At 55.1% G+C, this 58321-nt stretch overlaps 1 protein-coding gene across 1 annotated transcript; it reads right to left on the reverse strand.

Annotated features, from left to right (window-relative positions):
- Positions 1 to 14628: 14628 nt before the first annotated feature.
- On the reverse strand, positions 14629 to 49552 carry LOC139018443 (guanylate cyclase D-like). Its single transcript, XM_070427043.1, has 19 exons — positions 49546 to 49552; positions 45899 to 46648; positions 42907 to 43202; positions 40771 to 41125; positions 39060 to 39144; positions 38096 to 38192; positions 37886 to 38011; positions 36617 to 36697; positions 34378 to 34554; positions 33974 to 34130; positions 33542 to 33691; positions 30088 to 30236; positions 28399 to 28562; positions 27763 to 27955; positions 22944 to 23118; positions 21789 to 21887; positions 20875 to 20969; positions 18934 to 19019; positions 14629 to 14725 (listed from the first exon to the last, which is right to left on the reverse strand). The coding sequence occupies exons 1-19, from the start codon at positions 49550 to 49552 to the stop codon at positions 14629 to 14631; spliced, it is 3339 nt and encodes a 1112-aa protein (XP_070283144.1).
- Positions 49553 to 58321: the final 8769 nt, after the last annotated feature.

Raw genomic sequence — 58321 nt, forward strand, 5'->3', positions numbered from 1 at the left:
CGGCGCCGCTACACTTAGGATCGCGGGGGGGGGGGGGGGGAGACGGGGGGAGGCAAACAGGAGAAGTGACCGCGGGTTCGAACGCGGAAGGAAATGACCCTTCACTGGCCCTGGGGCGGCCGCCGAGGGGATTCCCCACCCCGCGCTGCCTCCTCTGGACAGTCCAGGCAAGTCATCCCCCCTCTGGATGTGGCCTCGTATCCAGACCTGTCACCGACCCTGAAGCAGCCCTGTGAACCGGTCCCATCAAAGCTCCTAGCTTTCAGCTTGTGAAACTGAGGTTAGGGACGGGGACCGCGAATATAAACAAAAACCGGTCTGCGTTTGCTAAGAGCCCATTTATACTTGGGAAGCCGGGTCTCGGAAAGGTCCGATGGCATATCCAAAGTCATGCGGTCTCTAGGAGACAGGGATGCGAGCCCCCTGCGGCCACAAAGCTAAATCCGGGCCCAGCGGAGTGCCCCTCTGAGGCACCACTGTGCTCAGGTTCAAGTGCTGTGTTCACGTGCTGTGCAGAGCAGCATGGTGGTTCTACTGACCTTTACATCAGAGACTGCGGCAAGTCCTCCCCCGAGCCACCCCTCTTCTAGAGGCCTTGACCCTGAATCACGGGGTTTGGGGGTGCCCTGCTGGGGGTGGACTCCGGGGTGGGGGTGTCACGGGAGGAAGGTCAGGGCTTTCCTTAGGTTCCAGGGTAGAAGGGAATTTCTCTTCCCCATTTCTCTTTCCTGATAGAGTGGCATGCGTGTCCCATTTTACAGATGGGAAAGTGGCCCCCCAAAGTTTGTGGTAAATTGGGGTAGCACTGGGCTTAGAGCTGGGTTCCCTGCCTGCTTGATGGCTGCTGCCTTCCCTTTCTCCCATCTGGCTCACTGTGGGGATGGGCCTGGGCAGAAGGGGGCAGCCCAGAGGAGACAAGCAATGACAGCTGGTGGCCCAGGGCCTACCCTAGCCTCAGAGGAGGAGATGGGGAGAGCTGTCCTACGGGTGGGAACTGAGCTGCAATGAAGACATGGGCAGGGAAGTTGCAGGCGGTGGGCAGGGTGTCCAGACCCCCACCCTCCCTCCCAGCCACCTGAGGCCTCAGATTTTTGCTCATGGAGGTCCCAACTGGAGATCCCAACCCTTTCTCTGGGCTCTAGTGCTCACCTGGCCAAATGGAAGCTCAGTTTCCCTGTCTGTAAAGTGGGGGAGATAGTAGCTACTTCTCTGGGTCGGGGCCAGAACTAAGTGTCGTGGACCCAGCCTGGGGCCTGCACCCAGTGGGTGTTAGGTGACTTCTCACTGTCTTGGTGGTGACTGGTGATATCTCTGCTGTACCCTGCAGGCTTCCTTTTCCGGATCCTTATCCAAGAGGCCAGCCAGCACCCAGGAAGTGATTGCTAGCAGTTCCCCGATACGGGCAGAACATGGCTGAGTGGGATTCAGGCAGTTCCTGGGTCTTCCATCTGACCTGAACCCCACCCCGCACCCCAGGTCAGCTGAGCACTGCCGCGCCCTCTCCTGAGCTGCCGCCAAGCAGCAGATGCTGGGCTGGCACAAACTCTGATGGGGCTGGAGTCGGGCAGGGCTGGAGCCATGGCTGGCTGGGGAGAGCAGCCTGCCTCCCCACACAACCCCAAAGGCTGCGGTTGTGGTTAGTTCACCGGGTTCTACCTCACTCAGCGTCCAGATGGGGCTCCCCAAGAGTTAGACACAGATGGGCAACCAAGGGTGCCCACCTGCTGCAGCTGCCTCTTGGGACCAGGGGGAACTAAACGCTGGGAACCCCACGTGCTCAGCACCCCTTCCTTCACCTCTCCACTTTTTCAGCAGTCATGTTGCTGTGTGATTTTTGGCAGGTTGCCTGATCTTTCTGACCTCCGTTTGCTGCTCTGCAAAGTGACACTAATATTAGCACCCGATGTCCTGGCTTGCTGTGAAGATCAAATGCAACAACGCGTGTAAAGTGGTTCACTGAGGGCCTGGCCCATGGTCCCTCCTCAGGCTTGTCCCAAGGAACTGGTGGACTTACCCTGTGGAGCTCCCCGTCCAGATGGGAGGCAGAGGAGGACATAGGATGATTGAGGCCTCGAAGGCCAAGTTTGGGAGTGGGAGCTTGATCTGAAGGAAGAGAAGTTGGGACTGAGCAGGTGGGATCTGCCTGGCAGCTGGTTGCTTTCTTTAAACGCCACCAAGGCCAGCCTTCCATCCAGTGTCGCCTACTTAGCTCCTGCTCACACACCTCCAGGACAGGGAGTCCTGCTGGACAGCCCATCAATGGGCCGCTCAGTCGTCACCGTGCTGGTATTTTTGTAGCTATGCTACCGGTCCCGTATGCATCTATCAGTGCAAACAGGAGATGCATCTTTTCCTGTGTCCTCAGGAGTACCATCCCGAGGTGAGAAAACCCTTTCAGGCACCAAGTCAGGCTCAAGGCCCCCCGGGAGGGTTTTACCTCAGGTCAGAATGAAAGGGAAGGGTCCCAGGGAGGAGCAGGTGGCCCAGGCGGGCAATGATGCGCATGTCCTGTGTGACCTTGGACAAGTTGCTAACTGTGGAACTGGAGTGAGAAGGATGGTGGCACCCCAGACCCCAATTTAGTTTCCACTACTTGTTGCTGAATACCCATCGTGGGCCAGTGCTTCATCTCATGTGGGAAATCAAGGTAAAGACAGCCACAGACAGCATTCCAGTTAGGTGTCTTTATTCTCAATTATTAAGAAACGAAGGCTTGCCCTAACCGGTTTGGCTCAGTGGATAGAGTGTCAGCCTGCGGACTGAAGGGTCCTGGGTTCGATTCCGGTCAAGGGCATGTACCTTGGGTGTGGGCACATCCCCAGTGGAAGGTGTGCAGGAGGCAGCTGATCGATGTTTCTCTCTCATCGATGTTTCTAACTCTCTATCCCTCTCCCTTCCACTATGTAAAAAATCAATAAAATATATTTTTTTTAAAAAAGAAACGGAGGCTCAGAGAAGTTCGGTAACTGGTCCAAGACACCCAGCTTTGGAACCAGGAATTGAACCCGGGTCTCCAGACTCCCAGTCCAGATTGCAGTGCAAGGATGTGGCTGTCCTCACTCCGTGCCCCTGCCAGCACCCCTGTGGGCCCCCAGGAGTCAGGAAGTTCCCTCATCAGCCCCTATTGCCGCCCTGCCTTTTGGGGCAGAACCCTGGGTTCCCCAGTTCTTCTGCCCAACCGCCCGTGCTCCCTAGGGGAACTGGGCTCAGACCATGCCAGCGATGGGCCACCTCCTGGAAGGGCTGTAGGAGAGGAGAGCAAATGCTGCTGGGCGTCAGCTGTAGGGCGTTTGTGGGCCAAAAGCCAACATTGGGTGCTTGGGAAACACTTATAAGGGGGCAGGTGGCGCGTCCCTTGCTCTGAAGAATAGCTGAAGTGTTAAATGGGATTAATGAGGGCTTTCCAGGACTGGGCCTGGTGCCAGGGACTTTACTTGAATTATCTCCTTCTTGCGGCCATCCACAAAGAGGGGACGCTCATGGCCTGTCTTTTATGGAAGAGGGACTGAGGCTCGGAGGGACTGTGGCTTGTGCATAGTCACACGACTAGCCGATGGGGAAGGACAGGGCCCAGCAGCCATGTCCACCCAAGTCCTCAGGCTCCAAGGCCCTCATGCATGGCCAGCAACTGGGTTGGCTGGCGTTCTGTTCTCACTGTGCCACCCCGAGCGACCAGTGCAGGGGAAGCAGGTGTTGGTGAGGCCCCATGTGCCCCAGCTGCCACATGAGAGGCTTTAGGCTCTGAGTCTGGTCAGTGAGAACTGAGGCTGAGGGCCTGGAGGCTCCCAGCAGCCCCAAGGGAGAGAGGGGATGTTAGGTGAGAAAACCCGAGACTGGGTGAAGCAGGCAGGGCAGGATCAGAAGCGTCTCCACACTTGAAGTATGCTGTGTCATGCACCGTGAAACCACAGCTCTCTGCAGCGCCCAGGCTGCTGGGAACCCGAGGGCTTGTCCCTGTGAGTCCCCCGTTGTAACCATGTGAAGGTTAAACCCGACGCCCCCTTTTCTTGATGATTCAGAGTTAGTGGTATGGGCTTTGGTTAGGCCCATGATGTCATAACGTGTCATCTTCACGTTCACAACGGCTACAGAGACAAGCCCAGGGCGAGAGAGCAGCAGACTAATCAGAGGAAGGCCGGCCACAAGGGAGCTGGGTGGCCTTGGGCAAGTCATTTTCCTCAGGCCGGCAGGCTCAGCTTCTCATCTGTAACTCTGGGCAGTCATTTTGCCACTTCAGGGGAGTTTTGAGATGATGATACTTGGAACCTGAATGGATAGGGGTTGGGGTCGGTATGATTACTGATACCATCGTCCTCGTGTGGAAGTTGGTTTGACTGAAGGGACAGATGGAGCACCCAGTGATGGGAGACGATGCCTGAGGAGGGCTGAGTAGGAGGGGCTCTGTCACTGCCGGCTTAGTGGTCCCAGAGCAGAGGTGGGTCCCGGGCTCCGTGGGGGGAACGGTTGTGGCCCAGATAGGCCACCCCATGGTGGGGGTACCTTGCCCTCAGAGGTTCCCTGGAGGTCCATTCCCAACTCCCTAACCTTTCCAAACTTCGGGTTCTTTGCTACGCGGAGCTCCCAGCCAGCCATGGGCTCCTGTCTTCATCTGGGTGGTCAAAGCCCTGAGGGCTGGAAGAGCTTCCAGAAACAGCCTCATGTGTACCCAGGTGATCCCCACAGATAATGGTCACCCCTTAAAGTGTCAGAGAATCCCCTCCCCCTACCTTCTCTCACTTGCCTCACACAGCAAGCTCCTCTGGGTTCCAGCTCAGGTCTTCTCCAACTTTGGAACCCCCAAGGGTGTTGAAACAGACTGCCTGCTGGGAGTTGTCTTTTTGTCCTTTTTGAGTGGCTGAGGAGGGCAGAGCCAATGGCGACAAGCAGCCCAGGTTTCAGAGAGGGACCGACCTGGGTTCCCATCCTCTCTGTACTGCCCACTGCTGTGTGGCTTTGAGTTGGTGGCCTGGCCTCTCTGAACCCATTCTGTCTCTGTCGAGTGGAGCAATGAGGGACGATTAGGGCCGCTTGAAAAGTGAGCTTCTTGTGTCAAGTGCCCGCCCGCCCGCCCGCCCCTGGCACTCGCCCAGTCGGGTGGCAGGGCTTGTGATTCCTGGCGGGGTTATTGTTTGCATTTTGGGCAGCAGCTCTGTCTTCTTCATGCTGGTTTAGTTCAGGAAGGGGAGGAAAATGGTTTGTGAAGCTCCCCCTGGCTGTGCTCAGGGGATGTGGGGAGGGGACCTGCTGTGGCTGCCTTTCAAGGACAGTGAGAGGGGCAGCATTCCCATTCTGCAGGGGGACAGGTGGGGCCCCCAGGGGATAGATGAGGGGGCAGAGGCCGGGGCACACCCAGCTTAACCGGGACCATCCTCTTTAGCACTGGCCACTGTGACCCAATGTCCCACTCATGTTGCCTTCCTCCTCCTGGCCTGGGGCTTTCCTAGAAAATGTCGAATACTGGCCTTTGGGGGAATTAAGTGGGGCAGGAGCTAGCTCAGGTCACACGGCCAGGAGATGTCAAAGTGGGAGCTGCACCTCTGCCCCTCTCTGCTGTGTTAGGCTGTCATGCCTCCCCCATCATGTCCCTACACACAGTCGCTTCCCCCACGGACACAGTACACCTGCAACAGTGTACTCCCCTGAACACACACACACATGCACACACCCTTCACATATATCCTCAGACAGCACAGGCCACACAGGGGCACAGTTCATGAAAACAAGCATGCATCAACCTCACACAAAAATTTCACACAGACATACTTGCTATCCACAAACATTTCAAACCTCTCACAGAGACACCCTCAGAGTGGCCACACGCAGATGCATACGCCCTCACAAATTCAACTCTCACATATGCAGCACAGAACACAGCATGCACATTGAACATACATGTGCACACAATATATGTATGTGGTGTCCCCAAAAATGTATACACTTTGTATACACTTTGAATAATTATTAATTCCAATTCCAATTGAGCTATCAGCTGTTAAAGTGTGTATACATTTTTTGTGACAACATAATGTACATATATATATATATATACACTAGAGGCCCGGTGCACAATATTCTTGCACTGTGGTGGGGGGGAGTTCCCTCAGCCTGGCCTATGCCCTCTCACAGTCGGGGAGCCTCGGGGAATGTCTGACTGCGGCGGAGGCAGAAAAGGCTTCTGCCACTGCAGCTGCATCCGCCAGCCATGAGCCCAGCTTCGGCTTCTAGCTGAGCGACACTCCCCCTGTGGGAGTGCACTGACCACCAGGGGGCAGCTCCTGTGTTGCGTGGCTTCCCCCTGGTGGTCAGTGCACGTCATAGAGACCAGTCATTCCGCCGTTTGGTCAATTTGCATATTAGCCTTTTATTATATAGGATATATATCCCACCAAACGCCACAGTCACAAACATTCCACACACATGACAAACACGTCATATCCCACATATACAGCAAAGACTTAAAAGTCTCAGGCTCCCAAACCCAGTACACACACATCAGACATAGCGCACAGACCAGTGTGCTGTGTGTGTGGATGTGAACATGTACAGACACACATGCACACGTGCGCTTGCCCATGGGAGCTAGGCTGTGATCTTGCATTGCTCGTGACTCTGACTTTCTCAGAAGCAGACCACACACATAAGTTGGGAGACTTTCACTAGGGCTGATTTCCTGGGGTGTGAAAGGGAAGAAGGGGAAAGGGTTTGACAGACCACTGTGCCTCCCAGGGATCCCATGATTAATCCTGATGGGATGCTGTGAGCTCAGAATCCCAGGAGTCTGGAGTCTGGGCAGGAGCCCCAGGGTGCAGAGGGCTGGATCGTGTCTTCTGAGGATTGGGTGCCCAGCTGTGTCCCCATAGCCAGTCCCTGTCTCTACATCTGGAAGCTCGGGAATGGTCCTTCAGCCTTCCAGACTGCTGCTCTCTGGCCTCTTCTGGGCTGTGTGGCTTCTGCCTGCTTGCCTTCCCTCCCCTCTGTGTGCTGGGGCAGGAGACGTGGGTTTGAGGCCTGAACCAGACCCCTAAACCCAACTTCACCTCTGCCTGCATTAGAGCCACCAGGCCTGGGCATGGGCTTGCTTCCTGCTGGAGAGGCTGCCTCTTGGGAAAGATTCTGAGCAGCCCCTCTACCCACAGGCTCTCCCATCAGCATGGACACTCCCATTTTACACGCTCTTTCCAGGCACCCCAAGTCCCCAGCCAGCTACTGCCCTGCCCTCTTGTCTTCTCCTAGCTGACCCGTCAATGTTGTCACCTACTCTTCTGTCTCTATTCCCCTCCGCTCTCCTCACTTCTTCTTCCACTTGTCTCCAGCCCCACCATTCAACCAGCTCATCTCTGGCCTGCACGCCTGGAACGACAATGGATAGACACTCCCCCAGCCCCAGCTGCCTTGGTCACTTGGCTGCATTCTTCACAGCTGTTCACTCCCTCCCTCCTGAATTGTCTTCTTCTCTTGGTACCTGTAATACCCTCTCCAGGTTCACTTCCCATCTCTCCAGCATTTCTTCCTGGATCCTGTGCTGCCCCCCACCCCCTTCCTCCTCTTTCTCCACCTGATCTTTGATGTAGAAGCTCTCCCTCCCCGCTTGGCTTTGGCTTCTTTCTCTCCTCCCCCTCCCAGGAGAACTTCCTGCCCCAGGGTCTTCCTTTCCTGTTCATCCATCCAGTCATTCATCCTCCACATGGTGGCCAGATGGACTCTCTCCAAACAGATTCGACTAGGTCACTCCCTGCTTAAAACGCTTTGATGGCCCTGGGGGTCTGAGCATATGTCACATTTCCCATTTTCCTGTCTATTTCACTACTCAGGGGAGGCCAGACGCCATATCATACACCCACATACATCCTCCATCATCCCTCTCTCCTTCCTGCTCTCTCCCAACTGTGCTCAGTTATCTCTGTCAAACTCCCTCTTCTCTCTCATTCTCTTTGTCTCTGTCTCTCTCTCTTCGTTTAGAGTTGCTAGAGGTGAGGGCAGTAGGAAATAATTGATGAGATGCCCAGAGGGGAGACTGTGGCCACAAGATTGAGAAAAACCACCCTCTCCGGGCTCCCTGCAGAGGTACCCTGAAAGGCATCCTGTCCAATGCCTAAAAGACCTGCATCGAGCTCTTCGAAAGGCCCTGGATGGCCAGAATTAATTGGCTTCCCTGCTCTTCCACTCTCCCACTGCCCTACTTTCATTGCAAATTATGACCTTGACCTCTGTTCACAACACACTCTGAGGTCTGCTCCATTCAGCTCCTCCATCCGCCAGCTGGACACCTGGCTGCTGGCCTTGGCTTTCCCCCGGCACCGCCTCATCTGCCTGTTCCTCCGGACCTCACCCTAGAACTCACCCCATTTCCGTTGGCTGGTCCCACCCTGTGTCTGGTGCCTGAGTCTGTTGCTGCATCTGCGTCACCTTTTTCCATGTAGTACATGGCTGTGGCCCACAAGGCAGCCGGGGGGGTACGTGGTGGGGGCTTGGGAGTGAACGGTCCAGCCCTGCCACTGGCTTGCTGAGTCTCAGTAGCTTCATCGAAAATATGAGAGAATGATGTCTACCTCATGTGCTTGTGGTGAGGATTAAAGTTCAGCTATTTCATCCATCCATCCATCGGTTCCCTCTTTTCAATGCAATAAAAGCCCTTCCATGGGTTGCCTGCAGGGGGAGCCCTGGAGACAATAGCCTGGGAAGGCCTGAATGGGCCTTTAAAAGGCCCCTGAGCCTTAACTTGATCTTGTAGTTGCTCTTTGGGTAACTGTCAATGAAGCAGGAAGCGGAGACTGGGTCTGATTGGTTTGGGATAACAGGGGGTTGGGAGGTAAGCGAGTGGCGAGGAAGAGAAGGGGGCTGCCAGGGAGGGGACTGGGAGGGAGAACTGGGGGGTTTGGGGGAGTCCATGAAGCTTGGCTGCACTCTCTTCTCTGGTTCCCAGGAAAGTTCCAGCAAACTCTCCATCTACACCAGGAGGTTGGCTCTGGTTTGTAGGCTCAAGGTGGACACACGGGAAACAAAGACTGCCCCCACTGTTAGCTTCCCCAGGCCATGAACATAATGACAAGTCCTGAAATGAGCCAAGTGGATATTACAGTTTTCTCCAGCTGAAAAGATTGTGCACCTGCTCACCATGGTGACAGGGGAAGGTTACAGTCTCCAGGTCACTGTTTCCAGGTCTTGGGAGGGAGGTATTGTAACTGCTAATAGGAATATTTTTATACTGGCGGGGGGGGGGGGGGGGTGGTCTGAGCAATTTGAGAGGACAAGATGGGGCTAGGCACGGGGGTGGGAAAGGGCTGGATGCCAGGGGTATCGGGGATGGGAGGTCTGTTGGCAGAAGCATCATGACGAAGGGCCCGGCCACCAGCACTTGAGAGCGTGCTGAGTAGAGAAGTGACGTGGTGAGGTCTGTGCCGCAGGTAGACAGGATGGCATGAGCCAGCTGGGGAATGGAGGCAGGAGAGCAGCACGGAGGCCAGACCCGTACTGTCACTGAGCACCCGGCGGTGGGGCCTGGACAAAGGCAGAGACTATGGTGGCGGGCTGGATGGACATGGGGATTGATGGGGGTCGGGGAGAGCGTCGTGGGAAGGACAGGGAAGTGAGGGTGACCACTCCTGGTTCTGGCCAGGACAGGGCAGAGTTCAGTCAGGTAAGCAGTGGCTCATCGGGGAGGTGCTTGGCAGGCAGCCGGATGCTGAGCCCAGAAGGAAGGTCTAGGTGAGCAATGGAGGAGACCTGCCAGCAAGAGCCTCGTTTTCCTGGCTGTGCCCGGGGCCATCACACCTGCCTCCTAGGAGAGGGTGTGGTAGGCCATGTGAGCTAAGGTCCAGGAGAGCACTGAATAAGACAGAGTGTCACCTCAGTGCTATTTACTCAGAAATGCAAATGGCTGGAGACTGGACAAACCTCTGACACATGCCCGCCTGGGCCAGGCCTTTCGGACGGGGACAGGACACTGAGACCTGCTGTCCTTAGGCCTTCAGTCGTTGGGGATATTCCCAAGCAAGACTTCTCTGTGGGCTGGGGAGCCATCCGGCCTCTCTAGTGGGACCCAGGGAGCTCCAGGGCAGGGGAGGGGCCAGGAATCTCAAGGTTGCCGAGGACTTCGGTTCTCCCTGGAACAGCTTGCCTGCCCCCTAGTGGACTTCTGAAGAGTCTCGGAGACTCGGAAACGCAGAGCAGGAGTGTTGCGCAGGCAGATCCCGGGGAAGAGCAGCGGTAAGAGGCAGCATGGCAAGCGCAGGGAAAGACCTGGGCTTTGGTGTCCTACTGCCCCAGAGGAACTCAGTAGCAACGGGGTGATGCACCACTTCCTAGGGCTGTGAGGTCGGCTCCCTGAGACAATGACCATGCAGCTGCTCAGTGCGCGTGTGGCCCTTCCCCTGCTCTATGTCACTTCACCTTCCCTGTGAGAATGGAGACATAGCTCTAACGGTCTTGGAGCAAAACTGAGTTTTCATGCATTCATGTCGGTGGATTTCCTTAACGTGAGGTTCACCTGCCACCACAGTGGCCTCCTCACCTCCCCTGATGGTTTTACTTCTTCTCCCACCAGGATCACCCAGCCCTGCCCTCAGGTAAGCCCAAGTCTGCTACACAGGGTGGCCAGGAGGCCCAGGAGCCAGACAGGGAGGTGCCCCTCCCACAACACTTGGGAGAGGAAGGGAGGGTTTCAGGGAAGGCTTCCTGGAGGAGGCAGCAAAGGAGCAGAGGTCTGTAGGGTGAGGAGAAGTTAGCCAGAAGGGGTGGGAAGCACAGGGGGTGGGGAAGAGCGCCCAGGCTGGTATAAGGGTTGGGGGATGGAGGTAGAGTGTCCATAGCACAGGAAGGGTGCCAGGAAGGAGAGAAAGCGCAGCGAGGAAAGCCACAGGCTGACACTTGGCAAACAGGGTCACAACTAAGCATTAGATTAAGCAAGCTCAGATGCAGAGAACAGCAGAGGAGAAGCTAGGCAGGAGACCTCAGGGACAGAGATGGCTCATTAAAAGCCTTTGGGCTAACTGGTTCATTTGCTTGTCCATTCATCCGTTCACCCTCCCAATGCTCACTTCTTCGCGGTCATGGGCATGAAGGAATGAACTAGGTAAGGCTGCTGCCAGCAAGGGAGAGCCAAACAAAGTACATACAAGGGGCAGTTGGAAAAGGGTTTTGGAAGGAGATGCCTTTCGGGTGGGCTTTGAAGGCTGTGTAGGAGTTCACCAAATGTTGAAAAAGGGATACGGTCATCTAGGTATAAAAACAGCAAGAGTAAGGTGTGGCACCATGAGGGGCCTGGGGAAGAGTACCCAGTCTGTCCTGGCCAGAGAGCTGGCTGTGCAGGGGGCAGATGAGGCGAGGGCAGCATGTGTAGGGCTTGGAATGCCAAGTGAAAGTATTTGGACTTTTCTAAGGAGTCCCTCCCCAATGGTGCTTGCCTGAAGCACCACAAATCAAGCCAGTCCAGATCACCTGGCTTAGGGAGGACCTTCTGGAGCCTGTGGCCCCCTCTGTGATTGCAAGAACCCAGGCCCCTCGAGATGCCAGGAGTGTTCCGTTGCTGGGAACCATCCCAAAGGGACAGGAGGGTGATCTCAGGCTGGCAGGGGAAGACAGGGGGACTTCATAGGGACCAGCTGGCACTGACTCATCATGAAAGTCATGACATGAGGGCCCCATCTCTGGGGTTCCACCTGGGCATGTGCCCGGAAGCCCCATGCAAATGCTGGGCTGGCTCCTCATGAGAGGAACCAGCTCTGAGAGCGCCTCAGCCTCACCTGTCCTCACCCTGGTTTGCAGAAAAGAAAGCTGTGTGCCCCTGAGGCCATACCCTCTGGGAGCCTCCAGAGACCGCTGCCATTTCTCTGGGCTGTTGTAGCACTGGGCAACCCCCGCAGAGCAGGAGGCAGAGAGAGGTTGGCAGGGACAAGTCCAGTCACCCTCCGAGCCTCCGTTTCCTCATCTAGAAAGTGGGCAAATAACTCCCATTTCAGAGGGTGCTGTGGTTGGGATGATATAGTGGGAGCTCCAGGCAGGGGTCTGTCCCACAGCAGGCAGCGGGTCACGTGGAATAAATGAGCCCAAAGCCTCCCAGGACAGAGGAAACCAGCCCCGCCCCTGGCAAGGGTACAACCAGGATCCAGGCGGGACTTCCTCTCTGGAGAACGTGTTCGCAGCTGATAGCAGGTTGGGGAGAGGTGAGGGCCCTGGTGTGTGGCAGTCAATTCACATTCAGTGTGTCAGCTTTGGAGCCAGAGCTCCCTCCCGGAGCCCAAGTTCTGCCCTGGGGGTCTGAGCAGGGGCATCTGAGAGCAGAGCTGCCTCAGTCCTTCTCAGAGGGCACAAGAGTACGGAGACCCTTGGCCGGATGCAGACACACGACATACAACCCACACATGGACAAAGCATGCACTTGGATACACACCACACATGCAGGCACACACTGTGCGCACAGACACCAATATAAGGAGATCCACCACTGCTCCCGGACCGGTGCCCAGACATATTGGACACATACACAGCTGGAGCAGAACATGTGCAGACACACCAAGGCCCACAGATGCACAAGTGCATATACACGACTCACACGGACACATAAATGCACATATGCACAGACGGACAGCATGCACACATTCACAGATATGCACAGGTACACTGCCACTTGTTGCTCAGGGCACTTTGAGCTCTGACAGCCACATGGCCCTCACAAATATATATACCACGCAGGTCGTCACACATATATGCACCGGAAGTCACGGCTGCAGCACACTCCTCAGTTGGGAGCGTGCATTCACAGCTGTTGCTGCCTTCAACGTAACAGCAGCACGGGGGGCCGGCAGGGCAGGTCTGGTCCTTGCTGTGCAGTGAGGAGCTGAGGTCTTAGGGAGGCCCCCTGACCGGCTCCTGGCAGGATAGCTGGGTCCTGGTTTGAATTCTTGTCTCCTGTGTCTGCCCACCAGACTGGGCCTCCACTTACCCAAAGTGTGCTATGCACCCTCATGCCCAGAGGGGCCTCACAGTCACCCAGAGCAGCCGCTCCTTTTACTGATGGAGAGACCGAAGCCCTGAGAGAAAATTGACAAGCCTGAAGCGCACCACACAGAGGGCAGTGGAGGAACCGGGGCCATGCTTCTGTTCCCCACCCCATGGCTGCAGGCCACGCACAGACACGGCTGTGTGCGTGTCCCGCAGACCGCCGGTGCAGACCCTCCCTCTCAGCGCTCCCGCAGGCTCGCTCGGGACCAGACCCGTGGTGTTTCCTCTGCGTTACTTCTCAGGGTGGCATGGAAGGTAGGGGTGACTGGCCTCGTTTTGCACTTACTAAAAACTGAGGCATAAAAAGGTTAGGTCTCGCCCTAGCCAATTTGCTCAATGGTTAGAGCATTGGCCCATGGACTGTAGGGTCACGGGTTCGATTCCTGTCAAGGGCACGTGCCTGGGTTGCAGGCTCCATTCCTGCCCCCTTCACGCAGGCAGAGGCGCAGGCAGAAGACAACCAATCAGTGTGTCTCTCTCATGAAGATTAACAAGAGCAAAGTTGTGCAGGTAGGGACTGGCAGTGGCATCTCCCACAACCAAATCCAGCACTTCCACACAGCAGCTCAGGGCTCCAAACACATCACCCATATCCCTTTCACATTGCCTTTCTCTTACACACACACACACACACACACACACACACACACACACAGCCTGGTCTCTGTGAGCACAGCCTGTGGGCAGAACATTTTCCCAACAACTCCCAAGGGGTCTTTTGAAGAAGGACCAGTTTGTTTAGGGCTGAACCTGTCCCCTGGCCCCCTGCCCTCTCCCCCCGCCAGGGAAATGAATTCCACATGTTCCTGGTCTGCCTGCGGGTTTTGGTGAACACCCTTTGATGTCGGAAGCCAGTTTAATGAGCTGGCTGTGGGTTTGTTTGTTTTCTCTGTAAAACAGAAGTCTCATTTTCCTAAGAATTAAGGCATTATCACTCCCCATTCCTCCCCAGCACAGTGCTCACAGATGACCAAAGCCTGGACTCCTGGCACAGTGCTCACAGATGACCTAAGGATTGGACCGGCTTGGGGAAGACAGGCAGGGAAGGAGGCAGCATTTTTTGAGCATTTGCTGTGGGCCGAGAGCTGCGTTAGGAACAAGGCTCATGTGTGCCCTGACAACTCCCATTTGAGAGATGACAAAGCAAAGACCTGGAGAAGAGATGCAATGTGAGGAGGTGGCCCTGCTGAACCTGGAGCCTCACCTGCCTGGCTCCAGTCCCTGGCACCTGTCCTGCTTCCGCTCATGCCACCGGGGAAATGACCTCCTCCCTGTGCGCCTGGGCACCGTGGCTGCGCATGGGGCAGCATTCTGGTGTGAGGGATAATGAGCTCTGTGATAACGAGCTCTCAGACTCAAACCATTTGTCGAGAACAAAGCACTGCCCGAAAGGAAGGGAATATTTTTGTTTTTATTGCTTTTGTGTCAAGAGTCAAGTTTGCCCGTAGGATTCACACTGGAACACATCAATTAATATCGCTCTAGGGCACTTACTAATGAGCACCCAGTTGGCTGCTAGGGGGCTCAGCAAGGGAATTCTTTGAGGGGAGTGGGGCAGAGAGAGGGGTTGGGGGTGTCTAGGCTGGTGCAGGCCCCTCTCCCATGCTGTCCCTCTCCTCAGGGCCCGGCCTAGGCCTTCCCTGAGCTCGAAGGTCCAGCTGAGCACTGACGGACTTTGGCAAAGGCCGCCCTGATTTCTTGGTTTATGAGGTCCTTCCAGGGATCCCTAGGGAAAGAGGAGAAACAAGAATAAGGAAAGCCCACCCAGAACAACAGCGAGGGAGTAAGAGCCCTTTCCCTCCCTTGCGGTCTCCTGGTCCCTGCACTGGCCCGGCCGTGGCTCCCCAGTGCCCTCCCCATTGGACCTTTCGGGGACCAAGGCTCAGAGGGGCAGTGCTGCTGGCTCATCTGTACGTGTGGCTTCAGTCCAGAGGCCTCCCAGGAGACGGGGAGCCAGCCCCAGCTCTGTCCCTTACTTAGGGATCTGACCTTGGGAGGCCAGAGGGTGAGGGGCTCTGTGACTCTCTGGGTATTTTGCGAGTCCAGACAGGGACACAGGACCCCCACTCCACACACACTCATTTTCTCGTTCACTTCCCGCAGGTGCCTACAGGAGGGTAGAGCGGGGTTATTGCCTTTGCACAGAGAAGCGAGCAAGGCTCTGAGTGACTCACAGCAACCTGACAGGGGATGCTTTTGAGCCTGGTTAGCAGGAGCGGAGGGGAGAGAGGGGGCCTCTGTATGGACCGTTTCTGTGACACATAACGGCAGGCATGGGCCCTGCTGCCTGGGGCGTGGCCACACCAAGACATGGAGGGGCCTTTCGCCCCTTCCCCTAATCCCATCAATCTCCTAAACACCCCCAAATAGAAGAAGGAATAACGTATGCAGATATGACAAATACAGAACGTGAAGATAAAAGCAGCTTTAGGAAATTTGACTTTAAAAAAATCAAGCTGTAGCACGCAGTTCTAGTACAGTTTGGTAACTGCCTTCTAAATGCAACTCTTAAGACAAGTTCCCATCCAACTGGCATCCTAGCCCTTCCTGCAGATTCCGTCTGTGCGGCTGCCTGTGATCTCATCTCCAAGCAGGCTGATGGGCATGCGGTGGTGTTTCTATGCGTGTATGTGCCCGATGCCCACGATGAGCGTCGTGTGTACGCACATGTGTGTGCACTTGTGTGTGCGCATGCGTGCACAGTCTCCTGTGTGTGCTGGGTGTGAGCCCGCGGGCCTAGGTTGGTGTGGCGTTCTCCCCTGCCTGCCGGGAGGCCTGGGTGAATGATCTCTACTCTCCTCCCTCCCTGAGCCCAGGAGATGGAAACGTTTCTGGCACTTTCTAAAGTTTCTGTCCGGGATGGAAAAGTCATCAGCTGAGGGAGCTCGGGATGACAAGTGGCTGCCAGACCTGCTGGTTCCCACTCCTGGTCAGGGTGGCTCGGGGAGGGCTGGGAGCTGGCTGCCCAGCCTGCCTGTCCAGGGGAAAGGCCGGAGCTCTAGAGCTGGGCACCGGGTACTGGGGCCTGTGCCGGCACATGGGGGCAGGGCCTGCGGGCTGGTCCATGCAGGGGAAAGTTCCATGAACATGTCAACAGGAAATACCAGGGAGTGCCGAGTGCTATGGGACACAATGCTGGGGGATGGAGGAGAGGGCGACAGCAGGGCTCTGTTTGCCTTGTGTGATGAGAGCTGTCTCATGCGGGAGGCAGCATCAGAGCTGAGACCTGCAGGATAGGAAGGGACCAGGCCAGGGCGTTCCTGGGACAGGGACAGTGAGAGCAAGGCCCTGGGCTGGGAAGAGCTCTGGGTTGTTTAAGGAACAGTGAGGAGGCCCGGAGCAGGTGGCTTGGCAGCAGAAGGTGGCAGGTGAGATGAGGCAAGTGAAGGGGGACACAGGCCGCAGGGAGTGGAGCTTCCTAGGTTTGAGCCTCAGAGGAGTAGGAGGCCCCCGGGGGTTAAACAGGGAACCTTTATATTGATCGTATTTGTTTTCTCTGTAAAAGATCACTCTGGGGGAGACAGGTGGAGGGGCCAGTGGATGAGGGGAAATGGCGAGGAGCCCTGGTGGCCAGAAGAGAGGCGTGGAGGTGGGGAGCTGGCAGGTTGGGGGTGTGATGGAGGCAGAGCTGTGGGATTGCTGAGGACTCCGGACAGCGGGACGTCGCCCGGCTTTCTGAGGGAGGATGGCAAGGTCGAACAGGAGAAGAGAATCCTGGAGGAGGCCCAGCTGGTCAGGTGACTGTGCACACATGCACACACACAAGTGCCAGGTGGACCTCCGAGGTCTGAGATGCCATGAGGGCTCTGGAAGGAATCAACCAGGGGCAGTGAGCTGCCTGGTCCTGGAGCCCAGAGGGGCGCTGGGCCCGAGGCCACGAGGGCTATCCCTGTCCTCGGATCTGGAAGGACAGACAGCCCCAGGGAAGAGGCTGTGCATCCGGGCATTTCAGGGCTGGGCAGAGGTGAGGAGCCCGGGAGGATGAGTTGCAGAGGTCAGAGCACAGCGGAGTGCGGAGGAGGCCGGAGCTCGTTTCTAGGAAGCGGGAGGGGAAGGGAAAATGTCAGTGAGAACTAAAACTGCCCACAGACCTAGTGACATGGGTGCAGGTGACCTTCACAGAGCGTTCCGGCAGGTGGGGGTGGAAGTCAGACTGCGGGGGCTGGGCGGGGAGTGGGAGGTGAGGAAGTGAGGCATCAGCAGACGGGCCTTCTGAGAAGTGCAGCTCCGAGTGGAGGCGAGAAGCGGGGTGGGAACGGAGGCCTGTGAGGTCAGAGGACAGCCTGCCCTTCGAGGGGCAGAGAGGTGAGTGGGACTCGAGGACCTAGAGCAGTGGTTCTCAACCTTCCTAATGCCGCGACCCTTTAATACAGTTCCTCCTGTTGTGGTGACCCCCAATTTCATTGTTACAAATTGAACATAGTTAAAGCATAGTGATTCATCACAAAAACAATATGTAATTATATATGTGTTTTCCGATGGTCTTAGGCGACCCCTGTGAAAGGGTCGTTCCACCCCCAAAGGGGTCGCAACCAACAGGTTGAGAACCGCTGACCTAGAGGGTAGGGAAAGGGCACACAGGGCCACACCGCGCTCCGGGGGGTGGACCGGCCAAGGCTGCTGTGGCACATGGAATGGCACAGCCAGGACAGGGACCTGCCCAGGCCACACAAACAGTTCAGTCCCGGAGCCATCCTCACACCACGCTGCCACCCCAGCAAGCCGCCCCCACAGAGACGTCCTGCAGGCCTGAAGGCCCCGGGCGTGGAGGCCTCTCTGTGAGCGTAAGCTGGCACTGCACCCAGGAGGCTGGCGTGCCCTTATAAAGTGGGCACATCTGTGCTCTGTACACCTGGCAGCTTCTGCATATGTCAGCGTGTGCCCATCCAAGCCCTGCCCCTTCCCTGCCTCACTGGACCCCACTGGGGAGGGCACTGGGAGTTGGAGGGGGTCAGTTCCTGTCCTCTGGTTCCTGGGGGTCCAGAGGCCTGGGGGTGCCCTGACGGCAGGGGCAGGGTGGAAAGGAAGTGGCTGCTGCAGCCGGCTCCCTGCCAGTCACCCCGTCCACACCCATCCGGCCGCTTGAAGGACACACACCCTGGGCTGCTGAGTGCTGGCCCTCCCGGGAAGCCCAGGTGTGTCCCACACATTCCTCCCCTTTGAGCGATGGAGGGGCCGCCTGGAAGGGCGGAGGAGCCAGCGGGAAGTGCTGACAACGGAAACACTGGTCGGGGAGCTGTGATGTGGTCATGCTGGGGGACCCTGGCCGGCTCTGCCCATCCCCAGGCTCAGCCTCCCCACTGGTGGGATGACTGTGGGCCCCCAGGGTGAGGACAGGTGAGGCTGAGGGGTTCTCAGAGCGGGAGATGCCGCTGCCTGCAACTCATCCTCCCAGGGGACCTTCTTGTTTATAGGAAACTGTAATTCTCAGCAATTGGCAGCCCCTGTGACCTTGCCCTCCAGTCTCCTCAGAAATCATCTGAATGGTGACAAGTGCCCAGCGCACTGCCTGTGCCCAGCTCAGCACGGGGAGATTCTCCATGCCCAGCGACCAGAGAAAGGTTGAGCTAATTGTGGCGCCCCCACAGGCGGCCCTCCGGAGGCTGTCATCACGAGTGTGTTTGTAAAGTGCTCTGACCCACACAGAGGACCTGGGGGCGTGAGCTGAGAGCACAGATCCGAGTGAGGAGTCACCGAGGCAGCGTGATCTCCTCCGCCACGAGCGCCTCAGATACAGGCAGCAGGACTGCGCCTACCTGCTAGCAGTGCTGTCTCTCAGGAGTGGGAAGATGGCGATGATGTAATCGTTAAAGAATTCTGTATTTTCCAAGTTTTACACACGACACGGGTAAGACCTCAATGATCAGAAAAGTAACAAATACCAAAGTTCGCACACAAAAAGGCCAAGCTTCTGGGGAAATTCCTCTTACTCACTCAGGTTTGATGTCCAGAGGTGTGGGGAGGGGTCTGGGGAAGCCTGCCTTCCCTGTCAGCCAATAGGTCTCCTCCACGCCCTTGCCCTGGAAAAGACCGGAAAGAGGGCTGAGCCACCTCCTCAAGCAGAGAGCAAGGCAGAGAGAGGCACCCCTCCCAGCAGCCTGGAGCCTGGAGGCAGACCGTCTGGGTCCAAATCCTGGCTCTTTCACTTGCTAGCTGTGTGACATTGGCCGACTTACTTCACCTCTCTGTGCCTCGGTTGCCCTAATACAGTGATGGAAAACCCATGACTCGCGTGTCACAGGTGACACGCGAACTCATTTTTTTGGTTGATTTTTCTTTGTTAAATGGCATTTAAATATATAAAATAAATATCAAAAATATAAGTCTTTGTTTTACTATGGTTGCAAATATCAAAAAATTTCTATATGTGACACGGCACCAGAGTTAAGTTAGGGTTTTTCAAAACGCTGACACACTGAGCTCAAAAGGTTCGCCATCACTGCCCTAATACCTCATAAAGTTGCTGTGTGGATGAAATGAGTTAATATTTATCTGTCAGAAAAATAAATGATAAATCGTGAATTCTATGACCCAGCAGATCTGGAATGCTAAGATGCCAGGCTTCTAGGACCTGGGATTCTCCCCCAACTACTGAAGGACTTGGTGGCCTCCCCTGAAATGGGGTTGCCGCTGCCTGGAGGTTAGGAGGGGGCATGAGGAGCACTGGGGTCAGGGCTGGTCTAGAAGTTCCATACCCCACCCTGGCACAGAGAAGGATATTGCCCCCTGGAGCCCCCAGGCCAGCCTGAAGAACCTGAGGGTGGCTTGCTGCCCTCCGTATTCCCTCTCGGCGTCCCCTTCTATCATCAGTGCCTCTATTCCTCAGGACACCCAGTGCCCATTCCACCAAACAAGACACATCTGCCCTGACTTACTCCAGCTCACTCTCCCATCATCACCTCAGCCTCCAGGGCAAAGGATTCCACATTGTCAGCCCCCTCAGGCTGTGTGACCATGGACAAGTCACTGCCCCTCTCTGAGCTGCACCCTCCTACTCTAACATTCCACAGCATAATGCAGCGAATCCCCTGGAGCACCCAAATTCTGAGGCCTGGTCGCAGCCCTGGCGGTTTAAATGCCTAGGCTGCTCTAGTCTCCCTACCAGGCCTGACTCTAGCCAAGGAATTGGGGAAAAGAGGAGGTGGGGTAGGAAGAAAAATCATTCATAGGAATGCTGTACCATTTCATGAACATTACATTATAAAAGAATGCAGAGGTTACAGAGCTGTCTCTGCCTTTGAGGTGCTCATGGGCAAGTACAACACAATATCACACCCACAACAGCAGAGGGCTGGTCTTTAGACTGGTGGGTGCACAGACAAGGCCTGTTAGTTACTGCTGGGGAAAGGAAGAAGAGTGTTCCTGGATCAGGGCAGGCTTCAGTGAGAGGTGATGTCTATGTTAGGGTTCTGAGGGATGAGTAGGAGCCCAACAGTGCTATGGAGAAAGCACTGGCTTTCAGCCACCAGACCTGGCATCCAAGCTGTGAGACTTTGGACAAGTCCCTTTGGCTCTCTCATTTAATTTCCTCAACTACAAATGGGGACAGTGACACCCCCCCTTTCATTATTGCTGTGAGTAATAATATGTAAATGTATGCTGTGTATCAGCATGCCCCCCAGGTAGATCATCTATAGAAATAACTTCTTTGCTCTAGTCCTTCTCATGAGGAGACAAATGAGGGGGTGGCTCAAGGAAGAAATGTTTCCTTAGAATTTGGGGAGTGGAGAGAACATGTGAAGGTGATCAGCCCCGTCCCAACACCAGGCAGGCATTTCCTTCAGCCACATCCGTCAGATGAGACTCCCACCTGCTGCCCACAGAAACTGGACCTTTGGGAACTATTCTCACCAATTCATGGAAATAGTTTCTTACCTTCAGCTCGGTCTGGCCTCTGATGTCAATTTTGTAGCCCTCGTCCAGGCTGAGCAGTGTCTGGACAGTGCTTCTGCTGACATGAATTCTGTATGCTGAGAAGAAAGGTAGGAATTCATGTCACCACCTGGTGGCAGCATACCTAGTGTTTGGTGAAATCATTGAGTGCCTGTTCTAGCCTGTAATACCCACAATTCTGATTCCTGCGATACCCTTTGCCTGGCTCTTTTGTCCCTTCGTGGGTAGTTGGTCCCTACACTAGAGACCTCGAAGCAAAGCACATTACATAGATTGAATGTGAAGAGGAACCCAAGATGAAGTCAGAACCTCTAAGAACATAATTTCCACATGTAGGGAAGTCGATGAAGCTGAGGCAGAGCATATGAGCAGTTTTTCTCTTTCAAAACCAGGCCTCCGCAGTAGGGCCGCCATGTCTGGTTATGCAGGATGGGCACTGTGACCGTGTGGCGCACACAGGCTGTATGGCCGGAAGCAGAGGCCAGGGCTGCTCTAACCAGCAGAGTGGCCCCTGCTGCCAGCAAGAACTTGAAATGGCATTTTAACAATTAGAGGGGGGTCTCCTCACTGTAAAAGTGGGGAAACCAAGACCCAAAGGAAGAGCATTTTGCTCAAGGACCCTAAGCAAACCAGTTGCAGTCGGGGCTAGGGCCTAGGTTTCCTACCTCTTGAGTCATTGTTTTATCTGCTAATATTCTCATGAGTCGTCACAAAAACCTCGTGAAAAGTTAAAAGAACCAGTGACGTACGTCACTCCTTACAGCTGCTTTGCAAACAACGAGGGCACGCTGCCACCACGTGGTGATTTGGTTACGAAGCATGTTTCAAACAGCCCGGCTGCAGTGGTCATTGAGGCAGAGCCCTTGCCTGGCAGGATAGAAATAGGGGACACTCACGCAGCCCCGTGGACTCCATCCGAGATGCAGTGTTAACGGTGTCCCCGAAGAGGCAGTACCACGGCATGGTGAGCCCCACGACCCCCGCCACGCAGGGCCCTGGAACCCAAATGCTCTCAGTGAGCTCCAGCAGGTCCTGGACCACAGAGAAGTCCCTACGACAGTCTTTCCCTTCCCTGCCTCGACTGTCGTCCCCACCCCGCATTCTGGGCTCCAGCTGGGGGAGGGCGGGTAAGGATGACGCTATCTGGAGAGGAGGTGACATCTGTGTCAAGCTCCGGGATGGGGATAGGGGGACACAGATCAATCGAAGCCAGACTCTGCTCTCGGGGAGCTCCCAGCTCAGTGTGGGGCGATGTAGGAACTGTGGTCAATGCTGTGAAAAGGAAGCACCGGGACTGTGCCAACCCAGAGGGGGAACTCTGACCCAGGCCGGAGGACTTCCTAGAGGAGGTGGTGCATGAGCTGTCTTGACGGATGAGGGATGAGAGAATGAGTCAGCAGGGAACAGCAGGTGCCAAGGAGGAAGGGATGGGGGCATGAGAAGGAGGTGTCAGAGGCTCTGAGGTCTCTCCCAGACCCTTCCCAGCAAACATGTAGTTGTTTGCATGACCACAGAAGGTCTCTGTCCTGCCTTTTCCATCAGACTATCAGCTCCTCAGCATGGACTTAGATGCTGTTGACAGATGCTGAGACAAAAAAAAAAAAAAAAAAAAAAAAATGTGTGAACCTAAACATGGATTCTGTGATTTATAACATTCTAGAACATTGGTTCTCAACCTTCTGGCTCTTTAAATACAGTTCCTCATGTTGTGGTGACCCCCAACCATAAAATTATTTTCGTTGCTACTTCATAACTATAATGTTGCTACTGTTATGAATCGTAATGTAAATATCTGATATGCAGGATGGTCTTAGGTGTCCCCTGTGAAAGGGTCGTTCGACCGCCAAAGGGGTCGCGACCCACAGGCTGAGAACCGCTGTTCTAGAACCTTAAAATAATAGAAGGGAAAAAAAGAAATGTAAATTTTCTCTATTATAGAGTTTTAGACTCTCTGAATTCCAGAAGCACGTCATTGGGGTTGCCTCGGCCAGTACCCCAGGCAGGGCTGGGAGACTGTCTGGCCCATCACCCCCACGGCCCCCAGCGCATACCTGAGTGCAGGCCAGCCCTGATGCAAATGGGCACGTCGGGCGCATGCCTCATCCGGAAGTTGCCCACGCAGCTGAGGATGTCCAGGGCCATGTTCGCAATCTCGGCCGCGTGCCGGCTCCCGTTGCGCCGGGGTAGCCCCGATGCTACCATGTAGGCGTCCCCGATGGTCTCTACCTAGAAGTCACAGCCTTCACACTGCAGCCCGAGAACCCGCTCTCCCCGGTTGGTCCACATCCCACACCAGGCCGCCTCTCGGGAGCCCAGGACGACCCCTCTGGTCTGTGGCCCTCAGGGCCCTCTCTGCCTGCCTCTCCCTCCAGACACGCTAGCACCGCTTGGGTCTGCACGTTTCAGATCGCCTTTGTCTGAATGGCAGGACACCAGGCCTGTCCTGTCTCCTCTGACTCCAGGCCATGAGCTCCTTGGTGGCAGACTGGGTGCCCCTCTGCATGACGCCACGGCGGCAGATCAGGGCTTGGTCTGGAGAAGAGCACGTGCACATTGAATATTATCCTATTTTCCAAACCCCATTGGCCTCCCAACATGTACTAAAAAGGATGTCGATTTTGGAATGGGATAGATGTGGGTTCAAACCCTGGTTCTGCTATTCACCTTGGGCAGACCCCTTCACCTCTGTGAGCCTGTTTACTCTCATGTGGAATGCACAATAAAGATAAAGTGTTTAAAGAGTCAGGCTCATCAAGGACGCTCAATAAATGGAGACTTCAGTCTTCATCAGTAGCAGCAGCAGCATTTCCTTGGCTAATGAGTTTGGAGAAGATAGAGTCACAGAATCTCAGAATCGGGAGGGAGTTTAAAGTCTACCTATTCTTTTGAGGAGTGAGGATCTGCTTGCTGTGTGGCATTTCCCTTTGGTCCTGCCCTGCACCTGGTTAGCTCAGTGTCTGAGTCCTGCCTCCCATAGGCAGCCCGGAAGACCTGCTGCTTGACGGCCCCTCCCCCCCCCCGCCCCCCCCCCCCCCCCCCAGCCCTCCAGGTGTGCAGCTGCGACTCAGGGACAGTGCACCTGCTCTGGGGACCAGCATGGCCTCAGATGGGTGACCCAAGGCCCTGACTGAGGAAGAGGAACAGTAGAAAGCCCCATGTTGGCCACACATCCAGACCACATTCTCCAAACCGCTAAAGCTGACCTCTAGCCCTCCACCTGCCTGCGGCTGACCAGAAGGGAGAGTGTGGTGAAATCAGCAATCACCTTACAGCCCCAGCGGCAGAAAGATGACCAGGCACGGGCTCGCTCTCTAGGAACTCAGACTCATAAAGACCATCCCGCAAAGACTTAGATGGAGCTTAGGTCATGGCTGCAAGGGAGGGCCATGAGCACGTAGTGGTGGTCCTTTTAAAGATGGCAGAATACAGCCAGGGGAGAGATGAGAGCAAAGGTTTCCATACGAACAAACAGATGCAAATTCTAACTCCACCCCTGGCTTGCTGAGTGCCTCTCTGAGCCTGAGTTCTCTTCTGTACAGGAGGGAGAATGGCCCGTCCCTCTGAGGAGCACTGCAAGGATCAAACGAGAGGGCCTGTGACAATCCCTAGGCAGGGCCGCCCTCAGTAGATGCTTAACCAGTGCCGGTGCCGCTGTTCCCAGGCTGTGCTTTCAGGGAGAGGCCTCAGGGGCTGCACCTCCAGCGCTACAGGCTTCATTGTGCTGGTGAATGAATGACATAACTTAGTCCGCAGAACAACTGTAAGCCGTAGACACTTTCATGTCTGTTTATAAATGGGAGCTTGAGGCTCAGAGGGGTGAAGTGATTTGTCCAGGGTCACTCGGCAGGCTGTATGGCTGGGGCCAAACTCACCCCCTGGGGCAGCCCACGTGGGCTCTGCTCTGGAGTTCTGTCCATAAAAGTGCTCGCTCAGCGAGTGTGGGGAGGGAATCACAGACCCCCATGGAACCAGGAAATGATCGCCTGGCTGCCTCCCAACTCAGACCGGATTAAAGAGCCGTAACCAGATCCTGCTGGGGGGCGAGGGGAAACCAAGGCAGATGGCGTGAGTGATGAGAGATGAGCTCGTATATCGTGAGGAACGGGCCTCCTGGTCCCCCACATCTGGAGGGGTGTGCGGGCCTTGTTTTATGTCATTTCACTCTGCCAGAAAGATGCAGACCTCTTGGCCAGAGTTCAGAGTAGATCAGAAGGCATGATTCAGAGCTGGGAGGGACACATGTGTGAGAAGAGATTAGCAGGGGAGGAAGAGACAGGCCAGGGGTGACTCAGGGCAGATCAAAGCTGCAGGGCTCAGCAAGGCCAGACAGATGAGATGAGGAATCTTTCCCTGGGGCCATGGGGCCAGGGTGGCTCTGGAGGCAAGAGGGGAATTCAGCCAACACAGGAGATGACACCTCAGAATCACCACTGGGGCCAGAGCGTGGGGTCCTGAACAGGGAACAGGAGGGAAGCTGCATCCTCGGAATGTCCGTGGCTCAGGTCTCTGCATCCAGGTTGGGCAGTGAGGTGCAGTGGACAGAGCCAGGTGGTGGTGGTGGTGGACATCGCAGATTCCTGTCCTGGCTCTGCCACCTACCAGCTGCGTGACCTCGGGCAAGTCACTTCTCCTCCGGGCCTCCATGAGCAACTCATCCAGCTAACACATATTTCCTGAGGGCCTGGCATGTGCTGGGCATTGCCAGGCACTGGGATCAGAGGGGTTTAGGTTGGAACCATGAAGTGTGGCTGTTGTACAAGGGTAGTTATGAGAGCGTCACACAGGAGCTCCTAACCATGTCTGAATGACAAGGAAGCTAACCCGAGACCAGGATGACCAGAGGGAGCCAGGCAAAGAGGAGGGAGAGCAGCGTTCTGGGGCGAGGGAACAGCATGTGCAAAGGCCTAGTGCCGTGGTCGGCAAACTGCGGCTCTCGAGCCACATGCAGCTCTTTGGCCCCTTGAGTGTGGCTCTTCCTAAGCCGTAGAAGTACCCTAATTAAGTTAATAACAGTGTACCTACCTATATAGCTTAAGTTTAAAAAATTTGGCTCTCAAAAGAAATTTCAATCGTTGTACTGTTGATATTTGGCTCTGTTGACTAATGAGTTTGCCGACCACTGGCCTAGTGGCTAGAGACAGCAAAGCATGCGTGAGGAATATAGAGGGCTGTGGAGGTGGAGTGACCAGAGATGCAGCCGGGGAGGTGGGCAGATCAGCTCCCGCAGGACCTTGTGGGCCACCAGGAACCTGCGGCTTTAGCCTGAGGACATCCATATCACGGGGATGGGAGCCCCACTAAAAGGGGGTTTGGGGACTAGAATACCCAGGTTCAAATTTCAGGGTCATATGCCACTGGGAATATGTAACTAGGCAAGCCATTTAATCATCTCATTTTCCTCATTTATAAAATAGGAAAATGAGTACCAGTACCTACCTCACAGATTATGATGATGGTTAAATGGATTAATGCATATAAAGTACTTAGAATAGTGTCCCGTATACAGCGAGCACTCAATAAGTGCTGGTCATTGTTGTCTGGGATACTGTACATAATGCTGTCAGCAGACTGCCTGGCACCCCAAGCACTTAGTTCTCTCCCCTGAAGCTTCCTGTCCAAGCAGCCTTTCCACTCTGGCTTCAGCCCCAAGGCCTTCCTGTCCTGTCGCTGTGTCCTTGAAGGGCTGTGGCTGGAAGGGGCTGGGGAGTCACAATCGAAAGCTAGGGCCAGTGGAGCTTGAGTATGGCCCTTTCCTGGAACCTCCCTCCCCACCTCCTCTGCCCTGTCTGAAGCTGACCCATGACCCCCAGCAACTGGATCAGAATAAAGGGCAGGGTTGGGGTAGGAAAGTCCCCACAGCAGGCCCAGAGGGGCAGGACTCTCTCCCCAGTTTACAGGGCCCTTCTACAGGGCGGTAGGACCCAACCATTATCTGTAAATCCCTGCCCTCCTCCCACCCACCTTTCTGGGACTGGAGTCATTATTTCTGTTTTACAGATAAAGAGCAGGGGCCCAGAGAGGGGAAGCCATTTGCCCAAAGCCACATGAAGCTGGGGGCCAGGCTGGGATTTGAAGCCAGGATCAAGGGGTGCACAGATCATGAAGGGTCTTGACAGGTCTGCTAAGGCCCCCGCTGCCCTCCCCAGGGCCCCCACCCATCCACTTACTCCCACCACAGACCCCCTTCATATCCAGCCATCACAACCCAGTCAGCATCCTTCACGCTCACCAGGCCCACTCTCTTAAGCCTCAAGCTGTAGTACACATTCCCCCCTTGCTGACGGGGAGCCACCACACCCAGAGTGAGCAAAGGTAGGAAGGCAGCCCCTCCTCCAGGAAGCCTGTCTTGCTCTTTGTTCTGCATGTCTCTCCCTGGCTGGCTGGAAGCCTTCTCAGCCTTCACTGCCTCCCTGATCATCACTTTCGCTGTGGGTTGACTTCATCGTTTACCTACAGCATCAAGTGCTCCCTGAGGGCAGGCACAGGAGCTGACTCCTCGTCTGCCCTTGCCCAGCTAGCCTGCTGGAGGCTGAGAGACCATGTGGACCAGAACTGAGCTGTCCCAGCCAAGGCTCCAGAGATGTGAGAGAGCCCAACCAAGATCAACAGCGCTTCCTGTCTCATCCATAGCTGACACAGATGTATGACTGAGTCTAGCTGAGTCCAGAGAACTTTCCAGCTCACCTATAGGCCTGTGAGCAACAATAAATACTTATCGTTTCACATGCCTGGATTTGGGGGGGTTATTTGTTACGCAGCATTAGCAACCTGATAAAAACACATGAAGAAATGACTGGAAGTAAATGTGTGACATCAACATAGTGGCAAAGGAAGGAGAGATGGAATGCCAGCCTCCTGGTACTCTCTCACCTTGTACACGTCATGGCTGCCCAGAACGGCATCGAACAGCGTGTAGAGGTCATTGAGCAGGCCCACCACCTCCATGGGCTCACTCAGGGCTGAGATGGTGGTGAATCCCACGATGTCACTGAAGTATATGGTAACGTGGTCAAAGTACTCTGGCTCCACAGTCGCCCCAGTTTTCAGAGCTTCGGCCACAGACCTGGAGGGATGGGACGGATCAGAGTCACAGGGTAGAAGGATTCCCTTCCCACCGTCTGGAGGTAAGAAGTAGGGGGGATATTTTGGAGGAAATCCTGCGTTGAGGGTTAGGAGATCTGGGACAGGTCTGCTGATGTTCTGGCTGCCCTCCAGCGACTGCCTGTCCCTCTCTGGACATTACTTTTTCTGAAGTGAGACAGGGGACATTATACCCTCTCCTTGGCTCCAAAGAGAGCTAGCGAGGCAGCAGAAATTCCAAACCCGCATGCCCCGCACAGTGCCTAGCACATGTAAGGGCTCTGAGAACATCTGTTGGATAAATAAACAATGAATGGATTGAATGAATTCATGGAACCCAGGTTTACTGAGCACCTACTATGTTCCCGTCCCAGGCTCAGAGCCACCGCAGCTAGAAGCACAACCGGGTCCTAAGGGCCCACTCACGGCGGGAGCATCTGAGAGAGCAGCCGTTCCGTCTTCTGTCTCTCCAGCTCCAGCTCCTCAGTCCGCGCCCGGATCAGGCCCTCCAGGTTCTGGGAATACTTCTCCAACCTCCGCAGCATGGAGTCGGCAACGCTGGTCTTCTTGCCGTGGTTGATGCTTTTGAACTGAAGATGGAATAAAATTCCCAACTCATCCACGGAGGGCAACACACTCAGCCCGCAGCTTGTTCACAGTCTGGTTCACAGGAATGAGCCAGACACAGTCCCTGCCTGGAGGAAACGGACCAGTGGGGACCAGATATGGAATAGACAGGGGGTGGCAGCTCCTCTGAGGGAAAACACAGACGGCTGGGAGGCGGCTGGGTTAGTTCTGTGTGAGGTGGGCAGAAAGGACTTTGCAAAGGAGCCCAGGCTCAGCACGGCACTACCGTTAACAAACGCTGGCCCTACTGCATTGGTTCTTACAACAACCCTGCGGAAAAGGCGCTCCTTGTTCTTCTCAAAGATGGATGATGGACGGATAGATGGATGGATGGATGGATGGATACTAGATGGATGGGTGGATATGATGTATGAATGGATAAGTGGATAAATACATGGCAGATAGGTAGGTAGAAAGAATATATGTAGCTTATTTATATAATAATCTGTTTCTACTAAGAAAAATAAAGCAATGCCACAAAATAAAATAATAAATATATAAGGACACTGGGAACAAAGAAGAATAAAATTCTTTTTAAGCTAATCTAGTATTGAGATCTGTGTGCAAAATGCGCACTAGAATTTGGTCCCAAGTTTAGATATGAGCTTCCTAGCGACAAGGCAAAGAGGGAAATATAGATTGTATGATCCGTGGAGTCCACGAGACAATGGGGCATTAAACTAGTTTCTCAAGAGAAACACACCTACTGCTGGCCCTGAGCAGAGAGAAGTACCTCCCTTAGATCTCCTGTGAGGACATCCATGTGTGGTTACAAACCGTACGGTCAACAACCTCACAGCCTCTCCTGGACAGTGTTCTGCTGCGGCTGGAGAGGGGGTGGGGTGGGAAGGAGAGGCACAAAGGTCTCACCTCAGGCTTGATGGGTTGGCCCCGTGGGAGCCATTAGCTGGTGCAGGCAGGCCCACACACTCCACTGCCCCACAGGCTCGTACAGACTTGCCTCACCCCTCCTTCTGCAGTCCCCAGGGCAGGCCTGGGGGCCCCAGTGCCCCTCACATCCCCCACTCACTCCGCAGGGAGCCAGTGCTGCCACCACAGCCACCAACAGCCTCTCTGCCCCAGTGCCAGGAGGCCCAGTATAGGGTCGGGGTTCCCAGTGGCAGGTCTGCAGACAGACGAACCTGGGCTTGGACTCCAGGCCAGCTGTCACTCCCTCAGTTACCTTGGGAAAGTCCCCTCACCTTTCTGTGCCTCTGTTTCTCTCTGTGAAGCCCAGATAATAACAATGCTTCTTCGGAGAATGATGAAGAATGATAACGAGGATTAAATGAAGTAAGCGGAGCACAGTGTGGGGCGTGGCGCTCAGGAAGGCCTCAGAGGCTGTACCTCAGGCCCCTCAGGGTTACTGTGCTGGCCTGTTGCCCCCTTTCTAGGCCCCAGGGATAGTGTGGGGTTCCCACTGGGCAAAGTGAGGTGCATTGATCAGCCATTTCTTGTGAGCACTCGGCTCCTCCCGGGAGCACTAACCTGGGTGTAGATCTGATCCAGGCTGGGTCTGTCCTCCGGAGCCTCCTCCCAGCACTGCTCCATCAGCTGGATGCACTCGGGCGGCCCGTGGTCAGGGGACACCAGCGGCCGGCACAGGGGAGGGGGCGATGTCACCTTCCTGATGATTTCTGCAATGAACACCATGTGGTGGTGGCTCCAAGGTCCCCCAGGAGGGCTGTGGGAGGGGCCTGGGGGCCTGAAAGGAAGAGCAGGGTAGGCCTGAGGGGTGGGGGGTAGAATCGGGCCTTGAAGGTGCTCCTTGGCCCCTGCTCTGGGCCCCAAGGCATGGTAGTCGGTGGACTCCGGACTCTTTCCTGGGTCCACCCTGGGTGTGGCTAGGGGCAAGGTCTCTGAGAAAGGGTCTACTTCAGGGTGGGCTTTAAATCCTTGGTCTGTGAGATGGTGGACAAGGCGGTGACGTCTCTGAGCCTCCGTCTCCCCATCTGGGAAATGAGCTTAATAAACTGCTTTCTTGAGAGGGGTGCTGAGGGACGCCATGGTAGAGGTTAGGTGCCTGGCACCCAGCAGGCTCTCCCCACCCCCAGATGCTGAATCAAGTGTTGCTGCTCTGGTGCCAGTGATGGCCACCCGGCTCTTTTCACCAGCCCTGCCTCCTGGAGACCCTCTGGTGCCAACTCCTCACAAGTGCAAAGCAAAACTGTCTGATCAGTATCTTCATCATCATCACCACCGTCATCATCATCATTTTCCCAAGACGGCCCTGCCGTGGACCTTACTGTCCCCCTCCATGAGATAAGGCCGCCAGACTAAGTTGAGGTCAGATGGATCGGTGTTCTAGCTCTGGCTCTGCCTGTTGGCATCACTCGGTGCCTTGGTTTCTCCACCTGACGATGCGTGGAAAGAGCCTCAGGAAGCTGCTGGGCAGCCCGGGGAGCTGAGAGGAGCAAGAGGGGCTGGGCACACGTTCAGGCTTCCAGCGGAGCAGGAGGGAGCATCGACATTATCCGTTTACGTTCTCTACAAGTTACATCACCTCTCTGAGCCTCAGTTTCCTCACCGGCAACAGGGGCGTAAGAACAGCACAGACCTGCGAGGGCTGTTTCCAGGCAGCGCTGATTAATCTCCTCTGCGGAGACCCTCCTCTCCTGGTGGGACGAGGGCATCCTGGGAGCCAGTGAGGAGGAGCGTCTTTCTGGATTTCACTCCCCTCCCCATCTCTTTGTTGGCCTCCTTGTTGGGGGTAGTGCCTGCTTCACTGTCCCATTTTACAGGCAGGGAAACTGAGGTTCCTAAGTTGCCCATGGCCACAGGGCCGCTTAAAAGTAGACTCCAGAACCGGCCGGATCCCCTCGTGACCTGCGCGATTTCCTCCTTCCGCCCAGAGGTTCCCAGCCTGCGGCCTCAGACCCGAGGGCCTCTGAGCGCAGGGTGTGGAAGCAGGATGAGCTCACAAAGGGGTGTGAACAGATGGAACCAATAATGCGTCGCGCGCACATGTACAACACGTTTTCAAAAGTATTCAGCTGGTGCTGTGATGACTCAAGTACAAATCCACTTCAAAGTGCTGCTGAGTTCAGAGCAGATCTTGTCTTTGGGTATTCTCTCAGCCGGCGGATATTAAAAGTCAAATAGTAGCATGTGAGGCTCCAGCCTTTCCTGACACTGGAATGGAGTCCCAAGGCGAACCTGCTGGGAACCCCTGGCGGGGTCTCGTGTTCCCGCACTGGGCAGGCCCGCTGTCCTCACCCCATGCGTCACCACGATTGACGGGCCCTGCTGCACATCCAGCTCCGTGGGGAGATGCTCCGTGGGTGACACCGAGAGATTTTAGGGCAAAAGCACTGAGCGTGGGTCAGGGAACTTTTGCCCAAATCCCAGACCCACTGCTTCCCACTGAGAAGTCTCCTCTCTCAGCCTCACTTAACTATCTCTGGAAAGAGTGCACTTACCCACCTCCCAAGCGCCTTACACATACAGGACCTTAAAAAGATGCTATTTCTAACAGGGTCTGTGTCCAAGTGGAAGAATCGGGAGAGAACCTGACAGCCTCATTAGCACAACTCTGAAATTACCCAGGCCGATTTTTACTGGGAGCCAGGCACTTTGTCTAAAGTATTTCACCGAATCCTCACAGCTACTCTGGGAGGCAGGCATGACGCTCCCATTTTACAGAGGAAGAAACTGAGGCTCAGAGTCTGAAAGGGATTTACTCCAAGTCATGAGGTGACTTGGTGTGGAGCTGGGCTTAGGTGGGTGACCCCTAACACTGTATGCCTGTGCGCTTAACATTTTACTCCCTATGATCAGGAAAAGTACCCCAGGAAGTAGCAGACCCCGGTCTCACAGCCCAACCCAAGGGTGGCCATGGGGTTCCAAGCCTGGTCCCTGTGCCTAAGGCAGATGGAGCCCCGGCCGGAAGGGTCCTGCACTGGCAGCACGGCTTGGGGGGCCCCATCTGGCTGGTCTTCCCTCTATCAGTGCAGATGGGATGGGGGGTGGAGGGACAGCTGAGGAATGTTGAACAAATGGCCTGATGAACCCCCCCTCCTTCCCATTCCTCCACCTCATAAATTTGGGGCCCGGAATGCTCATTATTCACTGAGCAGCGCTTTGGTGGAGAAAGGAAGCGGCCGGCCTCCTTGTGAGTCACAGATTATCCACTGGAGGCGGGGGGAGAGGACACGGGATGGTGGGTTCGGCTCCACCACTGCCCTGCACTTCGGGCTGAGATGCCAGGGTCCCTGTGGGGACGGGCCCCTGGGACTGGGTGGAGGCAGCTGGGGGACAACTGGAAGAGCAGCCTGGAGTCCAGGCAGCCCTGACAGAGAACACGGGAGGAGAGGAAACATTTCTGAAGTTGGGCCCTGGCACTGGGGTCGGAGGAGAGAAAATGTCTCAGACCAGGAGACAGTGGGGAAGGTGTGGTGACTCTCCTGTACAGCCCAAAGTGTGGGCACAGAGATGCTCTGGAAGGAGCCCCCCCCCCCCACTCCCAGCAGAGAACCAAGCCCCCAAGACCGAGCAGCCTGGCCACAGCAGACAGGGGCCAGCTGTGTGTGGCACATCTTAAGTTTGATTCCCGTTTTAAAGGGGAGATAGCTGAGCTCAGAGAGGGTGAGTGATTTGTGAAAGGCCACACAGTAAGGAAATGCTACAGCTGGGGAAGAACCGAGGTCAGTAATGACACAATGTCTGTGCTGAGCAGTGGGGTGCTCCGCCTGAGCATCTGTACACTCGGCAATGACCTGGGAGAGGCTGGAAGGGGTGGGGCTTTCACCCAGAAACCAGTGTCTTTAGGCCTGGAACCGGTCAGCTGCCATGTTGGCAGAGTTGCTGAAGGCTGCCTGGCTTAAGCCAAAGAAACCCAACGCTTGGTGGCCAAACAGGCAAGTGTGTCTGTGTGGTTCTTTTCAGGCCCGAATTTCGTGATGTCACGGAGCTCCCTGACCACGGGGGGAGGAGGATGCTGTACCTTCTGCCGAGAGCCCCGAGGAGCCGTAGGGTGGGCCTCGAGTCAGAACCTCCTGCAGGATAATGCCGACACTGAAGACGTCTCCTGGGAGGGTGCCTCGCCCGGGCCCCCGGGGCCCCCGCAGCAGCTCCGGAGCTGTCCACAGCAGGTCTGCAATCACAGGGCGGGGCCCCACCATGTCCCCTCGAACCACCCAAGCTGGGCTGAGCTGGGCAGCATTTCCCACATGGGGTGTCACCGCCTTCCCCCGTCAGCCGTGGGAGGAGCTGGGTTCCTCCCCATTCGCAGTGAGGGGCCCGAGGCTCAGGGATGACAGCCGCCAGGGCACCCGACACGGAGGCTGGAGCACTGGAGAGCTCGCCCTCTCCCCTGCCTCACAAGCACCCGATTTAAACAGCGGCCTCAGAACCAACTGCCCACCCGTGAGCTGACCTTCCGGGGCGGGCCGCGGGCAGGGAGCCCGCCGAGCGTCCAGGAGCCCCGCGTAGCCGTGGTCAGTGACCTTCAGCACAAAGCGCTCATCCACCACACAGTTTCGGGACTTGAGGCGGCCGTGCGGGAAATGCTGATGGTGCAGATACCGCACGCCCTGGGGTGGACAGAATGGGGGTCCATTAGGCCTGTGGCGAGCGAAGGGGACTCTGGTCCTCTCAGAATTCCCACAGACCCCAGAAACCCTTCCTGCCTTCCTCGCCCTTTGCCACACTATTCAGACTCGTCTCAGACAAACTGAAGAGAGCCCGGGACTGGGAAGTCTGAGCATCTTGTCTCCCTCCCTTCCTCATTGCTCTCTACCCCACCCCACCCCCAGTTCCAGGCCCAGGGGAGGTTCTCACACGAATCAAATCCAGCAGCAGGGAGGCCTGGAAGGTCCAGTCCAGCCGCAGAGCCTCATTCCGCAGCAGGTCCTCCAGGCTGCCCCGGGCACAGTGCTCCAGCACCAGGGCACTCACCCCAGGGGCCACGAAGAACCCTAGGCAGGTGGCAACGTTCTCATGCCGCAGCTCTCGCATCTGCCAGGGAAATGAGCATTGTGGAGCCCCTGGGGGTTGGGCCAGGTGAAATCCACACCCGGACTCTCAGTACATCAGCACAGGGCTGAGCACAGAGAGGCATCAGACATGGTGGATGGACAGATGGATGATGGATGCATGATAAGCAGAGGATAAATGAATGGGTGGGTGGGTGGGTGGATGGCTGGACGGATGGATGGATGGATGGATGGATGGATGGATGGATGGATGAGTAAGTGAGTGAAAACACAATAGATGAATAAGTGAATGAGCTGTAACCAGTTCCATGGTACAGGGATCTAAGCCTGTTTCCCAGCCTAAGTGGCACCATGAACCTGAAAACCCCAAGACTCAGTGACCGATAAGGAGAAGAAAAGGTGCAGAGGGGCCCTGGGCCGAGCAGAAAGCAGCCTCCTTGGTGGCTGCCCAACAGGCCAGAGAGCTTGAACCCAACCTGCGAGGCTAGCATTTGCTCAAGCAAAAAAGGTGGAACCCTTGCCTAGGAAGTCCCTCTTCACAAACACAGTTCAGGGTTAATTGTTACACAGGCATAGATAGCAAGAACAGCATGTTAGGAATCCTGAGAAGGCCTATCGCTCACTCAAGCGATTTCCAAACTCATTTAACTAAGAGAGGGGGAGCTGAACACTCTCCCCCTTAGAGATTCACACACATATTAACATACTAGAGGCCCGATGCACGAAATTCGTGCAAGGGGCTTGGCCCTCACAGCCCTGGCTTTGTCCAGAAGGTCGTCTGGAAGGACATCCAGAAGGTTGTTCGGCTGTCGGTCTAATTAGCATATTATGCTTTTATTATTATAGATGTGGGGAGGTAAGAATGGCCTCAGATCCTTTGACATCCCTGCCATCAAGAGGTAGGGGCCTCTGTGCCCTCCCCTTGAGTCTGAGCGGGCTCTGTGACACTGGGACCAATAGGACATGGTGGCAGTGGTCCGGGGAGTTTCAGGTCTGGGTCTCAGAAGACTGACAGCTTCTATTTCCTGTCTGTTGGAGCCCTGAGTGGCCACAAGAAGTCCCTCTACCCAGAGTCACCATGCTAGAGAGACCACATGGAGAGGCCCTAGAAAAATTGTTTAGCCGAGCCCTGCCCAAATTTCCTACCCAAAAAATTGTAAGATATTATAAAATAATTTGAGGGAGTATTTTAGTGGCTGCTTTAAGCCAGTATATTTGGGGGTAAATTGTTAACAGGCATAGATAGCAAGAACAGCATGTTAGGAATCCTGAGAAGGCCTATCGCTCACTCAAGCGATTTCCAAACTCATTTGACCATCATCGAGCCTTTTCTTCTAGGAGACATCTATGCACATTGGCTACAAGATGCCCACTGAAATGCCTAACCTCCAGTCACTTAGTCTCTACAAACCTAATTTCAGATGTTGGGAATAATAATAAAATTCACAATTTATCAAAGCTGCACCACTTGGCAGGACATTCCTAGGTTTTTTCATAGATTCTCTCCCATCCTCGGAGCTCCCCTGGGGTGGTTTTATTAGCTTCATTCTACAAGAAAGCTAAGTGTCCCGTGAGGGCAGGATTCCACCTGGGCTCTTCCTGACTCAGATCCTGGGCTCATCCTCCATCCCCCAGCCTCTCAGGGTGGTGACAATCTCAGGGGTGAAGGGACTTATGTGATTAATGATGATAAGTGGCTGGAAGGGATCCTGCCTATTCTCCATGGCTGTATCCTCCAAACCCAGAAGACAGCTTGGCAGAGTTGGTGCTCAGTAAATAGTGAATAAACGGGTGGGTGGGTGGAGGGATGGCCACAGGATGAGGCCCTTTGACGGTGCTGAATGCACACAGGTGGTGATACTGATGGGAACGTGGCCCTGGTGGTCATGGCGATGATCACATGAAGGTGGTGACATGACTTTGGGATGCTGGTGTGTGATGGTGACGGTGAGGGTGTATAACTGAGATGGACGTGTTGGCAATGTGGTGGCGATCATGCTAATAGGAGGACTTCCTTCCAGACCAACAGGGCCTCCTGACGGCACCCCGTCCCCAGCCCCACTCCAGGCCCTCTGCAGCCCTACCTTTCTCAGGAGGCGGAGGCAGCTGGGCCGCAGCTCCGGGGCCGTGCCAGCTTCAAACGTCTTCAGCCGCACCCACTCCCCCTGCTCAAGGAGGAACACGAATTCAGCTGCAGCTAGTTCCCAGCTGTGTGACCTCGGGCAGACCCTCAGCCTCTCTCAGCCTGAGCTTTCCCCCATAAATGTGTTCTTTCTGTGTGCTCACAAAAGTTGGACTTTGGCTGTGGCCCTGGGGAAGAGCCGGGGGCCCGGCTTGGCTCACAGACTCAAGTTCCTGTCCTAACTCCACCACTTTCAAGCCCTGTGACCTTGGGCAGGTGACTGCAGATCTCTGAGCTTCACGTTTCAATTCTGATGCCCACCCCCAGGCAAGGCTGACGAGATGGCGGATATCAAGGCGTTAGCGCCTGGCCCCAAGGTCAGTTTTACTCTGCAGGGCCTCAGACACCCCAAACCCTGGAAGTGAGGGGCTCTGTGACCCAGGGACTCCAGGGCAGGGGCAGAGGCAGAGGCCTCCGCCCAGAGCTGTCCCCTCAGACCTCTCTCCCTCTCAGCAAGGCCTTCCTGCCTCCTCAACCTCAGTGGCAGCCTGAGGGCCAACTTGGAGAAGCAAACAAAAGTGCTTTGTGCATCTTTAAAGCCTCCTTTCAGCAGAAAAGAAAAAGGGATGGAATTCCCCAAGGAGAAGGTAGAAAAGGAGCAAGAGCCACATGTTCCTTCCTGCAGAAACCATTAGCCGCTCGTGGAGCATGAGCCAGGGAGAGGGAAGCGGAGCCTCAGTGAGCTGCTGCCTTTCAGGACACAGCACCTGAGAAATACTAGTGTCCTCAGCGACCTCAGAATCTCCCAATCTAACCTCTGACCTCCCAGCCTCCCTGCCAGCTGGAAGAAGGAGTGGCTGTCCTGGGCTGGTGCTGCCCCCACAAGTCAGGGTCTCAGGGACCAGGATCTCACTGGCAGTCACCGGAGCAGGCAGGCGTGCGGCCTGGGCTGGCCCCGGTGCTGAGAGAGCCCTGGGGTGGACCCACCGCTGACAGTGCCCAGGAACTAGCTGTTGCCCACGTGGCTGGTCAGATCCCCAGCCATGCTGGACGGGAGCTGGGAGTCCTGCTTCCCAGTGCTACCCCTGACGCCCACTTGCTAGGGGACCCAGGAAAGTCACTGCCCTTCTTCAGGTCTCAGTTTCCCATTCAGTGATTAGGGTGGGGCATAGGGACCCGAGAGGCTTCTCCCATCCCCAGGTCTGGGCATGGGCGTGGCAGAGGCTCCCACCTGGTACAGGGCCACGTTGGTAGGCTCCTGGGGGCTCCTGGCTGACCCCTGGGCCACCGACCTCAGGCTCCCACCATCTGCCGCACTTCTTGATTCACTCCCACTATCCCTGTCCATATGCAGCCTCTGGAGGGGGCAGACACGGTCAAAAGCTGAGCCGGGGCCTCAGTCCCCTGAGTGCGCACCCAGCCCAGCGCCTGGCCCACCCACCTGACTGCTCAGAGGTGGATGGATGAAGGCCAGCTCCTGGGCTGTCAGCAGGATCCTGTGAGGCCCCCGCACCAGCTGCAGCTGCCGGATGCCCAGTCTGGAGGGGAGAGAGAGTGCAGGGCAGAGGGGCTGGCACGAGCGTCACTCCTGCCTCCTTCCGGCCCCTTTGCCCTGCCTCTGACCCAGAGCCCTCACCTATCCTCTCTCCGTTTCCTTTCCTGCCTCCCCGGCAGTCCCAGCTGGGCTGAGAGGGGCCCACCAGGCAGTGCCGGCCTCAGAGGCCCTCAGTCCGGCTCAGAGCTGGACTCCCGCCTGATGTGCCTGCTGGTCTCGGGCTCAGTGTTCCCACATCGCCTGGAGGCCTCAGGGGCAGCCAGAGCTGGGTGCGGCCTGGGAGAGGGGGCTGCCCCTTCCTGGGTGTGGCTGAGCCTCAGGGAACAGGCGTCTTGAGACCAGAAAGAACTTTCCAAAGCTGAAGGTCGTCCTGGCCAAGCCCACTGCACAGGTGCTTGGCTGAAACTCGGGGAGGACGGGGTCTTGTGTGAGGCCCAGGCTTCTTCCCCAAGTCTCCCAAGGGCCTCCTCAGGAGCACCCCGGCCTCCACAGAGTCTGGCAGGGGCTCTAGGATGGACAGAAGTGCAGGGCCGTCCTGAGGTCCTGGGAATAGACGATGGGAAAGCCAGGGCTCTGCCCACAGGAGAGAAGCCCGGAGGGGCTAGGGCAGGGGTGGGCAAACTTTTTGACTCGAGAGCCACAATGGGTTCTTAAACTGGACCGGAGGGCCGGAACAAAAGCATGGATGGAGTGTTTGTGTGAACTAATATAAATTCAAAGTAAACATCATTACATAAAAGGGTACGGTCTTTTTTATTTTTAGTTTTATTCATTTCAAACGGGCCGTAGTTTGCCCACGGCTGGGCTAGGGGCACAGAAGCGCAGTGAAGGCTCAGGCACACAGTCTCACCTGATGAGGCAAGTGAGGGCCCCACCCGCTAGCACCACGACACAGGCCAGGGCCAGAGCGAGGAAGCTGCCCGGGGGCTGCGTACCTGGCGGGGAGGAGAGGGCAGACGTGAGTCCTAACAATAACAACCGCACAAGGAGTACAGCCCCTCACGTAGCTCCTGCACCTGCTTCTTGGTCCCCTCTGGGGAATGGGGACACAAACCTCTGCCCACCGCCTCCCAGGGGTGAAGTTCAGAATGGCCCCCAATTAGGAAGTTCCTATCTGTGGCCAGATCATCACACACAGAGACTGATTCCAGTATTGCTGTCTGGGTTCTCACCTCAGGCTCCCTGCCTTGGCCAGGAGCACCCTGCTCAGACCCCATCATAGTCCTGATCACACTATGGCCTTTTGTCTGCTGGATGTCAGGTCTCTTTTCACTGGACTGAGAGCAGCTGGACAGCAGGGCCTGTGTCTTAGTCATCTCAGGGTCCCTGGCTGCTAACACAGGGCCTGGATACGGCAGGTGCTGGGTTAAAACTGTGTATCCCTGTCCGTTGTTATCCTACTTCTTCTTACATGCCCTTCACAATGGGCCGCACACTACTTGTTCTGGCAGTCAGCGCCATTGTCATTCACGCTGACTGTCAGAAGAGTCCTCCTCACACTGAATCCGAATCTCGAGCCCTGATGTCAGGAGTTGGATTAAAAGCGGCTGCCTGGGACCACGTGCTCTGTGAGTGTTTTAGCCCTTCTCAGCGGAGGGGGAGGCCTTGCTAACCTTCCCTGCACTTTACAACTCTTGGTTCGATCTTCTCTACAGAGTGCCAAGTCTCTTCTTCCTACCTGTTCCTACACCTCACAGGACTGACCTGACTGTCCACATGGAGAGCCTTAATGAGTGACGGATGGATGGGTGGGTGGATGGATGGATGGATAAATGGGTGGATGGATGGATGGGTGGATGGATGAATGGATGGATGAATGGATGGATGGATGGATGGATGGATGGATGGATGGATGGATGTTTAGGTGGGTGGATGGGTGGGTGGATGGATGGATGGATGGATGGATGGATGGATGGAAGGATGGAAGGATGGAAGGATGGAAGGATGGATGGATGGATGGATAGATGGATAAATGGGTGGATGGATGGATGGGTGGATGGATGGATAGGTGGATGGGTGGATGGATGGATGGGTGGATGGGTGGATGGATGGGTGGATGGATGGATGGATGGATGGATGGATGGATGGATAGGTGGATGGGTGGATGGTTGGATAGGTGGGTGGATGGATGGGTGGGTGGGTGGATGGATGGATGGGTGGGTGGATGGATGAATGGATGGATGGATGGATGGATGGATGGATGGATGGATGGATGGATGGATGTTTAGGTGGATGGATGGGTGGGTGGGTGGATGGATGGATGGGTGGGTGGATGGATGGGTGGGTGGGTGGATGGATGGATGGATGGGTGGGTGGATGGATGGGTGGATGTATGGATGGATGGATAGGTGGATGGGTGGATGGATGGATAGGTGGGTGGATGGATGGGTGGGTGGGTGGGTGGATGGATGGGTGGGTGGATGGATGGGTGGATGGATGAATGGATGGATGGATGGATGGATGTTTAGGTGGATGGATGTTTAGGTGGATGGGTGGATGGATGGATGGGTGGGTGGATGGATGGGTGGGTGGGTGGATGGGTGGGTGGGTAGATGAATTACCTCTGGTGCAGAGTGCACTGGGGTCAAACCAGCAGCTGGAGTCACGTGCCGGAGGGGCCCCTCCTGGAAAGTGGATGGCCCTGCCCAGGGGCTGCACCTGCCACGTGCCTGTGTCCAGGATGTGGGTGGGGACCAACTGGCTTTCCTGACCATCTGTGTCCAAAATGACATACTGAGCCAGCCTCCTGCCCTTCTCGTCCGTCCGGATCCTCTGGCTAAAGCCAGCCACATCCAGAGCCCCTGTGTGGGCCCCCAGCTGGGCCCCAGAGAGCCCTGTCCCATGGCTCCCAGAGCGGTTCAGGGCATAGGCCAGCAGGACCACAGCATCATAGATGGTCCCAAAGAGTGGAGACACCTGTGGAAGAGAAGGTCCCTCAACCCCATTGCCCCCGGCACAGGCTCCCAGAAATGCCTGAGTCCCGGCCCTCCTGCCAGGAGCCATCTCGAGGATGATCACCCCCTAACCATCACCCCCCACCATATTCCTCTCTTTGATCCCACCATCGCCTCAGTCCCCACTCAGCAGCCTCACAATCCCCATGACTGCCACCATCATGGCCACCAACACCACCAACCCTGACGTCTCACAGGCACCTCAGATCTACCTAATATGCCCCAAACAGAACTCCCGGTCCTGCAAGGGCCTGCCTGGTTCTACCACACCAAGCCCGTCCTCCCTCCCTCGTTTCAGGAAATGGAACTGCCACCTGCCTAGTGTCTCAAACCTCAGCTTGATTCCCGACTCCTCTCTTTCTCGCTTCCAGTTCATCAGCACATCTTTTTGGCTTTATTTCAGAATTTATTCCAAACTCAACTGCCTGCTCACCAACTACTCCTGCCACCTGGGTCTGTGTTACCCTCGCCGCTCACCTGGACCACACAGGAGCTTCCCAAGGGCCTCCTTGCTCCATTGAGCTCTCTTCGGGCCATTTCCCATAAAGCAACCAAAGTGATTTTTAAAAAGACAAATCAAATAATTTCTTACTTAAGCCCACTGAGGGTTTCTCTTACGTTAAGTTCAGGCTCCTAACTCTGGCCTAGAATGACCCTCATGATGAGGCCCAAGCTCATCTCGGATCCGCCTCCCCATAACTCATGACAGTCCAGCCACTCCTTCTACCTGCTCCTCTGGCTTTGAAGCACATGCTGCCCCAGGGCCTTTGCACTTGCTGTTTTCCCCTACCTGGCTGCTCCTCATCTAGAGCTTCCCCTGGCTGCTTCCTTAACACTCAGCACGCAGATCAAGTGCCACCTTGTGCTTCCCTGCCCATCCTATCTCTTGTTGCCCACTCTCCACCCCAGCCACTCTCTGTCACTTTACCCTGTTTTAGCTTATCGGCAACATTATCACTGTAAAATTTTGTTATCAGGTTGGTCAGTTATTGTCTATCTCACACGAACAGAATGAAAGCTCCTTGAAAGCCAGCTCTGTCTTGTCCATCATTGTGTCCCCGCCACCTGGCACAGTGGCACATGAGAAGGACACACGTCACATTTGTCAGATGAATCACTGGCTTAATGACCCTTCATCTGCATCTGAATCTCTGTCACCACCTCTAGGCACCATTGTCTTCTTATATCAAGAAGCACAGCCACCTGAGTCCTATGAGCCCAAGCAGAGCCACAGCCACACCCCCCCACCCAATACTCCTCAGATTCACCGTGGTGACTCCAGAAGACCTTCCCACTCTCCCACACTGCCAACACTCTCCCCTTCTAATCTGCACAACTTGCTAGAGAGATACAGAACAAGGAGAGGAAGAATGTCTGCAAGAGAAAGAGGCTGGGCCAGAAATGACAAATAGAGGAATTGAGTCAGAGTTTTAAAAAAGAGAAGCAAACGAGACTCAAGAGGAGAAGTGACCCAGCAGGCCCAAAGAGCGAATAATGTGAGAAAGAACACACACACACACACGCACACACACACTCCCTATGAAAGAAAGAGAGAGAATTCCAGGGACCAGACAAAGACCTGTTGTCAAATAAGGGATGGGTACTGTGCCCATGGGGGAGGTGGGACTGACAGGCCAGGTGGGCAGCTGGCCAAGGCCAGGAAGGCCTGCATGGGGGCGGAGCGCATGCACACCTGCCCCTGACCCAGTGCTCTGAACCCTGTGAGGGTCTGCACTGACCTACCTGCTCTGGCTCCAGGTGGGCGGCTCCCTCTTCACTGGCCCCGGCAGCTTTGATGACCTCGTCCACGGGGCCAGACTCCAGGGTGACGCTGAGCACGGCATCATAGACCTCCCGAAGGGGCCCACCGCGGCCCAGGGCTGGGTAGGAGCGGTTCCGGTAGGGCAAGGCGAAGAGCATGGTGTCGTAGGGCAGGAAGACCAGCCTCCCATCTGCCAGGCCCTGGGCCCAAGCTTGTCTCAGAAGGGCCATCTGCTCAGAGCCTCCCAGGAGCGCCGAGTGCATGCACAGCACCACGACTGGAGGCAGACGTGGCAGGCTCAGTTTTGCAGCCTTCCCTGGAGCCCAGAAGTCAGTGGCCCAGAGCTCTTAGGTCCTCCCCGACCCTCTGCTGCCACTGCCAAGCGCCCTCCCTCCCCATCAGTCTGAGGAAAGGAGAAATACGCCCTCTATCTGCTCCCTCTGTAACCATAACACCCAGGACCACCCAATCTCACCTGAGACTAGCTCCCTTCCAGCTGGCACACCCAATCATCATGACCCACTTCCCACCCTCCCTGTGCCCTGCTGTCTCTGACAACTGCTAGTGTACACTGACAGCTTGCTCTTGTTAGCCTGAAGTACTTTTGTAAACATTTAGTCATTTGATATTACAACAGTACTAAGAAGTATGTTTATCATTATCTCTACTTTCAGATGAGGAAACCAAGGCCCAGAGAGGTTAAGGAGTGGCCTCAGGTTCCTGTTGCAAGCCCTTTCTCCAAAAAAGCCAGGAATATGGAACCACCAAGGAAGGCCGATGGTCTTGCTGGGGCCTGAGGACTCCCGTCATGTGGAAGTCAGAGCCTGAAGCCCAGCCTCTGCTGAGCCTGGGTGGCCATGCTATGTGGACATGGGTGGGAGCCACCCCATCTTGGCCTCAGAATAGTAAGAAAGGTCCTCGGAGAGAGACCCAGCAGGACTGAAGGGACACAGAACCAGGGCTTCCTTTGTCCCTTTTCCTCTGCCTGGCTTCTGTTCCACTTCTCACCAAATCTCCTCTCTCTTACTGGGAGTTGGAGCTGTTCTATATTTGGCCACACGAGGGAGCTAATGCACAAAACTGGGGAGGCTAATGGGTAAAGGCCTGCATTGATTGTAAGCAGTGCTCTCCGTGTGCAGGGCAGGGCTCTAAGCCCTTTATCTCCTCTTCACAACCCATGAAGTAAGGACTTTTATGAGGTTCATATCACTGACGAGGATATTATAGCACAGAGAGGTTTAGTGACTTGTCTGAGGTCACACAGCTGGTAGGAAGTGGGTCAAGTGTGGGATCCTGGCTGTCTGAGTCCAGAGCATGTGCCCCTAACCACTCTGCATCCTGGCTCCTGCAAGTCAGCACAGTGGCTGGAACGCAATCTCCTGCAAGTGTCGGAGAGGGAGTCTGATGAGCTTCCCCCACCGACTGCCACCATGTTCCAGCCACACAGAGGTGAACGGCTCGTTCCCCCAGTCCCATTAACACACTAGCTCCATTGCTTTGCGCTAGCTGACCCCTCTTGTTGGAAGGCCTTCCCCCTCACCCCCTCCTGCAATCAACTTCTCATTTTCAGGCTCTGCCCTAATGTCACCTCCTCTGAGAAGCCCTGCCCACCCCCGAGTAGATCAGCTCCTCTGTTGTCTAAATACACATCTGTCTCCTGCCAGACTCCAGCCTCACTGCTGGGACCCAGCCAGTTCCTCCCCCACCCCCAGAGCCTTGCTCAGTGACTCTTGGTTGAATGTTTACACAGCACTTGGTTACATACATCTGCTTCTTGGGCGGTGGGTTTCCTCCTCTCCTTTCACTTGCTGGAAAACCTGGGCTCGGAGAAGCGAGGCCCCACCCCGAGGGGCAGCGGGAACACCTGGGCCAGGTCCCTTGCTCCACTCTGCTCTAAGTCACCACCCAGCCACGCGAGCTCGGGGGCTGCCAGCCTGCCCCTCCTCCCTGGAACTGGCCTCAGTGCCCCCGGATCTAGAACTTGGTGGTTGGTCTCAGTGGTTTTCAAACTGTGCCCAATGGTAAGAAATACTTTTTACCTTTGTGTGCTCTCAAATGAGTATATGAAACGTGAGTGCACTCACAAAACGGAAAGGAGGTTTCCAAGAGGGAGACTTCATCCTGCTATCTGCAATGCACTCTCCCATTCACTACTTGTATTCCCATTCTGTTTCATTCTTCTCTATCGCTTTCGGTTTCATTCTCTTTCTTATTGCTGTAATGCTGGTCTGATTCACTAAGTTAGTTTATGGACCCAAATGGCCCACAGTGTGAAAACCCCAGTCTAGACGACACCTCTTCCTATACCCCGCTCTGCCATGTATCTCCCTGGGTAACCACTTCCTTAAAGACATGTCAAGTGTCAAGTGTCAAGTGTCAAGTGTCAAGTGTCACCTCCTCCAGGAAGCTTCCTCCAATCCTCCAGGGCCCAGCCCCGTGCCCCCTCCAATGCTCCCGGCCTCTGCTTCTTGGGATGACCTTGACCTCTCTGTCATAAGCACCTGTCTGTTCAGCACCCATGCAACCCAGCACCCAGCACAGCAGGGGCTTGATAAATTCAGAAAGCAATCAATCAATCAAGCAAGCAATCAATCAATGAATCCATGAAAGTTCTGAGTCTAATTCCAAGAAACAAAGACTGGCTCTAACTCCCTCCCTAGGGCTCTCTTCCTACGCTCTCATCCCCTTCTCTGTACCAGGCAAGGACTAAGACAGCCCTTGGCTCCCACTCCACAGCTGATGTTTAAATCAGAACTCAAACTCCGCTGAACTTGCCAGCTGTGTGACTTGGGCATGTTACTTCCCTTCTCTGAGCTGCAAAGTGCAGGCCTCAGCAGGACTAGCTCACAGGGCTTCTGGGAGGTTAACGCGAGGTCAAGTGCTCAGCCCAGCGTCTGATGTGGAGGGAACTCCCCATCAGCGGCCACATGGAGTCCAGGCCGCCCACAGGAGGGCAGCACCACGTGCACTTACCCTTCAGGCCGTCCACGCCATGCAGCTGCTTCAGTACCTCTGTGGCCCCCTGCTCCCCAGGTCCCAGAGCAGCCACCAGCACCACAGGCAACCCGTGTGCCCTGAGAGTCACGGCCACCTGCCGGGCTGTAGCCGCCCAGATGTCCTGGTGGGAGGACACGATGGCCACACGAGCCCAGCCGAAGTGTTTCATGACGGACAGCAGCACGTGGGCGGCCGAAGGTAACGTGGGCACCAGCTCACCTCCTCCCAAAGGGGCCTCGCATGCCCAGGAGAAGAGGGTCTTGCCCCAGCTTTGGGCCAGCAAGGCTGCCGCTGGGCAGTAACCAGGGTTGACAGGACCCACGAAAGCAGCTACGGTGTTCTTGTGGACCAGAAACGTGGCCAGGGTGTGAGGCGTGTCACAGCCCGTGGGCAGGACCACGGAAGCCAGCCGCGAGCCCAGCATCAGTGAGGAGTCCTGGTTGGCTCGGTCCACAGCCAGCTGGGCAGCCACTCTGGGGAGAGCCTGGGCAAAGATGGGGTCACAGTCCCAGGGACCCAGCACCCCCAGGGTAAATGTCCCCACCCCCCAGGCCCGACTGGGGAGGGAGCCAGCCCACAGAAGGACACCCCAAAGAGCCACAGAGAAAAGCGGCAGGGAAGGGGCTCTCCTCGGATGGATGAAAGGGGACCCCCGCAGACCCGGGCAAGTCTTCCCGTGTGGCAGCCTCCAGTGCCAACCTTCAGGGTACAAGCCCTCCTGCGGTCCTGGGAAAGAGGAGAACGACAAGGTTTCCAGCATCTTCTGCCAGCACTTTCGACATAATTTGGAGACAGCTCCCTACACACACACACACACACACACACCCACCCAGAAACTCAGCCTCCTCATTAGTAAAACAAGGGATTTGGACCCGTGATATTGGGAGACCCCCATGATGCCCACGCCTGGTCCTGGGCTGGTGCTCGGTGGCTCAGCGTGTGGGCTCTGGAGCTGGAGCTGGCCAGACTCGCTCACTGCTTCCCATCCTCGTGGCCCTACACCAGTCTCTGAAGTTTTCCAACCCCATCTTCCTCTTTGGTAAAATGTGGATAATGAAAGTTACTTGATGGAGTTACGGTGGACATGTGAAGCACTTATCATAGTCCCTGGAACTTAGATGTCCCATAAACCCTACCTCTGTCCATCTATTGCTATTATTTCTCCCTGCACTCGCCCTCCAAGGTGGGCCAAGTTCTCCTGGTGCCTCGGAGCCTCCCTGCCTCTTACCCTCAAGCCCAGCACCATTCTATGGCACCCGACTCTGCTGGAACCCATGGGTCCCACGGTGTAAGCAGGGCCTGGGTCAGGTAGCTCCCCCGTCGCATGTCTGTGGCTAGAGGGCTTACGATGCATGTGCACAGTTCCCTCTCGGTCCCCACACAGCCCTGTGCAGTCAGAGGACTTTCTATCCTTATTGTGCAGATGAGGAAACACAGGGGAACTGAGGAGTGGGCCTCTGGACTTGGGCGTCCGCACTCCGTCCTACTGTGCCAGGACCTCGATGCCGTCCTGCAGCCGGGCAACCCTGCCTGGCCTCTGCCTGCATCCCTAGCATTGCCCTTCCCCACCCACGGGACTTGGCCAAGTCTTCCCCCACCACTCATGCAGCCAGTAGCCTTCCACCTGGGTGCCCCAGGAAGGCATGAGGCCCCTCCTCACCCTTCAGAAGCTGCCAGGCTGGTAGGGAGGCGGGTCCCAGCCAGGAACAGAGCTGACCACAGTGGGGGCAATAGGCAGGGCCAGTGGGGAGGCTCTGAGGGCCTCCTGAGGAGGCTCAGGGAGGGCTTCCCAGGGGAGGCCCAGCTGGAACTAGCTGACCCTGGGAAGTGTAGAGCGAGAGAGTAAGAGTAAACCCTCCCGATGCCAACAGTGATGGCCTGTGCAGCGTAGCTCCTTAGAAATTACGTTCAGAGCAGAGGAATAAGAAGGGCCCTGGAATCACACAGACGAATCCATCCTACTTTCATCCCTCACTAGCCCCTAACCTTGGGCAAGACGCTTAACTTCTCTGAGCCTCAGCGTCCTCATCTGTAAAATGGAGATGAGAATAGCCAGCGGTCGTGCTGTGTGAAGACTGCAATGTGGAGAGCACAGTGGGGTACTCACTGGGTAAGTAGGTGAGTAAGCAGCACTTACTAAAGGGAGTAAGCAGGTACTTTCTAAACGGCACAGTTACCACCGCCATCACTATCTGTGGATCTTTGGGGGAGGCAGGTGCACTGTGTGTAAACAGAGCTGGCCGGGAGGTAGGAGTCTGAGTTCCAGCCCCAGTCCTGCCTCTGCCCCACTCAGGGCCTCGGCCCCTCAGCTGTAAGGAAGCCAGTTTGCAGAGCTGGCCAAGTGTGGTTCCTCCGGGTCTGTGATGCCAGGGTTCTCCCAGCTCAGGGCTCGGTGACTTGGGGGACGGCTGCTCTTCCGCCAGCCTCTGAGGAGCCCTCCGCACCCTCCCTCCTCTTCTGCCATGATGCTCCACGTGGTCTCCTAGCAGCCCGCCCCTCAGGACGAGCCCCTGGGAGAAGCTGGACTTATTCTGGGCTCACAGAGAGCTAATCATTTCCGGGTGGGAATGTCAGCGTATGTGGCTGATGCCAATGACAGCCACCTTGCCCCTCAATTTGTACTTTCCGAAGCACTTGTGACCCACTGCTTTGCCTGTATTCCCCGAGGCCCTGAGTAGAGGCAAACTGAGTGGGACAGTGACTGTCTGAGGTCTCACCGAAAGTTAGGGCTAAGCTGAACTAGGGTTTGGCTTCCCATGGCCCAGGCAAAGGCAAAACTCACCTCTTTTTATTGAATACCTCAAACATCAAAACTGAAGTATCCTGGGAGATCTAAACATCTAAACCAAGTCCTCTGTGTACAGGTGGGGAAACCAAGGCACCGAAAGGAGGAATAAGAAGGGCCTTCCCTAGGTCCTGCAAAGCAGCAGCAGGCTCCCCTGGCCCCACTGTCCTGCTGGCCACTCTCAGTGTCTGGGAATTCTGCATCTGATGGCCTGCAGGGGCTCACAGAAGGCTGAGGCCTGTAGCAGGGTCAGCCGGGAAAGGGGGGGAGGGGGCAGGTGGGCAGGGCAGGAGCCAGCATTAGCTGCATTTCTGCTCCTGATTTGTGGGATGGAGTTTACATTTCTTTCTATGCCTCGGTTTTTTCATTTGTACAGGGAGGGCTTAATTTAGATGTTTAGGTCTCCAAAGATCCTTCAGCTCTGATGTCCTGGTTGTTAATAAATATCAGGAGATTTTTGTCTCTGAGGCTGGCCATGTCCCCTCTCCCAGGAGTATGTGGGCTGCCCGTGCTCCCACCTCCAGCACAATGGGCTAATGCACACCTTCCAGGAGCGAGACCTCTAGTATTTTTAACCACAGATTGCTTGGCTCATAGAGCCAAGTTCAAGGAGTTAGTTAACTCCATACGATCATAACCCAGAAAGATAAAGAAGCCTTTAGCTACATTAACAGACTAAACCCCCCAAATAGGGAAGATGCCAGGAAGCCAGGGAATGGGGATAGGGGATTCCTGCCAGAGTCAAGGCTCCTCCCACCTCTGTACCCAACGGTCACCCTCCTGACCCCCACCCTGGCCCTTCTTGCCTTCCTTCAGGACAAGGTCCCTGAAGACCCACCTGCCATACTGCGCTGTTGGGGCTGACTCCCTGCCTCTTTGTGGCTCTTAGGCTCCCACACCAGGGTCCTCGATGTCAAGCTCTTCAAACAGGCTCTGGCCTGGGGAGCCCCCATTGTCACAACAGCCTGTGTGTCACCATTCCTGCTGCCCTCGGCTGCCAGTGACTCCTGCCCGAGGCTTCATATATGGCTCATTCCCTCACTGCCCCCCTCAGGAACCTGAAGAAGCCACGTGGAAAATTGGATCTGTTCAGACTCCAGGGCTCTGGGGAACCAAGCCAGAAAGGAAGGAGGGAATGAAGGAGAGAGGACCTGAGGGAGGAAGGGAGGGAAAGAAGGAGGGAGGCAGGGAGGGAAGAAGGGAGAGAGGGAGGAAGGGAAGGAGGGAGGGGAGATGTCTTCAGCACTCCGGACAGCTCCAGACCTGGCTGGGGACTCCCAGGAGGAAGGATGAGCCAGCACTCAAGAACCCAGCATTACTGAACACCCACTGTGTGCCAACACTATTTATACAACCCACTGAGACAGGTATTATTATTACTGCATTTCCACTTTATAGATAAGGAAAGTACAACCCAGAGAGGTTAGGTAATTTGGCCAAGGACACAGAGCTAGTAAGTGGAGGGGTGACTATAGATCCAGGTTTCTGCTCATCATAACACATTGATTCTTTGGGAATTATCATGAAGGCTCTTCCCTTTTAGGGTGGATCCTTACGGGTAGAGAGACACCACTCTCCAGTGGACTGTCAGCCCTTCCTCCCCCACCTGCTCTCTTGTACTTAGGTCAAATCAGCTTTCACTAAGTACAAGAAGTATCTACCAAGTGGTAGGGATCACACATACCCCCTCTCCCTTAACCCTTACAACAACCTTGCGAAGTGAGTGTTGTATTTTGCCTTCTTCACATCACTTTATCCATTTAGCAATATTTACTGAGCACCAACTATGTTTCAGGCATGTTCACTTGAGCTACATCAACAACAAAACAAAAAACCCAAAGTTTTTGCCCCTCACAGAGCTAACTTTATAGCAGAAGTAGGGGGCGATGTGTGTGAGTGAACAAGCAATACACATGACAAATAAGTAGATTTATCTTTTCTGTTGGAAAGTGATAGGTGGCATAAAAAAGAAAAAAGCAAAGACTGGCAATAATGTCATATTATAATCCATATAAGTGTTTTCCATAATTCTACACAAGCTTTATAATTATAATTTAATGGTCAAAGAACACATTGAGTGGATGTGTCATAACTTAGAAATTATATTTTTGTTGGATATTTTTATTTAGGCCTTATTTTATGCTGGAAAGATTTTAGGGCCTCTGCTGATGTGCCAGACATATGCCTGTTTGCTCTCAGATTATTCCCTATAGGGCTCCCAAAGGGAGGCGAGGGAGGGACCTGTGTCCTGCAGGCACTAACCCTGAAAACTTTACTTCCTGGTATCCCCTGCCACTGGCTTCTGGCCAGATTCAGCCAATTGGAGACACTCACAGGAGACTGGAGCACAAGAAAAAGGGAGAAGCCCGGAGATCTCTCTCTCTCTCTCTGTGTGTGTGTGTGTGTGTACCTTGGACAAGGTGCCAACAAGGGCTGGGTCTCCTCTCTGGTTCTGGCCTCTTCAGATACCCCTTCCCATGTGGCCCCAATGTCTAGAATCAGGTACCACCACCTCCTTCCTCCCTTTGTCCTTCCCCAGCAGGAGTGGGAGAAACTTCCTGCTGTTACCGATCTCTGAATGGCTTCCAATCCCAACACCTTTGCCATCACTTCCCCATTCTAATTTCCCACTGCTGAACTACTGGCGAGGACTCCGTTTTCCAGAATGCACCCTGACTAATACCCTACATATCTGATTTTTTTTTTTTGCAATTTCTCCCCATTGTAAGCAACTTTTTAATAGATACCATGCTTTTGTAATCTTTTGAATTTTTTCCTTAGGATAAGTCCTCAGAAATAGTCATACTGGATCAAAGAATAGAAATGTTATTAAGGCTTTTGTTGCATATAGTTTCATATTGCAAGTTCCAGAAAATCTAGTGGATCAAGATATTCTTTAGATAATTGGAGATATTTGAATATGAACTGAGCATTAGCTATACAGATTACTTTTAAAATTTTTGGGTATGATAATGGCAAGGTGGTTATGTAAAAAATTAGACTTTTTTTTGTAGTAGGCATACTTGAATGTGTGTAAGGGAAAATGGCAAGATGTCTGGGGTTTGTTTGAAATTATTACACAAAAAGAGGGAGGAATAAATGAAGTATGGGAAGAATCTAGGCCATGGTTGTAGTTGGGTTCATTGTACTATTCTTCCTACTTTTGTGTATGTTTGAAAACTTTCATAATAAAAGAAAACAGCGTTAATACCCATTAAAAATGTACAAGTTTCTCCAGCCAGCGTGGCTCAGTGGTTGAACGTTGACCTATGATCCAGGAGGTCACAGTTCGATTCCCGGTCAGGGCACAGGCCTGGGTTGCAGGCTCGATCCCCAGTGTGGGGCATGCAGGAGGCAGCCAATTGATGATTCTCTCTCATCATTGATGTTTCTATCTCTCTCTCTCTCTCCTTTCCTCTTTCTGAAATCAATCAAAAATATATATTTTTAAATGTACAAATTTCACCATATCCTCTTCAGCATTTAATATTCTAATTTTTTCTAATTTAACCAGCATTTTAAGATACCATGCATTGCATTAGTTTTTCATGTTGTGTGACAACTTACCACAATACTTAGCGACTTAAAACAATGTACACCTTAGCTTCTGTAGGTCAGAAGTCTGCACACAGCTTCATTGGAACCTCTGTTTAGGGTCTCACAGGCTGCGATCGAGGCGCCAGTCGGGGCGAGTCCTCATCTGGAGGTTCAGGTAGGGAAGGACCCACTGCCAAACTCCCTGGGTTGCTGGCAGCAGGATTCCTGGCAGCCCACCTCATCAACGCCAGCAACAGAGCGAGTGCCTGGTGCCCTCCTGGGTGGGCCGGGTGTTTCCCTTTTCCAAGAGAACAGTCACCCGGTAAATGACCACAGGGGCCCTTGGAGGAAGACGTATGACATACTCTTTTCTCAAAGGGACCCAGGATGCAGCTCAGTCCAGAGCTCTGAGCCTGCGAGCTGCTCAGCCTGGGACCTGGTCTGAGGCAATGCATCCGCACGGTGATGACTCCAGGTCCCCACCCAGCAGACCTAGGCGTTGTCTTCCTGTGTGTGTCTAGCAGCGCCTTGGACGGCTTCCCTGCCCTTCCCCTGGGCGACCCTGTGGTTAGTTAGCCACCCCCACGGATCCCTAACACGCCCCAAGAACCGAGAATCACTCCACATCTGTGGCTCATTTGGTCATTGTGTTCATCTTGTTTCTGATGATTCGGTGCTGCCATCTATCTGGGCTCCCATTTCCACACGGAGCTAATGAACTTGGATTACGCTCCTCTCCTCCCCCGGCCACCCCTGGCTTACAGAGGACAAGCATCATAGAGTCCTTCAGGATGGTGAGGTACCCCCACCGCCATGAATGTGTTCCTTAATGCGCGCGCGAAGGGCGTGTCCTCAGCGTCTCCCAGGGCTGTGAGCAGATTGCATGTAACAGAGGACTCCGGCGTGTCCACTTTCCTGAGCCTCAGACTCTTTCCTCCACAGCGTTCCAAGGACGTTCTGGCATTTCAATGTCATTTAGGGAGGCAGGAGACCCCGGTGGTATCGCTTATGCAGAGCAGCCTCCTGAGGCCCAGAAGGGATGGGTAAAGGCAGGGAGAGGATCTGGTGGGCAAATGGAAGACATTGGCACAATTTTTCCCTGAGAGAGTCCATGGGAAGGCAGCTTTAGTCCCTCCAGGCCTTGACAAAGGGGAGGTTTTCCCAGGAGCAGCTCTGGAGGTCACCTAAGGAGAAAGGGGTGACACAAGCAAATGTGCAGACCAGGGGGTACCAGGCACATCCGGACGTTGGCTGTGTGTCTGGAGGGAAAGGGCCAGGGTCAATCCATGCAGCTGACACGTAGGCCTGGGGTCAAACCGAGGCCCAAGTCTCCTTTCACCTGGAAGACACCCTATTTCTGAAATCTGTCCATCTTCCTGGCTTGGCACCTCCCACGTTGGCACCTGGAGACCTCAGCAGACTCGACTCACAGGGGTCCATCCAGGGCTGACACCCCCAGCTGGAGCCCCACTCACTCCATCCTGCCGTCCACCCAGTAACCATGGCCTTTCAGGTCCAGCTCTTTCCAGGGCTCATCTGACCAAACCTAGCCTTTAGCCAACTAGTCCTGGGGGCCCAGCCCTGCAATCAGACACGCTTTCTGTGTCTGAGGGGGCCATGGGCTGGCGTTCACCTCCACAGAGAAAGTCCTGGTAGAAGCACCAGGTGTGCACGGAGCCAGAAGAAGTCTTTATCCAGCAGAGGGCACCAAGGCCCCAATAATTGGCCTAGACTAGAGTTTCTTGCAATAGAAAGCTTTCTGCAGGAGGGCACACCTCAGCCAGCACGGGGCCTGGCCTGTAGCTTGTTGGCAGCTCTGGCGGGTGAAAGAACCAAAGGCACAGAGGACCAGGTCAGAGTCTGTGAGGAGCAGGGGGAGAGGGGAGAAGCACAGGCTTAGAGACAGACCCAGCTGCCCTGCCTCCAGGAACAGGGGGGCCTCGGGGAGGGTACTTCACAGCCCAGATCCCAGTTCCCTTCTGTAAAATGGAGAAATAAGTGTCCCTCATGAGGATTAAACGAAATACACGCCACACAATGCTCAGTACGCCGGAGGCCCTCGGCACTCACAGATGAGGCATGCATGGCTCAGACGGCTTTGTCTGACTTACAAGCACAAGGTGGGAAGTAAAGGGGTCTCTCGAGTCCCTAGTGGGGTTTCTAGGTGAACAGAGAAAGTTAGGATACCAGTGGTTCTGGGGAATGAAGACAGGTCTAGGCCCCTGTGGGAGCTCTGTGGGGGCAGCTGCTCAGGGGCTGGGAAGGTTCCTGGAGACAGATTCAGTGAGCTCATCCTGCCACCTGGGGTGGGTACCAAATACCCACTTCACAGCCCGCCCAGGAGCTTCCCCTGCACCTTCCTCATGTGGGAAATTAACTTTGTGAATGTGGAGCCTGCCGTTCACCTCCTCCAGCCACTAGGTGTGAATTCGCCATCTTAGCGGAGTGTTTCAGGAGGCTGAGCTTCTCCTTTGCGTCTGTTTCATGTGCTGCTGTCATTCCTGATCTCTGCCAGGGAGTTATCACAGGGGCCAGGTCTGATAGGAACAGCCTCGGAATGAGCATGCAGCAGGCGGCCCCTGCAGAAAGCTAAGCCCAGCTCCACACACTTAAACAGCAAACGAACGTTTTCTGGAGCAAGCGGCCTGGCTGGGCTGAGGGAGTGTCCGGCCCAGAACACAAAGGAGCAAGTGGGCCTCAGATGGGAAGCTGGCCCCCTAGCCTGGGCCATGGCCCTGAGCCTGAGGAGGTAGATTGTCCACGCCACAGTGCTCCTATCTCAGGAGGAGAGGACCCTAAGAGGTTTGCCCTTTTTCTGCTCAGCAGGTGGGGTCTGGGACCTGCCAGGGTGCTGCAGGCTAATGCAGGGTGGAGGAGGCCCAGGCCCAACCGTGGGCTGCCAGGGCCCAAGGCTACCTTTGGGCTTCGGCAGCCCCCAGTGCTGCGCACAGTGTGGAGTGCCACCTGCAGGGTCTGCTCTCCCACCAGCAGCACACGCCCACTCCCCTGTCCCCGCTCGAGCAGGATCTTGGCACTCATTCTTAATAAACTCACTCGGGGCACCTCCCATTCATTAGTCCAGCTTGTTGAGATTCGCCTCTTCATTCACCTGTGACGTCAACAGTGTCGGATCCCCTCCTCTATGTCAGCTCTGTTCCTAGCTCCCAGGAAGACAGGCGACGAGGCCAGGGCCCCCGCGGTACCCGGTAGGGGAAGGAGAGGATTGCAACCCAGTGGAAGGTGGAGGCACAAAAGGCGGTGGGAACAACTCGCTTTGGAACGGATTCTGCGGTCTGGTGAACCTCGGCCCCTCCCTTCCTCAAGCATGTGCGGCTGATGGGCTGGCCTGCCATTTCACCCCACTCTCAGCAAAATGGCTGAGCAGAGAGAAGCAACACTGGGCAGCTGGCGAGACCCACCAGCTAACAGCCAGCCAGCGGCAAACAGCAGGAGTACCTGGGAGCATCTAGAAAACCTTTGCAGCAGCATGATGAGGAAGTGAGCCACGCTTGTCTGGCGGGGCCTGGTCAGCACCCTGGAGGGCATGGGCCTGAGAGTTTGCAGCCCAAAGCACCGTCAATGTATTGTCCATGGCCCCAGGACCCCAGACAGGGCAGGCCCGGCGCAGTGTCAGTAGAACTAACCCCGGGCTGGGAGCAGGACCACGTGCACAGAACCAACACTAGGCCTGAGGTGCCCACTCTGACTCAGTGTCAAGGGGTCTGGGCTGTGAGTCAAGCAGAAGGCTGCTCCTTCCTCTACCATCAGACCACCAGCTGGGCATCTCCAAACAGGCACTGCCACTCCTCACTCTGACATCTGAGGCTTTCTGGCTTCCTGTAAGGGTGTGATTCCCGTGATGGGGCCTCACCTCCAACCCTGAGTGCCACACTCCCTCACCCCGATATGCAGATCTGAGCCTTTCGTCAGAAATATGACTGTGGCTTGGCCCCCACTGGGATATCAGACCCGACCACATTTGCTGGGGTCCAACCCCAGCAGGTCCAGGGGTCCCCAAAGGTGTGGACGGAGTCGGCGAAGAATGAATGACACGGGGTCAGCGTTCAGTTGATCAGCATAGCGAGGTTCTCCCTCCAGGATCTCCAGCCAAGTTCTGTGTACAGGTTCTCTTGCTAGGTTCTCTAGCCAGTCTCTGTCCAGGTTCTCTTGCTAGGTTCTCCAGCCAGGGTTCTCCAGATTCTCCAGCCAGGTTCAGTCGCCAGGTTCTGTAGCGAGGTTCTATCCAGGTTCTTTTGCCATGTTCTGTCTAGGTTCTCCAGTGAAGTTCTGTAGCCAGGTTCTGTCCAGGATCTTTTGCCATGTTCTCTGGCTAGGTTCTGGTTAGGATCTGATCAGGAGCTGATGAGGAGCTGATGAGGAGCTGATGAGGATCTGATGAGGATCTGATGATTATTGTCTTGTTACATCCGTATTTATACCAGCCAATTTTAATCCTGTCCATTTCTATTACAAAGGTTAGGGCGTTTCTTATCTCCATTCCAGGGAGTAAAGATTATGTAGCTTAACTACCCGCCTGGCACTTAATTAAGGGGTTGTATCCCCTCCCTAACCTCAGGGAAAGATCCCCACCTGGGGAAACAACCTTTCTCGGAGAGGTTACCTTGGTTAAAACACATGGCGCTAAAGGGAGCAAACATATTAAGAACAGTATGCTATATATGCCAGGTCCATTGAAACATATGCTGTGCAGATGTTTCTTTCCTGCAGCGACTGTGTCAAGCAGCAAGGATGGACCGGCTCCCGGCACACATTCAGTTCTGCTGTTTCTTCTCCAGGACTTGAGCCGGCTGCCAGTGGTCGGCTTCCACAGGATCTCTCAGCGTCTCCTCCCACTGTCAAATGGCCACTGTTGGGTTGTCATGGTGGGTAACGGACAATGTGGGCAGATCAGGTGTGTGTGGGTTGCAAATTCTGCCTCTGACTGGCCGGTGACCTTGGGAGCCTAAGTCTTTTTGCTGTGGAATGGAGGACCGTTGTGCCTGCCTCCAGGGTTGCTGTGAGGTACATATGGGGTGACAGGTGCTCATGCACTGGTAGAGAGTTGCCCAGTAAATAAATGTTAAATCTAGATTCTGCAAAGCGTAGGGCCAGACTACAAGGCGCAGAACCTGTGGGTTTGATGGAAACGAAGCCAGATCCCAATCCACGGATGGGTCAGAATTCTCTCTTCCTACTGAGTCTTGATCCATGTCCACGTGGCAAACATTCCAAAGGCTGGAAACTGGCAATTAAGGCCAGAGTAGCCTCCGAAGAGAGGAAGCACCTTTTAGATGACCCTGAGTGCCAGCAGCATTTCCCAGTGAGAGGTGATTGCCAGTGCTCATGGCCTGGCTGTGTGTGTGTGTGTGTGTGTGTGTGTGTGTGTGTGTGTACAGGTGCGGGTGCCTGCGAACATGGGATGAGGTTGCTTGTGCAGCTGGTGCCCGCTCCCTGGGTTTGGGCTTTGGCAGGATGGGACACCGCATCTGAGTGAGAGCTGCGTCTGATTTTCTGAGCTTCTTTGAGACAGAGGCAGCCAACTGGACCCAACATGCCTCCTGGAGCCAGTCTCACAGCTGCTGTTTCCATTGCAGGGAGGAGCCTGGCTCTGGTAGGGGCTCCCGGCTCCCAGCCCCAGGCCAGGGCATGAATGAGAACTCTGGGCAGGAATAGGAAAGGGTGGGGACCCAGAAACACTGACTCAGGAACAGGCTGAGAGAGCAACGTTGGGCAGGGAATCCAGGAGCGGTGGTGAAGTAGTAATGGGATAAGAAGGAGAAACAGAATTCAGAACAAATTTCTCATAGATGGGGAAGGGGTAGAAAGCCAGAGAGAAGGACAGAGAGAGGCAGAGACTGTAGAATCGGAAGCAATGGAAACAGAGAAAGGGAGAAAGAGAGAAATAGATTCAAGAAAGAAAAGTTAAGATAGCAAGTAGATGTTCTGAAAGGGAAGTAAAGTCATAGAAAGAGGAAGGAGAGACACTAAAGAGAATCAGAGGCAGGGCAAAGAGTATATGTAAGTCAGACAAGGAGCACAAGAGAGGGGCAAATAAAAGGTCAGAATCAGGGGCTGGG

The sequence above is a fragment of the Myotis yumanensis genome, unplaced genomic scaffold, assembly GCF_028538775.1.
Source record: "Myotis yumanensis isolate MYYU_CA2020_CCGP unplaced genomic scaffold, mMyoYum1.0.hap1 SCAF_10, whole genome shotgun sequence".
NCBI classification, from domain to species: domain Eukaryota; kingdom Metazoa; phylum Chordata; class Mammalia; order Chiroptera; family Vespertilionidae; genus Myotis; species Myotis yumanensis.

Excerpts from the sequence above, each read along its gene's own strand:
- LOC139018443 (XM_070427043.1), bottom strand. Across the intron at positions 38,193-39,059 it reads GCCCTCACTTGCCTCATCAG|ACTGGGCATCCGGCAGCTGC; the intron begins GTGAGACTGTGT and ends TCTCCCCTCCAG. Across the intron at positions 14,726-18,933 it reads CCTCTGGACATCAAACCTGA|GGATCCCTGGAAGGACCTCA; the intron begins GTGAGTAAGAGG and ends CTCTTTCCCTAG.